Below are 72,089 nucleotides of genomic sequence, written 5' to 3'. Positions count from 1 at the left end.
AATCATCAACTTAAGCCGTAACTCTTTCTTTAGCCTCTTACGTTGTTGCTGCTTTGTTTGCGTTACTACTATGGTATTGTGGTGTAGTTGGTGCTCCAATTAAAAATATGGGCTTTTGTATACATATGATATTGAAGAAAAGAAGATCTCCCTACTCTATAATATCCAAAGCATACGTATAACTCAATGAATAATTTTGGAGTAGGGCACGTTTTGGAGTAATGGTGAGCTATGACATGGTCTATATTTATACTTGTAATATTGTATATTTAATTGATTTTTTTTCTAATTCCAAAAATATATATGATTGACTTGATTGACATTTTGGATCCCTTACCCCTAAGATACAGTTCAATATCAATCAATTAAATCAAAAATATCAATCAATTAAATCAAAAATGCCAATGATTTAGTACTGATTTAAATTCATAAAGATTTGAGGATACTAATTGCCTAATTAAAGTCATAAATCACCTAAAATTATGGTTGATTGACAATTAGCATAAATATTGATCGATATCTTAATTTTATTACCATGTTAATAATTTTTTATTAATTTCGGATACTAATCTAAATTAAGTGATTGATTGACAATTACCATTAACGGAGGCAATAGTTAAGATTGATTGATAATTTAAATTACTTGCCATTTTTAGTTGCTAACTAAAATTTTCGAACATACCAATATGACAACTAAAAATTTCGCCAAAAGCATATTAATTTAAGATTTTAATTACGTAATTGTAACCATAATTAACGTCAATCACATTAATATACTAATAATTGTTTCCTTAATTATATCGATTACGTATCAATTTGATTCTGAATCTTATTACTGATTTCCTAATTTAGTTCAATATCAAATCATACAATTATATGCGTATTAAGGGAAAGGATATTCTTTGATTGCCTTGCCACGTGGACACTATAATTGAGCTTCGAAAAAATACTGATCAACGGAGCATGCCACGTCATGCCACGTGGGATTGAAATCTCTAACTGAACGACACGTGGCCTGAAGGATTCTACTTTAAATATATATATAGATAGATTAGGCTTTGTTTTATAATGGAAATTTGGTCCTCTTTTCCGTTAGTGAGAGAAAATGACCATAATTTTTCATAGAGAGTAAAGATAATCAATATTAATAGATGGATTGATTTTATTATTGCTAATTGTGAAAAAAGTATTGATGACAATACTAAAGTTAACGATATGGAAGGTTGAATTTTTGGTGAAAGAGATTGAGAAATATGATAGGGGATAACGTGAATTATGGATGCAGAGATGAAAATGTGGAGCGTTTGCCGTTTATACAAATCATGATATTTTTCAAATTGGGCCTTTTCAAATAAAACCAAAAAATTTTGGACTGAGGGCGCTGTGCGGAGGGGCTCTTTGCATACCCGTAGCTACGGTCGTGCTTCGATCGATGTAAATAAGATCACCATCATCGAATTTTCGATAGCGACTCTTCATAAGATTCTTTGTTAGGACATTAATTATAGGATGGCTTTGTAACACTCCCTTTGATGGAGTCGAGTATATCATCAATTCATCACCAATGTGCATCTAAGGCCAACAATCGTCCTCAATAACCAACACAAGTTCTTCCGGTGCATTTTGTCCTCACGCATGCCCACCATGAGAAACTTCAAATAAGGTCACTCATCCCAAAACTACTCCCAGTCAAGCATGCTTAACTTTGTAGTGACTTAAGAAATGAGCTCATTAAAAGAAAGATGTATCTTGTTGGTATAAGTAGTCTACTAGATTCTTTTTAAAGTATCATGAGCGATATTACAGGCTTTGCCACACTTAGTTCCTAACTAGCTTAGTCTTTTAGTTTGTTTGGGGCATGTTGTCCTCTCATTTGCACCAAAAACAAATTATTACAAAATTAACTATATGATGCAAATATATAAATACAAAAATGCTTAATCGATTGAAAAAGTAAATATTATGATGTTAGTTAAAGTCCTAAAGGGCGAGAGGATTGGAGAAAATTACTTATCTAGTTTCACTCTCATTCATCAAGTATAAATTGCAAACACGTGATGGTTCATCCTTATCTAACACTTAATTACACTTTATTATGATTGCATCACGGTGAAAGAAAACATGCAATCAATAAATTTGTCCTTGTAGGATCTTAATTATGTTAGGATTGAATGCCAACTCAAGTAATTGGTAAACACTTGAGTGACACTCACAACGCCCAAAACTTTGAGATCCAAATCCATCTACCTCACTAACCTTTATGGTGCTCTACACACCAAATTAAATAAAGATAACAACTGTGCTAGGACTACAAATGTTGTGATGGTCCTAAATCAAGTTGTAGCTTTTTCACAAGTTAGTAAAAGTTGACATTAGCTTGGTAAGTTTGGCCAGTAGACCAATATGAATCAGCAACATTGTAAGCTACAATGGTGTGTCCAACTCCATTCTTGATCTTGAAAGAGAGAGATTGACCTCCTAATTTAGAAAATACTTGGTAGGAAGCTCCCCAGTTGCGGCTCATGCTCAACCACCCGGTGCTTGACCCTTTAACCCACATTTCGGATACATCTCCACTTCCTCCCACATTTATCACATACACTAGCAACCAGTATGGGTTGCCTTGGAATTTGAATCTAATTCCTCCTTGCCTTATGCATGGCACCCTGGTAAAAAAAAAAAAAAGTTAACGATATGATTTTAGTTATATATGCGGATATGCCTCTTTTGAGGAGGATTTAAGATAATGCAAAAGATGTGAAGTTATATAAATGTGAAGGTTTCGTGGTTAAGTTTCATTAATCTTCATTAAAAAATCCCTCCTGTCTTTATTAGTTTACGCGTTTTGACTTTTGACACTATTTACATACATGATTTTGACTATCTCTTGTCATTTGTATTTAAGGAAAATTATAGTCATGTGAGATCTTGTTGGATTCGTCTCAATGTGTATTATCCAAATATCAACTTTTTGTAATTTTTACTTATCGAAAATTAGAGAGATTAAGGTTCAAATTAGTGTCTCGGCAAATGTACCTCAAAGAAAGGGGTAAACTAATAAAGTCTAGAGGGATTACATGTTTGGGAAAAAAGCTGTTAATTTTTTTTAACTTTTAGTTTTTTGATTCATGAGCCACAAATACAGTACAAACCACAAATGATTTAACTCATATCTCATGGTTTTTTGTGTTAGAAAATACCTTTTTAAGTTTTTAGACTTTAGGTGGTGGTTCTTAACTTTGATTTTGATGTATTGAGCATTGATCCATTTTATATTAATAATAAAACAGGATTTCTAAATTAGAAAGAAGTACCTTCTGTACATGACTGGGATAATGCCAGCCTTCCATTGAGCAATTTTCATGAACATGGGCTTAGACAAGTCAAAATGGGAGCGAGGTGGGTTGCACCACCCACCCGCATTGGTGTCCTGGTACCAGTTTGGTGGGCAAAGGTTGGTAGCCGTGATTTTGATGGTAGGTCCATAATAATAACACCACTTTGAGTATTTGCACTTGATCTCATAACAAGTACCACAAGCTTTCCCATTATTGAACATCACGGAGCTAAGAGCTGCCGTTTCTAGTCCATACCCGCTATCGTGCAAGTTCCCGTACCCACAAGCTCCTCCTGTTTGTTAACCCATTTTATATTTTTGTTAATTAGTAATTGTCTAAAAAAAATTACTCATCAGAAATCATTGGTGATTTTATTATCTTGAATTTGATGGCAAGATTCCCCTAAAAAGAAAGAATTTGATGGCAAGACCCATCAATATTGACAAAAAAATGTTGATAAATGAGAGTCGATTTCAGATCTATGACTCAAACACATAATGTTGATCTATCACATAGTAATCACTAATTGGCTAATGCTAATGCATTCTTGAATTTGATGTAAATGTATTGAGTGTATTAGTTGTTCCGTTTATGTTGTAATGTAGATAAATGCAAAAAATGCTGGATTTATTAAAATAGATTTTTCATAGTATCAAAATCTTTTGCAATTTTTATAGATAAATTTAAATTGTCAAAGACATTCATATAAAAAGTTGTGTTTGATTACATGAATATTTTTGTGGTGTAGATCTCAATTAGGTATTTTGCCCTACTAGTGGTAAAAGAGAAAGTGTTGGATACAACGAAGTTAAGTCATAATTTAACATCTGTTTTTCATAGTCTTGAAAACACACTATCAATATATTTATGGAAAATTCTCAATGATGATCCCGAACTTTTTGAGTTTTTCATTAGTGACTCTCAATTTTTTATTCCCATTGCAGCCTTGCAGGTAACCCTTAATTATTGTTATTGTTTCAAATGCGATCTTATGAAGCACAAAAAATTGTTAATTCCATTAACTTTCCATTGGAACTAATGTCTTGGCACACAAATCAAGGTGATTCCGATCATTTTATGTCAATTTTGACATCAAACTTGTTCCTTAAGGGACAAAATGACACTCAATTTCTCAGCAGACCCGTTTAGGCATGAAAACCAATAAATACTTTAAATTTGACCTTAAGGGCTAAAATGATCCCGAAAATTTTAACCGAGCTATATTTGCAGCATGCAAACCTAGACAATTTTCAACCATGCAAATCGAGACATTTATTAATGAAAAGTTAACGACACTAACGGTTTTTTACTCTATAAAGTCATATTTGGGAATAAAACAATAATTGAGAGCTATCAGTAGGAATAAAAAAATTTAGGACCACCAATGAGAAAAAAGTTCAAGATCATCACTGAAAATTTCCCTATATTCTATTACATTCTATTACGTATGAGTAAAATAAATTATTATATATTAAAACACACATTAAAACAAATTTAACAAAATCTTTCTATAAGTTGAAGGACTTTAACTGAGAAAAGGCATACAAGGTAATTTGGAATAGAGGAAGTGATGACATGGCAATTGTCTTGATCATGGACTTTGACAAATACTAGCATGCAAATTATAAGAACCTAAATCACATGTAAAAAATTTAGAACTAACCCATAGTCTCAGAGGCAGTTTCATCCCCGTAAAAAGTAGCATGAGCGAACTTCCAATAATTTGTTGTCGGAAAAGAAGGTGGCGTAGGCGTATAATAACTGTTGTAGCTGTTGTAACTATTGTAGCTATCGTAGCCATACACAACCGTTGATCCCATCATCGCCATCGCTAATACGATCACCAGCAGATTACAACTTCCAAAATTTGATCTTATCATCATCCCCATTTTGTTTGTCTTCCTTCCTTCTCTCGTTTTAGTCGTACTCGTGTAAGTAGTTATACATATTATGCTAAATGAGCCTAGGTATATATATAGAGCTCATTAACTTCAAATAGTCAACGAGTTTAAACATTATACGTGATCTTCACAACTTGGAATTATACTTTTATTTTCTTGGCAAACTAATCAAGTCAAAATGTTTAGGAGTGCGAAAAGTCTAGCCGACTTGTAAACAATTAGATTTTTGCTTGAAATGTGTTATTAGTCGAGCACTGCTAAACTTGACTTGAGATGGTACTCGTAAATAGGTTTAGATATTTGAACTATATTATTTTTACATGCTTCAAAAATAGATGAGGATGTTTATTTATTAGCAAAACTCAAATATATAATAAATGCTAAATCAATGATATGATTTTTACTTGATTACAATTTTCTAACGTAGTTGAATTTTGAACTTGTAAATATGAGCTCCAAAAAATTCTTGAGACTCAGTTTGATCAAGCACTAATGCACTATAAGGAGCCAAGATCGATCGAGCAACCCGAGTTCGAGCTCAATTCAGCTCGTTACGACTTACGACTTACCACTCCAAGGGCCATAATCAGACAATATGAATATCTCTAGTACTTAAGTAGTGATACTTTATTAGTGATTACGGAAATAGAATAATTGTTGAATTTCTTCTTTATACTCTTCCTCAATAAAATTGCCTCATACTGTCATACATTGTCTTTAACTAAAGGGCTTCATATATAAAATTGTCAGTTTCTTTCTAAATTAAACCTTCTTGAGACAAGAAGTGTTTGATGAAGTAATATGTTAGTTATATTTCTTCAGGACATACATGCTACTTTCGAAATCTTACAGTTGAAAATAAGCAACCAAAAAATAAAAATAATTCTTATTTCTAAAAACTCACTTTTAGTTACAAAAGAAAAAGCAAACCAAAGCGAATATTTTTATTGATTAATAGAGTAAGTAACACATAATATGATAAGACACTTGTTCATGGTTTAAATATTAGTTAATTAAAGAAATAGTGCATGAACCCCCACTAAATTCGACCATACAATTAAATCAGTGCTTTTGAAAATGTATATTTTGGCCGTCTATTGATCTAATCTTTTGATAAGATCTTAATCAATCGGCCGGTTCCAATGTTTTGGATGATGACCTCAACTCTCTACGTGCTGGCAGGTCATATATAACTCTTTGTAGATGTATGAAAATTGCGGAGTCAACTTATTATGAATGATCCAGTCAAATAAATAGAAAACTTATTTTAAAATGATGAAGGTCCTCAACAATGTTGGTTGGGAACTTTAGAAGTAATAAGCAATTAAGTTACTTATAATTATCAAATGTCACCTATTAAGGTAGCTGACTAGCTGGTAGTGCTACTGCATATATCTCCAAAACAGTAGATATATATTTAAAGTTTGGTTTTCCTTCAATTAATGTATCCTTTAATATTAAGGTATTAAAAAGAAGTTTCCGATTATGTATACCACCGAAGCCATTTATTTTAAAATAAAGAATGTCAACCAAAAAAGCTTATATAAGTTGCCTAGCTAGAATTTGAAGTGTATTTGATTTTGTGTATGAAGTCATAAATAATACCATTGTAGATAAAATTTGACACGCATGATTTTGGGTAAGTTCGGGCCTGTTCTCCCCAGCTTATTTTCAGTTCAGTTCAGTTCAATTCAGTTCAGTTCCGTTCAGTTCAGTTCAGATCAATTCAGTTCAGCTCTTGACAATACTTTTACTCTCACATATCACTATTCATTTCAGTTCAGTTCTATTCATTTCAGTTCAGTTCAATTTAGTTCAGTTCAATTCAGATCAGATCAGTTCAGTTAAGTTAAGTTCAGTTCAGTTCAGTTGTTTTAATTTATGCCGAAGAGAACAGGCCCTTCATCTCAAAGATTTCGATCATCTTGTCTTAGCGCAGATCAATAAGCCCATACCAACAAACATTAATAAAGTTGGTGGAAAATAAGGAAATACATCAAGTCTTGAATAATTTCGAAAATTTTAGGCTCCACTTCTTGTGGTTTCTTGCTTTGAGGTGCAATTTTTGTGCTTTATTAGACATGTTTGGTTTTAGGTGCCACCACAAAACTTCAATAACTATCAAGCATTGTCGAGCATCAAGACGGATATGCATCATCAGCGTACGTAGAGAAGATTTCAAAGGCAGTAGTACCAAAGAAGCTCAACCTCCCCATCCTGACTGCCACATATGACGGATCCACTGATTCGATTGCAAGCAACGAATGTGGCAGACATCCATACTCTAGCATCTAGCCGAAGCATGTATGTGTAAATATTTTGGAGCAACACTGATTAGATCAACCTTCAAATGGCTTGGATCTCTGAAACCGGGAAGCATCGGCAATTTCTCAAGCCTGGTCAATTAGTTTTACGGCAAGTTCAAAGGATGTCACAGCCTGGAAAAGAAGACGAGTGATTTGTATGGAGTCGTACAGAAACCAAGCAAACCTGTTCGAGACTACTACAGCCACTTTAACAAAGTGGTGATTAGTATCAAGGATTTAGACACAAAGACAACAATCGAATGCTTCAGAAAGGGATTAGTCCTCCGTTCCAAGCTGCACAACAACGAATTAATCCTGCACGACGCCATTCTCAACACAATATGCACTCGTCATGTATCAGAAGGAACAAGTGACCGCAAAGCATTCGTCCCTAAAAGGCACAATTAGAGATCTCATCCTTACAACCGTCCTAATCAGGTACATAATGTTAATGACATGCAGGAAAGTGCAGGTACCGAAGATAAAACGGATGCTAATATGTTCCCTAACGTTAAGTCTTACAGATTCTCCGTGGATGTCATAGGTGTCGTCAACGTTCTGGCGAAGATTGGAGCCCGTATTCGTTGGCCGCGCAAGAGCGATCGACCAAATTCCCGAAAGGACCAAACGAAGTGGTGCCAATTCCATCATGACCACGGGCATAGGACGGAGGATTGCATCAAACTCAATAGAGAAATCATGTTGAACAAGGGTCATTTACACGACCTCCGCAGCGATAAAGGAAAGTCATCATTCGACAAAAATCCCCCGAAACAGAATCCTCGCGTGTAAAGGTAATCAATGTCATTCATGGTGGATATGATATTCGTAGACCAATGTATTTAGCAGCCAAAAGGCTAGTAAGAGAGAGTTCTCCAGCGTCAAATGTTCCAAAAGACTGCAGGTCCGAAGATGAGAGAAAGTTGGAAGCGATGTCTATCACCTTCGATGAAGACGATACATGTAATGACGAACACCATAACAGTCTGGTCATTTTCTTAACTATCAACAACTACCTTCTCAAGCGTGTAATAGTACACGGCGGCAGCGAAGGAAATATCCTATTCAAAAGTGGTTCGGAAGGAATGGGTCTCGACGAAAGGGACATGACGAAGAAGTCAATGGTGTTGGTCGGTTTCAGTGGCGAGACATAGCAAACCATTGGCAAGATCGTCTTGCCTACTTAGGAACAAGGTGTCAACCTCCAGACCAAGTTCAACATCCTCAACTTCCCTTTAGCCTACAACGTAAATATGGGTACTCCGTGGTTCAAAATCAAGGCGGTCCTGTCCACTTATCACCAGACGATCAAGTTCCCAACCAAATGGGGAGTTCAAGAAATCAAAGGAGAGCAAAAAGCTGCATGAGAATGTTATAGTTCGTCACTCAAGCCATCAAAAGTTGCTATCTAGAAATCACAGGGAGGATTAGTACCCAACGAGCCAAACGAACAACAAATTGACGAAGTGGCTCTCGATACAGCTTTCCCTGACAGAGTCGTCAAAATTGGACCTTCAATACCGACAGATGTAAAAAACCAGGTAATAGAATTCTTAAAGGCTACCAAGATTGTTTTGCTTGGTCCCACATCATCACTCATAAACTAAACGTCAATTCGCACCATAAGCCAGTAAAGAAAAAACGACGTAAGTTCGCTCGTGAACACAATAAGATTATTAGTGACTAGGCGTAATTTTATTTTCGCCTACGCGGGATGAGCGCGTATTAGATTTGACTACCCCACTGTAAAGGTTTTTTTGTATTGAAAACGTTTTTGAAGTCGCCAACAAGTCTGTGAAGGAAGACTCATAAACCTAATTGGATATTGGAAAACCATAGGGACAAATTAGGGACTTATTCAATGTAGATTTTCCCATCTAAACTCCATAGATGGTCAAAGTGAACCAAAGATTGAGTTCTGGGGTGAGGGTACAACACAATCAGGAACCATGTTGCTCATTGATGATCTCTATTTAATATCGATTCATGTTAATGTTTATACAACAGAATAACCACATAGTGTTTTAAGCACCCTAAAAATAATTAGTCTAGGTTGGTTCAGAAAACACATAAAAAGACTATTTTTAGTGATATGTTATTATGCAATCAATATTACAGGGAACCTAGCAGGTTGTCCAAATTAAACTGATTAATATTAGAATAGTTCTTTAAGTCTTTGATTAACAATAAATAACATGTGGGTGATAAAAACAATAAGCAGGACAATATATATTATGCATAGAATAATCAGGCAAGCATATAATAATATATAAAAATAAATAAAAATAAATAAAAAGAAAGAAAAAGGTTTAGAATATACACTAGAACGATTTTATAATAAAGATCTATATCAAGAAAGAAACAATTAGTAACTTCAATATAAAAATATGAATTTATTTAATGACCCACAGGATTATACCGTGGCTTGGGTTCGCGAGATCGACAACATTCGGGACGAGCAATCGTGAAGCCTGAAAATCTGAATGTATATGTGGATTTGAATGTGTTTGTGTTTAAAAGTGTGAATTTTTGTAGTGAAGTTTTGTAGTTCGTAGAGAGGTTTGTAAAGTATTCGTCGAGTTCGAAGTGTGTTAATGTGAAAAACCAGTCCTGAAATATGTACGGAAATCAGGCTTAATTATTTCTAGGGAAAACGAAACTACGCCTCATGCACCAGCTGCGTCTGGCGCAGGCTGATGTGTCAAGCGCATGGCACAGAATTCCCAGTAGAAAGCGTACACATGGTACGTGCTTTGAAAAAGATAAAATGAAAATTGCACTTCGTGCAAAGCTGTGCGCCAGGTGCATGACACAGTGTGTGGCACAGTACCACATGTCTGGAAAAGCTGCGCCTAACGCACGACACAGTGAGTGGCACAGTGCCACGTGTTAGGAAAAGTTGTGTCAGGCATAAGGCTGTGCGGCAAGCGCACGGTGCTGCGCCAGGCACACCAGCCTGACTTTTGACACACACTGTTAAAGATTTTCTTTTATCTTTTAATTTCATAAATATGATTTTACTGGATAAAATCTGATTTTAACTATAAGAAATATCTTTGAAAATATTTATTCATTTAAATAAAATCATTAATTATTATTAAACAATTAATTGAGTCTTTCAAAGGATTGGGCTCAAAATACAAGTAATTATCATGAACAATTGATTGGTCTTTAAAATAGGACATTGACACTTTCCGAAATTGTTTTGAATGGCTTTTCAGACTGCTCTTCCCTTGGGTCGTACCAATTAAGACCACGGTATGTTTCATCATCGGATCCTTAAATGGAGAGACATGATGGATCCCACTTCCACACATCGACGCGATGACTATAAATGAACTCCTAATAATCATGGATGCCTACTCAGGATAACTACATCCTCATGCATATAATCGACTATGAAAAGACAGAGTTCGTCACTGACAAATGTATTTATTATTGTTGTAAAGTTATGCCCTTCAGTCTAAAAAATGCAAGGGCGACCTACCAAATATTAGTCAACCACATGTTCAAAGAGCAACTAAGGGACACGATGGAGGTCTATATTGACGATATACTGGTCAAGTCGAAGAAATTTATTGACCACATCCAACATATGACGTAATCATTCGAGGTACTTCGACAATATGGTATGAAACTTAACCCTACGAAATGTACTTTTGAGCTGCTGCATGTAACACTCCTAGGTGTTCGGGATCCCACTAGTAGATATCATCCTCTTTAGGCCCTAACCCACAAGGATTTGCTTTGGTACAGAGCATAAGTCTTATCCAAAAGGCCTACTTTTTTTTTAACGTGAGATTAGGAGAAAGAAGGAGTAACTTTTTTCTTGTTTTTAAAACTGATTTACCTTAGGTTTAGTCCAATTCTAATTAGAAAGTAATAACTAAGTTCTACTAGTAAAAAATCTTCCCCGTTTTTTCTTTATGAAACTATCAAACACCCCTTTTTAAAAACCTTTAAGATACATAATTCACCTAGAAATATTATAAAATAGTCGAAAAATATGGAGTATTACAGGCTACCCCCTTAAAAAAAGTTTCGCCCTTGAAACTTAGGGACTTAGGGATATTGCCAAAAATCTCATGAGAAAGAAATTTTCTTTCCACCATTAACCAAGGCATTCTACTAAGGATTTGATTTTCTAAAAGCACTAATCTTTGACTTAAATGCATAAATAATAGAAACACAACATAAATTAAATCGTTTTATACGTAAAATAGCTAAAAGATGAAAAGATTGACATTCTATCGCATTAAGGTGCCTAAGATCTTGGTTATCCCACATCAGAATTTGAGGAGAACGAAGCATTCTTTATACAGAGGTGGACACCTCAACCTAGTGGAGATCTTTTAGTTGGGATTATGAACCTGCACCAAAGTGAATCCTTGCGGGCTAGGGCCCAAAGAGGACAACATCTACTAGTGAAGATGCCTAAGATCTTGTGTATCCCACATAAGAGACTTTAAAGGTGGACAAAGTGCCTAAGATTTTGGCTATCCCACATCGGAAGTTTAGCAGAAGGAATCATTCTCTATATAGAGGTGGACACCTCAATCTAGTAGACGCCTTTTGGGTAGGACTTGTTTTCCTTCACCAAAGAAAACCCTTGCTGGCTAGGGCCTAAAGAGGACAATATCTATTATTGTGTTCCTAAATACCTTGGGGTATTACATATGGTATCGTAGTCCGGGTCCACGCCAGTGTATTTCAGAGTTGGTACGAAATAAATAGATTCTCCCCATATGTGTTCAAGAGTAGCGCAAGTGAGTTTTTAAGTTGTTAAAGTGTGCACATGAGTAGCACAAATATAATTTGTGTTCAGTCTCTCTAGATTTCAGAGCTCCTCTCTCTAAATATTAATAACTGGGGATTATCTTTAGGTTTCTGACCTAGGGTATAATAGCCCTGTTTTTAAGAGTCTTTATTTAAATGATAATTATAATTATTAAGTTAATTATGTTTCGAAAATTCTTATTTTATTTGAGTTGGAGTATAAATTTTATTGTCGTGTTTGTAATATATTTATTTATTTAATTATATGAGATTATTTTCATTATTATTATTATTTAAAATTATTTTGGATCTTATGTGCGACTAAATTGTGTGGTATTTAGTCAAATAGGAAGTAAAAGTCAATTTGCCCTTGAACTCCTATACCTTCTGTCGGTTTGTTTGGATAAGAACCATAAAAAAACCCCAAATCTATAAACTAAACCCCATTTCCGTGTTCTTTTGCTCGACAAAACCGAAACCCCAAATCCCCATATTCTCAATCTCTCTCTCCTCTGTTCGCCGCGGCATCTTATGGTCACCGGAGCCGCGCCTTTCTCGCCGGCGTTCTTGCTGCGCGTGTGGTGCTGCTCGCAAGCCACCACACCGTTGCTCTCTCTCTCCTCCCAGTGAACCTTCGAGTTCTCTCACTCACCGTCGCCTGCGCGTCGCCGGCGATTCTTCGAGGCTCGCCGGAGTTTTCCCCCTTGTCAGCGCCGTCTGTTCTCGTTTTCTCTTTCATCCTCCTGATTCGTGCTGCTGTTGTTCGCGGTTGGTGGTTCTTTCTTCGCGCCACCTTGCCGTCGTCAGTGCTACTGTGTGCTTGGTGCTGCCGCCTATCTAAGGTGATCTTGTTGGTGATTTTGTTGTTATTATTGTTGCTGCGTTGTTGCCGAAGCTTCGAAAATCTCCCTCGACCTTTCTATTTCTCGGTTCTTCTCTGTCTTCGCTGCTCCTAATAGAGCAGAGGTACATACCTCTTGTCTATTTTTCTTTAAATTTCAGAATTCTTGATTAATGATTCAAGTTCAAGTTATTATTTGTCATTGTTGCTATTGTTTGTGTTACTCCTAGTGGTTGTAAGTGTTGTCTTGGTTGTTGTTGTGGTTGTTGATGATGATGAGGATGACATGTTGTTGTTTTAATGCTTGGTGGTGTGTTGTTGTGCTGTTGTTGTTGTCAATTCTAAGAGTACCTAAGTACTAGTTTGATTCTTTGGGTATTAAATCAGTTTATGGTATCATTGGGTTTTGTAGCCTTAGTAAACTAGATCAATTTTGCCTACAAATAATTCTTTTAATTCAATTCTTCTTGAAACGAGTAAAGAGAAGCCATGGTAGGTGGGTGTTTCATTTACGTATGTGGTTTGGAGTTGAGTTTATTAAAATTGAAATCTAGGCAATGACGTTATACGTTCCAAGCTACTTTTGTTAAATAATTTTACCACTAATCTTTATCACCGTTATATTGGACAGTACTAAATGAGTAAGTTAGTTTGATTGACTCTTTATAACCTCAATTTAATCCGACTAATGGAATTTGCTAGTTTAGTTGAATATATTAGTGTTATTGTCTCCTTATCAAAGATTTGTAATTAGACTCGTGAGACATTCTTATTTAAGGAAATTGATTGAGTTACTTTAATTAGTTTTCTCCTATTAAGTCAGAAAGAGAATTAATTAGTCCTTATTAGTAATGTGAAGAGTACTTGAGTTAGTTTCATTAACTATGGATTCGATTAATGAAAATGTGGTTAATAAAGTATTTTAGTTTGATAACTATAAATGAAATAAAATGATAAAGTCAGACTACTTGACTAGTGATTCACTAAAGTGTATTAGTGTGTGTGTTTAACTACATAAATCAAAGTGAGTTAAGAATTACCTTGAAGAAGTCCCACTTAGATAATGACATTGTTTTAATGAGATAAACTCGCTATGTATGACCATGAGTATGGTCTATACTTGATTTTATTACTGATTATGTTAATGAGAACTCAGCTAATGGTATAACATGGATTATATTTTGTTACTTATAATGAACCTATGATCGATGAAACTTGAGTCATGTGTTTTTGGTTTATTCTTGTTAGTTAATTTAACTGAGAGACTTAGTAATATTGTTGTGGATATTTGTTGACATGATTAATTACTACCAGTTGTGTTTATGTTGATAATTGGAATTTGAAAAGCATATATGTGTCAATTTGAAATATGTCTTTATAAGAGTTAGACGATTATGGTTATCTACGGGGGAAATGACTAGGTTGGATACAAGTTGCTAATTACTTTAATAGTCTTGATTATTGGAGGATGATTTGGATGGAGTATCATTGGGAATATGAAGGAGATTATAATATTGGAATTGTTCTTCGATTGGTAAGGATTTGAGTGCAAGATAGAATTCAGTCTATTGAGGTTTATTTATGAGTCGAGCTAGCTTCATATTCTCAATATATTTGTTGGTAGCCAAATTATGTTCTCTAGTTCAGATTAGTCTAAGTTTGGTTATTGATTATCGAAGTTATTTTGAGGTGGTTGTTGGAGGATGGCTATGTAGACGTATATAATTCAAGATGACATGGGAAATCAAGTCATCATGCTTTGAGGTTTCGCATAATTGTTATAGAGTGGATGTAACCTTTATGTTTAGCAATATATTTAAATGCTCATGTGTGCGTTATATGAATATTAGATATCATATATCGTTTATAGTAATGCCCATGATCATAGATACATCTCTGTGAGTTAGTTGTGAATTGCTATTGGATTATTATAAAAGTATTCTTTTTGTTCAGTCATTGGAGTTTTTCGAAAATACTATATTTCTCAAAATATGATTTGGTATGATAACGAGGAAATGATTCAGATATGAGTTAAGACCAGATAAGGTCGAATATGGTGTTATGTTATGAGTATTGAGGTTTAAAGTATAAACCATTAAATATCTTATTTTATAAATATGAAAGTGAGGCATGAATAGGCACCCCGAGTTAGGGCGGGTAAAGTCCCTATTGGTTGCCTTCCAGGAGGGGCTAATCCCTGGCGTTATAGGACATGTCCGGGTAAGTCTTGCAAGCATAATAATAAAAGGCTGGGTGACGACCCTCACTAGTTTGGAGACAGCTGGTACTGCGTGGTACCCCTCTCCACTCGCGTTCATGCCAAACGATCGGATTTTGTGAAAATATAGTAATTGAGTTGAAAGGTTGATTAAATGAGAATATAAAAACGTGTCACTGTTGAGAGTCATCTTATTGAATTTTGTTACTATATGACTGATGAAGTATTATGGAACGTGGAATTTGGAAATGTAATATGTATGTTCAACAAGAATATTGCTGCTAAGTATGCTATGATTGGTGTGATTGTTGAACTTATATTGATTGTGTGAGAGTCGTTTTCAAGTAAAAACCACCAAAGCATGTGTTACTCTTGTTTACGGGTTAGTACTCAGCTTTGCTGATGTGTATATGTTGTTTTGTCATTTCTGTGGCCTGTCACTTGGTGGGTGGCAGTTTTCCTAAATGTTTCAGGTTGAAGCCGAAAGTTAACCTTTGCAAGTTGAAGCTGATACAAGCTGGAGTAGTATTATAGTTGCTATCGAAGTGAGGACGCTTGACTTTGTAATAGTTAGTTGTTTATAATCTATAGTTATTTCTACATTTAAGAGTCGCTAGTTAGTGCTCCTGATTCTCTATTGGTTGTTGCTCCGCGAAAGCGTTGAGATTGTTGAGCTTTGGGATTTGGATATATTTTATAAATTGAATTTGCAAACAGGTTTATATCATTTTTCGCTTTAGCGTTGTCCTATTTTCAAAGGAAACTCTGCCGGATTTTCTGTAGAAATTTATGGGAATAGAGTCTGAGAATCAGAGCGTAGTTATAATAGTTAATTTATTTGAGTAGAGTTGGGATTGAGTTCCACACTCTCCGATTTAGTTCGGTGAGTGTGATGGTAATAGTCCGGGTTACCTTGACTGGAGTCTCTTTCGCTGTGCTTAATCCTTTGTAAGCTGGTCGGGAAATTCGGGCTGTTACATAGGGACTCTGGGAGTCAATTTTAGAGATTTCTTTTGCTTAGTTCATGCAATCAAGCAGCATCCAGGATCCGGCTCCGTCGGACGGTGACCGTTCTATCTCTGGTATTCAGGATATGGAGGGTGTCAAAACTCAGAAGGTGCAATTAAATAGTAATTTTGATAGAGTGTCGTTTAAAGAAGTAGTCGCTAATTCTTCACAATGGTTTTCGGAAGCGAAGGCAATTTATCTCAATTCTATGGATTGGGATGAGCCTGAACTTGAATCACCAACTGGAGAAAATGTTGTCCACTTCTCAAAAGAAAAATTATCTCAACTACGTAAACCATGGGGTTTAGCGCTAATGGGGAAGTGTTTGGGTATTTCGGTTAGGCCTTCATTCATGACTCAAAAAGTTAGATCAATGTGGAAACCTAGAGGATCATTGGAAGTCATCGATTTGGGAAGAGAAACTTATTTGTTTAGATTTAGCCTACAAGATGATTACGAGAAAGCCTTATTTGGAGGTCCATGGTATGTATTAGATCACTACCTAATGTTGACTCAATGGCAACCAAATTTCAGGCCAACTTCTAACCCATTTGATAAGCTTGCTCTTTGGATTCATCTCCCAGAACTACCTATTGAATATTATGATAAGGAAGCTTTGTTCATCATAGCAAGCAAATTAGGTAAGCCAATTAGAGTTGACTACGCTACTAATCATCTCACAAGAGCGAGGTATGCTAGAGTTTGTGTTGAGATTAACCTCTCCAAACCCATCCTTTCTAAGATCTGGATAGGAAATCACTGGCAGGTGATCCTGTATGAAAATCTTCAATCCTTATGCTTTCATTGTGGTCGTATTGGGCATCAAAAAAATCAATGTGTTGAATTCAAAGGAAAAGCTCCCATGGAGCAGCATGCTCAAACAGAGCCATGCACGACAAGTAGGCCAAATGTTTCTCAAGTGGGCCATACCCACATAAAGGATCCAAGTGTTCCATTTGCAGATGTTTCAGGGGAGACACATGTATCATCTGTAAGAAGATGCAAAATAGAGTTAGTACTCTTATTAGCCCACTTAATCCTTCCACAAAAGAGGTTTTAGGAGAAGAATTTGGGCCATGGACTATGGTTACTCATCAAAAAAAGCCCACTAACAGTTATACTCAAGCTCGTCCACGAAAAAACAACAAAGAAAAACTACCAACTCACAGTAACCTTTTTGTATCTCCCGAAATTGGAAAAAAACTCAACAACTCTTCATCTTCCAATGGAGTAATCACAAATAACTTCTGGAGGGTTTTAAAAGGAAAAAATAAGGCTGCTCAGAAGGATTTTGTTGCAATCGAGGCTGATTGCGCTGATATCGAGGTTCCTTATACCTCTTAAATGCCTGTTCAACTTGTTCTTCCTCTCTCTCAACCTACTCCCGCCTGTGTTATGCCTAACAAAAACATCTACTTGGCACCTGAAGAAGTAGCATCTCCAATTGTGAATAAAACCCATCCAGTTCAAGATGATAACATGCAAGTTTCTCTATCTCTCTCTGAAAATTCTCCACCATCGTCTTCCACATCCCATGAAAATGAATCCAAATAAAGAAGAAATTCCGACGAGTCTCTCTCCCTCCTCAGCCCCAGTGTTAAGTACTCCTATTCCCCTTCCTCCTGTTTCATCAGCTCCACAAACCTCCACTCCCACAACCCATCTAATTCCCCCCATTCATCCTCTAGTCATTCGTCAACCATTCTCTCCCTACCCGCCCCATCTTCTTCAAGCTCAGAAACCCCCTCGTCTCTCTCCTCCGAAGCTCCTAAACCTGTTTCCTTCTCCACCCTAGCCTCTTTTATGGAACTCTCTGAATCCCCCCTAACCTCGTCAAAACTCGATATGATGGTGAACACACTAAAGAACCTTTGCTCGACGAATCCATCCTTTCTTTCTCTAGCAGGGTATCAAGGTCCTCCGTTGGTCGAATCAAGGACCATCCAACCTCCCCCCTTAAACATTCCCACCTCCCCCCTTAAACATTCCCACCTTTCCCTTGCTATTAAAAAGCCATGGACTAGATTTAGAGTCGACCAAATTCAACATCATCATGTTTCAAATCCAAAGAGAAGTTGTGGGAATCTAGTTGGAGACTTGGCATTCGATGTTTGTGAAAGAAAGGTTGGAGATAAATGCAATGGTAAGTCCAATCAGTCTAATGGATACTTGGAGTCTAGCATGTCACAGATTTGGAAGGACTGGGAAGCGTTCATGCCCCAAATGTCGAGAAAAGGGAAGGAGACATTGAGTGATAATCCTACCCCACCTAAGCCTTTACCAAATTAAAAAATGAAAATCATCATATGGAATGTTCGTGGAGCTTCGAACAATGCTTTTGTCCCTCATGCATGGGATGTGGTTCGGCTCAATAAGCCTTCCATTTTTATTATCTTTGAGGCAAAAGCGGAGGAATGTAGTGCCTGCCAAGTAACAAGGTTACTAGGGTTTGATGACTTCAAGGCTATTCCCCCTCATGGTTTAAAAGGAGGCATATGGTTAATGTGGAAAAATTCCATTGAGCTGGTGAGTTGGAGTGAAGTTTCTCCCTATTATTTCCACTCTCTTTTCAAATTCAGTCCTAAACAACCTGAGGTTCTTTTAACTGGTGTGCATGCTCCATGCACGGCGCGAGAACGCCATGAAATTTGGAAAAATATGGAACAAAACCTTCCCCCCGATCAGATTCCCTGGATGGTGGTAGGGGATTTGAATGAAGTCAAAAGTCAGGCTGAGAAATCAAGAGGTAGAGCGTTTCGTAATTCTCAGTGTAAAGCGCTGAATTCGTTTATGGATGATGCATGCCTTGTGGATTTAGGCTTTGACGGAAATCCGTTTACTTGGACTAATGCACGAGAAGGTGCGGCATTAATCAGAGAGAGACTTGACAGGGCTTTGGCTAATCACACATGGATCTCAGAATTTCCAGGGACTCAGGTAAGTCATCTTCCTAGGTCATATTCGGATCACTACCTTGTTAGTGTAAATCTTAACTTTTCCTCTTCTACCTGTCATAAACTTTTCCCCTTCCGCTGTAAAGAAGTCTGGCTGGCTCATCCAGATTTTAAACAATTTTTTACTAATAATTGGACTAATCCTAGGGTGGATTTCTTGGAGGGTAGGGAAAAATTCTTTAAAAATGTTCGACAGTGGGATGGTCATATTTTTGGGAATCTCAAACAAAAGAAAACACGAATTTATGCTAGGCTAAATGGCATTCAGATTGCTTCAGCTTTTCGAAACTCTCGTTTTTTTATCTAATCTTGAACAACAGTTGCTTAATGATCTCAATCAAATCCACCTTGTTGAAAAAAGAATTTGGGCTCAAAAGGTAGGGTTTGATTGGCGTCATTTTGGGGATCTTAATACTCGTTATTTTCATGTTCTTGCCAAAATAAAGAAGACTAAAGGGAAAATTCATGCCCTTCAGAACTCAAGGGGAGATTGGGTGTATGATGACTTGGTTCTAAAGGATATGGCTCGTCTAGCTTTCATAGATATTCTCTCAACTAAACATTCTTCCAGTTCACTTGGTGTTTCATTTGTCTCTCCTGTTGGTATTTCGCCTGAAGAAGTTATAAGTTTAAATTCTCCTGTGTCTATTGATGAGTTGAGTTTAGTGATTAAGTCAATGTCTCCACTTAAAAGTTCAGGCCCTAATGGTATCCAACCTATATTTTATCAATAATGTTGGGCAGAACTTCAAAAGCCTATTGTTTCCTTTGTTAACAAATGTCTTGTTGATGGTTTTATTCCTGAAAGTATTAACAAGTCTTATCTTTGTTTGATTCCGAAAAAAGATGCTCCGATTACTATTAATGATTTCAGGCCTATTGGCTTCTGTAACACTATTCTAAAAATACTAACCAAAGCCATTGCCTCGCATTTAAGACCCCTCATGGTAAATTTGATTAGTCCCCTTCAATCCAGTTTTATAAAGGGCAGAACTATTGATGAAAACATTATAATTTTAAAGGAGGTGGCTCATCTGTTTAATCGGATAAAACGGAATAAGAGTATTATGGCCCTGAAAATTGACCTCATAAAAGCTTTTGACAGCCTTGAATGGTCTTTTATCAGGGACACTCTTGTTGGTTTCAATCTTCCGGAAAAGCTGGTTGATGTTATCATGAGTGTGGTTACCTCACCTACCATTTCTGTCCTTTGGGATGGTGAGATTACCCCAGAATTTCGTCCCTCAAGAGGTATAAGACAAGGTGACCCCTTGTCTCCATACATTTTTGTTTTGTGTATGGAAAGACTTTCTCTTCTCATACAACAAAACCTTGATATGAAATTGTGGAAACCACTCATGATCTTCCGTGATATAGGCTTATCTCACTTATTTTATGCAGATGATGTTTTCTTGTTTGGGAAAGCCTCTTGGGATAACTTAGATTTAATTATGACTATCCTTAATGATTTTGGTAAACAATCAGGCTTGTTTCTTAACAGACTTAAATCCACTATTATTGTTCCTAAATAAATGGATCACAATGTTAGATTTTCTCTCACTTCTCATAGTGGTCTCTATGTCTCTTCTGACTTTGGAAAGTATTTAGGTGTTCACATTTCCCTTAATAAGCTTCGGAAATCATATTATTTAGACTTGTTGGATAAAACTACTGATAGAATTAGAGGTTGGCAAGCAAAACTTTTAAATATATATGGCTGGTAGATGCACCTTAATTAAATTAGTGCTAAATACCTATCCTTTGCATGTCATGCAGACCAACATTCTTCCCATTGGGGTCCTTAATGATCTTCAGAAAAATGTTAAAACGTTTCTTATGGAATAAGGTAGGTCAAAGACATTATATCTCTAAAACCTCTTGGAATCAGGTGTGTAGACCAATGATGGAAGGTGGTCTAGGAATCAGAGATTTAAGACACTAGAACCTTTGCTTTATGGCCAAATTAGGGTGGAAGTTTTTAACTCAACCATCAAAACTTTGGGTTAAAATTCTAAACAACAAATATTGTAAAGGCACTACCTTTATGGACGTCATTCCTAACGCTTCTCATTCCGCTATCTGGCATGACATCCTTAAAGGGAGGGATTTGCTTGCGCAAGGTCTGGTCCTAAATGTTGGGAATGGGGAGGATATCTCTCTTTGGTATCACCATTGGGTTGGAAATAAACCTCTTTATAAGCATCAAGACATTGTTATTCCCGAAACATTAGCTCATTGGAGGATTACTCATATTATTTAAGAACTTAGATCTTATAACCTCTTTACTTCCTCAAGAGATTATTGCGGAAATTAGAGCCATTCCTCTACCAAAAATTGCTCCTGTTCAAGATGGTCTTAGATGGATTTTTTCTTCTGATGGAGAGTTCTCCATTAAATCAGCCTATAGAAATCTCATTCCTAATCAAAGAGCATCGTCTCAAACACCCAATTTTTGGCCCAAACTCTGGAAAATTAACGTCCCTTTTAAATACAAAATGCTTTTCTGGAATGTTGTTCATGAAATCCTTCCAACAGCTACTAATCTACAACAAAAAATCCATGGCTTTGATACAACCTGTCAATGCTGCCTTATCAATTTGGAAACTCATCTACATTTGTTTCGAAACTGCTTTCATGCTAGCATATTGTGGAAAAGAATTTTTCAAAACTGCCATTTAGCCAAAGCAGTAGATGTTTATCGTTTCTTCAATGATGAGTGGAGTGACTGGATACATTTTGATCTTACTCAATCTCTGAAATGGTTAGAATCATTTGTTATAGCTTTATGGCATATTTGGAAAAACCGAAATAGGGTGATGTTTGAAGGTGTCATGGCCAGATCTGCATCTCAATATAATCATTTCTTCATCGATTACATGCATGATAACAATGTCTTTCAGAATCAAGGCAAGATGGCTCCCAAACCAAATCAGCCTGTTGTGTGGAAACCACCTGTGCATGGTTACCTAAAGCTCAACACTGATGGTTCATGGAAAGCGAATGATAAAGCTAGTGGTGGAGGGGTGATACGAAGAACTGATGGATAAGGTTCATGGGATTCTCCATCAAATTTGGTGCCACTAATCCAGCTGCGGCAGAACTAGTGACTATTAGAGTAGGGCTTTCGCTTGCTAAGGACCATAACATCTCGAGGCTGGAAGTGGAGACTGATGCACAAGCTCTCAAGATCATGATGGATAGAGCTGAAAACTACCCTCATCACCAACTCAATGCTATTATATATGACGTTTTGTAAAACTGCTTAAAACTAACTGGGTTGTTGTCTTTCTTCATGCGAAACATGACGCTAATATGGTGGCTCATAATCTAGCAATATTTGGGATGACAATGGATGCAGAAAAGACCACGCACACTGCCCCACCACAATGCGTAATGAAGGAGTATATGCAGGAACTGGTCAATCCTATGGCGTAACAATCTCAATTGTATCTTGTTGTGACAATGTAATGATATTTTTTGGGAGGAAAACTCTAACTTTAAGTAGGGATTTTAATCAGTTGTGGAATTTGGTATTCCCTGATTATGTTGTAACAAACTGATTTCTTAATATAAGTTATGAGCTCTTAATTCATTCATTGTCTGTTGCCCCCCTCTAAAAAATATTGTTTCAGCTGGTATTCTCCCTACTCCTAGAAAGACAAGCATTGTGTTCTGATAAGTGCCTATTTATACATATTTTTACCCTCTAATATAATACTTTCAGTGTCGTCTGTTGAGTTATATGAGTTAAATAATATACTTTTAGAATATTCTGGTTAATCACTTGGTAATTATTTTTAGTGTTTAAAAGATGAATTTGTGTCTATATTAATTAGTTAGTAATAACCTATCTGAATAGAGTTCGAAAAGCTACACTAAATTCAAGTAGTACTAATTCTGCAGGGATGATATAGTATTTTGGTCATATCTCACTCATAAGTGGCTACAGAAAGCTGAGATCGAGACCTACAACTTCTTAGAAGAAAGCAAGAGCTAATTCAGCTGTTTACTTGGTCGAAATTACACTATATGAAAGCAACTCATATGTCATATCTTTTAATTGTATTAAGGAGTTGAAATATTAATGGTTGGGCCCACATGTATTGCAAAGAAGAAATAAATCACGCAGCAAAGGAAAAGAAAAGGGGGCTGAAAGCCCAATTATTCACAAAAAAAAAAAAAAAAAGGATACAAAAAGCCAAATAAAAGGAAAAAAAGAAGCAGTAGTGGAAAAAAAAGGGTTTGGACTTTGGATATAAAAATACCCACAGGAAAATAGAAGGAGGATTCTGGAGAAAAGGAGGCGGATAAAAAATAAAGAGCCGACCGGAGGAATGGAGGAGATATGGAGACCAGAGCCACATGTAGGAGATGAAGGCGGGACGAAACAGAGTGATGGTGGCGGAATTTCAATCCAAAATTCGTCCCTCATGAGTTTTCTCTACTCTCTTTTATCTCTTTTCTTTGTTTTTATGTCTAATTTAGAGTAGTTTTACACTAGTAGGAACATGTAATTGAATCTTGTTATGGGTTTATGAGATTATGATTTATGTTTGTTCAATTAATTAGTTTGATTGGGTATTCACATGAAATTCGTTATTTGAGTTTATAATTTATGAATGTTAATTTTAGATTGATCACCTAAGATTTTATTCATGGTTATTTGCTTGGATTAACAGTAATATTATTAGGTTGAAGCTTTCTTATCTGATGTTATTGCTGGAATTTTATGTGATGTTAATATTAATATAGTTGCAGCTTTCTGGCTTAATTAAAGTTAACTGATTGGTGTTCTTAAAGTGGTCAAGTTTGTTAATTTAATATATGCTTTCATTGTTAAATTGATATATTTGATTAGGACTAAACTTGCGTGCGTTCACAGGGTTTAGTTAGTATGAATTATAAAGCAACTAATTTTCTTGCGTTCAAGGGATTATTTGTTAACCAATTTATCTATCGACTAGTTAAATGATTCAATGATTAAACCCTGTCTCAAGAGAAAATTACATGTCTCCTATTAGCTTTTTTATTATATTTTAAAATCGAATTTATTTCTTGCATTTTATATTTTAGTTTTAGTTTAATAGTTTTAGTATAGTTCTGATATTTGAAACCCCCCAATTTATAAAATAGTAGTTATATATATAATTAAATAATTAGTTTAAGATAATAACGCAGTCTCTGTGGGTTCGACCCTTACTTTCCCTATCTATTTGTTAGAGTTAGTGAGTGATTTATAAATTTAATTTTGTTGCGGAAACGACACGCATCAAATTTTGGCGCCGTTGCCGTGGAATGTATAATCTATTATTTTAGACTATTGTTTTAGTTTTATTATATATATAGTTTTTTGTTTAATTCTAGTTTTTTTTGTTGCTTGATCTAATATTTATTTTTTATATTTTTGTGGACTATTAGCTAGTGAAATGGCGGAGAAGGTGAAAAAGCTTGAAAGAACATATGTTCAAGCATATAAGACACCCATGAGTGTATTTTTCCCGCCTTAGAAAACCATTCAAACTTGATCCAGGTTTTATCGGAATTCTCCTAAATTTTATGGTCATGATAAGGAAGATGCTCATAGACATTTACAAGAATTTTCTCTTGCTTGCTCTACTTTGTCGTTAAATGGTAAAGATGATGATGGTATTAAACTTCGTGTTTTCCTTTTTACTTTACATGATTTAGCTAAAGATTGGTTACTTTATCTTCCCGTTGGATCTATTACTTCTTGGGATAGCCTTCGGAGAGTTTTTCTTGAAAAATACCAACCTGCTAACATACTAGATTAATAAGGAGACAAATATGTAGTATTGAGCAAGATAAAAATGAGCAATTGCATGAGTATTAAAAGATTTAATAAACTTTGCATTTCATGCCCACAACATCAACTGAGTGAGAAAGTCCTAATTGAATGTTTTTATGATGGTTTATTAGATGATCAGAAACGTTTAATAGATATCGCTAGTGGTGGAACTTTAGTGAATAAAACTCCTAGTGAAGCGAGAGAGTTAATAACTACTATGGCCCTTAGCAATGAACAATATGGTACGAAAAATGATTCTGAAGTGAAAATCCAAAGGCAACTGAAGGAGCAAACTGAACAAATTGCTGAATTTAAAGTTGTAGTTACTAATATTAGTAATAAAGTTCCAAGTTTTAGTTCTCAACATGAGTCTTTGGAAAATTTAGTAAAACAACTAGCTCTCCAAATAGGAAAAGTTCACTCTCATGAATTTAATAAACAACAACAAACTGAAAATCACCTTCACCATCTAGATAACCAAATAAAACAAATATGTACTACTCTTAGCAACATAGAAAGTAAATTGGATGGAAAAGTTTTTGAAAAGCCTATACCTCACTTGATAGATGAAACTAAAGCCATAACTTTGAGAAGTGGTAAAGAACTTGAAAATCGAGGTAAGGTTGAAAACGAAGTCGAGGTGAGTCATGAACCATAGAACATGATAATGAAAAATTAAAAGGAGACAACATTGGGCAGATTAGTGATATTAGTGGTGAGATTGAGATCCAGAATGTGGAAAACGAGGTAGTGAAGATGAGAAAAGAAAAAGAAAAACCTACCATGGATCCTTTTTCAAATAAATCTGATCCTAGGAAAATAGTGCCATTTCCCTCACGTTTTGCTAACTCTAGGAAAGAAGAATTGGACAATGACATCTTAAGGACATTTAGGAAGGTTGAAATAAACATACCTCTCTTAGATGCAATCAAGCAAAAGCCCAAATACGCTAAATTCTTAAAAGACTTATGCACTAACAAAAGGAAAATTCAGAGTGGTGAAAAAGTATGTGTAGGGGAGAACGTTTCTGCTGTTATTCAAAAGAAAATACCTCCTAAATGTAAGGATCCTGGGATGTTTTCTATACCTTGCAATATAGGAAACCATGAGCTTAAGAGGTGTATGCTTGACTTAGGAGCCTCCATTAGCGTAATGCCTAAATCAATCTATACATCTTTGAACCTGGGTCCCCTCTCTAAAACGAACGTTGTGATTCAGTTAGCCGATAGATCACAAGCTTATCCCTTAGGAGTCTTAGAGGACGTTTTAGTTCAAGTGAATGAGTTAGTGTTTCCTGTTGACTTCTATATTCTTGATATGGGTGATACACTTGAATCTATTGATGTGCCATTGTTGTTAGGGAGACCCTTTCTCAAAACCGCTAAAGCAAAAATTGATGTGTCAGAGGGTACTCTTTCTTTTGAATTTGATGGTGAAATGATTAAACTTAACATATATGATGCGATGAGATACCCTTCTAACATACTGGATGTGAACTTTGTGGATTGTATAGATGAGATTGATTGCATTAAACAAGAAAAATTTAACAGAGTTTACGAGTTGTGTGATAACAATTTTGATAAAAATTTAACAGAATTGAACATGGATGATTATGTTCTTGATGCTACTATTATTAACTCATTCCATGTTGGATCTTTTGTTAAGAATCATGTTGCTGCACAAATTGATTTTGCATCTGGAAGTATTAATTATGAGTCAGCAAATACATGTGCTAATAATATGCAATCTGTTTCAAGTTGTGAATTGCCTGTCAATACTCAAAAGTTAATCCCATCTATTCAATCACCCCTAAACTTGAACTAAAATCCCTGCCTAGTAACCTTAAGTATGCTTATTTGGGTGGAAATGACACTTTACCAGTCATCATTTCTAGTTCGCTTTCTGAGTCACAAGAGGAATCATTGTTAAATGTTCTTAAGGAATACAAAGAGGCCATAGGATGGACCATTGCCGACATTAAAGGAATTAGTCCTACCTTGTTTATGCATAAAATATATTTAGAAAATGATGCAAACCTGTTAGAGAAGCCCAAAGGAGACTTAATCCTTCAATGATGGATGTAATAAAAAGGAAATTCTTAAGTGGCGAGATGCAGGTGTCATTTTTCCGATTTCAGATTCAAAGTGGGTAAGTCCTATTCATGTCGTGCCTAAGAAAACGGGAATAACAGTTGTTGAGAATAATAAAGGAGAACTTGTTCCTACTAGAGTGTCCAATGGGTGGAGAGTGTGTATAGATTATAGGAAACTTAATCAAGCCACTAGAAAAGACCACTTTCCCTTACCATATATTGACCAAATGTTAGAAAAGCTTGCAGGACGTTCTTTCTTTTGTTTTCTTGATGGATATTCCGGATACATTCAAGTTCCCATTGCCCTTGAGGACCAAGAAAAGACTACCTTTACTTGCCCTTTTGGCACATTTGCATTTAGAAAAATGCCTTTTGGACTCTGTAATGCACCAGGTACATTTCAACGTTGTATGATGAGCATATTTTCTGACTTGCTTGATAATTCTATAGAAGTCTTTATGGATGATTTTACGGTTTTTGGTGATGATTTTGACTTGTGCCTTCACAATTTATCTCTTGCTTTGAAAAGATGTGTCGAGACTAACCTTGTGTTAAATTTTGAAAAATGCCATTTTATGGTGGAAAAAGGAGTAGTCTTAGGTCATATTGTTAGTTCTAAAGGACTCGAAGTCGATAAAGCTAAAATTGATGTCATAAGTTCACTTCCTACCCCACTTGTGTGCGTGAAATTAGATCATTTTTAGGGCATGCTGGGTTTTATAGGCGTTTCATTCGTAACTTTTCCACTATTGCATCTCCATTATGTGCTTTACTTGCTAAAGATGCACCTTTTATTTTTACTGATAAGTGCAAAATTGCTTTTGATACTTTGAAAGAGAAGCTCACTTGTGCTCCTGTTATTAGACCACCTAAGTGGTCTTTACCTTTTGAAATAATGTGTGATGCTAGTGATAAAGCAGTAGGTGCCGTACTCGGACAAAAGGTGGATAAGGAACCATATGTTATTTATTATGCTTCTAAATCTCTTGATGCTGCCCAATGTAATTACACAGTTACTGAAAAAGAAATGTATGCAGTTATTTTTGCTCTTGAAAAGTTTAGACCTTATTTGTTGGGGACTCATGTGATTGTGTATACTGATCATTCTGCTTTGAAATATCTTCTAACAAAGAAAGAGTCTAAACCTAGATTGCTGAGATGGATGCTTTTACTACAAGAATTTGACCTAGAAATTAGGAATAAAAAAGGAGCAGAAAACCTTGTTGCTGACCATTTAAGTAGAATCACCCATGATAAGGAAGCAGTAACTTCTTCATCTGATTTATTCCCTGACGAGTGTTTATATGCTTTGCATGGTACAATGCCTTGGTATGCTGATATTGTTAATTATTTAGTGTCAAAGGAGTTGCCTAATGATTTGTCTAGAGCCCAGAAAGATAAAATTAAACATGATTCAAGATTCTATATTTGGGATGAGCCTTATTTATATAAAGTCTGTTCTGACGATATCGTTCGAAAATGTGTGCCTGATCATGAAATTAAATCTATTCTTGAATTTTGTCATACATTTGAATGTGGTGGTCATTTTGGTCCCAAAAGAACTGCTCATAAAGTTTCAAATGTGGATTCTTTTGGCCTTCTTTACATAAAGATGCTTATTTATTTGTGAAATCTTGTGATCGATGTCAAAGAACTGGAAATATTTCTAAGAAAGACCAAATGCCTCTTAATTCTGTTTTTGTGTTTGATATCTTTGACGTGTGGGGCATTGATTTTATGGGACCATTTCCCGCTTCTTCTGGTAATCTTTATATTCTTTTAGCAGTTGATTATGTTTCTAAATGGGTAGAGGCAAAAGCTACTAAAACTAATGATTCGAAAGTGGTGGCTGAATTTGTTAGAGATCAGATTTTTAATAGATTTGGCGTTCCAAGGGCTATTATTAGTGATAGAGAGACTCACTTTTGTAATCGTACAGTTGAGGCTTTGCTTAAGAAATACCATGTCACTCATAAGATTTCAACTGCTTATCATCCCCAAACTAATGGACAAGCTGAAGTTTCTAATAGGGAAATAAAATCTATTTTAGAGAAAGTTGTGAATCCTAATAGACAAGATTGGAGTAATCGCTTAGGTGACGCTTTATGGGCTTATAGAACTGCTTACAAAACTCCAATAGGAATGTCTCCTTATCGCTTAGTGTATGGAAAAGCTTGTCATTTACCAGTAGAGTTGGAACATAGAGCATTTTGGGCTATTAAAAAGTGTTATTTAGACTATGACAAGGCGATTTCCCATAGGGAATTGGAAATTCAAGAGTTAGAAGAAATAAGAAATGATGCTTATGAAAACTCTCAAATATATAAGGAGAAAACAAAGAAATATCATGATCAAATGTTATCCAGGAAAACTTTTTCTGTTGGCATAAAGTTTTGCTTTACAACTCAAGGTTAAGACTTTTTCCAGGTAAATTGAAGTCCAAATGGACCGGACCTTTTGAGGTTATTAAGGTTTTTGAGCATGGTGCAGTAGAAATTAAGAGTTATGATTCTGGAAAGATATTTAAGTGAATGGACACGACTCAAGGCTTTCCATGAAGGGTTTGACGCCAATTGGCTCGAAGTTATTCATTTGGAAGATCCCGTCTATCATGACTAAAGCTCAAAAGGGATGTCGAGCCAACGACGAGAAACAAAGGCGCTACTTGGGGGGGGGGGCAACCCAAGGATTTATTGCTTTTAATTGCTTTCTTTAATTGTTATTGTTTTAGTATTTTATCTTGTTTTCCATTAAGCGTATTGTTTTGTTTTTGCTAGCTTAGTGTTTATTATCTACTCCCCTATTGTTTACATGCGTGAAAATTAATTATCCCCTCATAATTTGTGCTTGACAATACTGATAAAGTAACTGCTCAATTTCTTTCCCGATTTATGATTGTCGGTATAATCAATAGTATATTCCAGGAAACATGCTTTTGAGAACGTGATTTACTTATGTACACTTAGTGTGATAGGCTGAATTCAGTTCTTTTATTGTTTCAAGTTTCAAGTTTACTTGGGACCTCATCTCTTGCATTACTTATTTAAGTACGATTTAGCGATGACTTGGTAATTCTATTCAGTACTATACTAAAACTATTTAACTATAACTAAAATATAAAATGCAAGAAATAAATTCGGTTTTAAAATATAATAAAGAAACTAATAGGAGACATGTAATTTTCTCTTGAGACAGGGTTTAATCATTGAATCATTTAACTAGTCGATAGATAAATTGCTTAACAAATAATCCCTTTAACCAAGAAAAATAGTTGCTTTATAATTCATACTAACTAAACCCTGTGAACGCACGCAAGTTTAGTCCTAATCAAATATATCAATTTAACAATGAAAGCATATATTAAATTAACAAACTTGACCACTTTAAGAACACCAATCAGTTAACTTTAATTAAGCCAGAAAGCTGCAACTATATTAATATTAACATCACATAAAATTCCAGCAATAACATCAGATAAGAAAGCTTCAAACCTAATAATATTACTGTTAATCCAAGCAAATAACCATGAATAAAATCTTAGGTGATCAATCTAAAATTAACATTCATAAATTATAAACTCAAATAACGAATTTCATGTGAATACCCAATCAAACTAATTAATTGAACAAACATAAATCATAATCTCATAAACCCATAACAAGATTCAATTACATGTTCCTACTAGTGTAAAACTACTCTAAATTAGACATAAAAACAAAGAAAAGAGATAAAAGAGAATAGAGAAAACTCATGAGGGACGAATTTTGGATTGAAATTCCGCCACCATCACTCTGTTTCGTCCTCCCGCCTTCATCTCCTACGTGTGGCTCTGGTCTCCATATCTCCTCAATTCCTCCCGTCGGCTCTTTATTTTTTATCCGCCTCCTTTTCTCCAGAATCCTCCTTCTATTTTCCCGTGGGTTTTTTATATCCAAAGTCCAAACCCTTTTTTTTCCACTATTGCTTTTCTTTCCTTTTATTTGGCTTTTTGTATCCTTTTCTTTTTTTTTTGTGAATAATTGGGCTTTCAGCCCCCTTTTCTTTTCCTTTGCTGCGTGATTTATTTCTTCTTTGCAATACATGTGGGCCCAACCATTAATATTTCAACTCCTTAATACAATTAAAAGATATGAGCTGCTTTCATATAGTGTAATTTTGACCAAGTAAACAGCTGAATTAGCTCTTGCTTTCTTCTAAGAAGTTGTAGGTCTCGATCTCAGCTTTCCGTAGCCACTTGAATCGTCTCGCTTTGATTCCATATGAGTGAGATATGACCAAAATACTATATCATCCCTGCAGAATTAGTACTACTTGAGTTTAGTGTATCTTTTCGAACTCTATTCAGATAGGTTATTACTAACTAATTAATATAGACACAAATTCATCTTTTAAACACTAAAAATAATTACTAAGTGATTAACCGAAATATTCTAAAAGTATATTATTTAACTCATATAACTCAACAGACGACACTAAAAGTATTATATTAGAGGGTAAAAATATGTATAAATAGGCACTTATCATGTTCAAAGACCATGCTGCTACTGGTCCTGGCTATGATGTTGGTAAGCTCCCTCCTCTCCCTTACATGGGAAGGGTAAAGGAAAATTGTTAACCATTAACCCTGCTGTTTCAGATGACTCCTCTAATGATGAGGCCACTATCTGGCACCTCTAGTCCCTCTCCACCTATCTATGCCTGTGGGGAAAGAGATGGAACATGCTGGTGAGAGATTGTCCCCCCTTTGCTCTCTTGCTCCTTTGAGATACTTCTGTCCTTTTGAGCTACTTAGTGAGACTTAGCTAAAAGCTTACCAGGGCTTTAGTGAGCCCTGCTTAGAGGACATGGGCTCTGGTAAGAATGACGATACTACATATTTCGTTGAGACAGGTGACTCTGAAAGCGTTGGTGAGTTTAACTCTCTAGCTGATCATCCTTCCACTCATTACATTCTGACAGTTTCATTGTTAAAAAAATAGAGCAATTGGGGATGGACCCCTCTCTCCCAGTCATTCTTCCTTCCCAATTTGGCTCGATTAGGAGGAGGGTTGATGACATGGGGAGTGATGATGCCTTTTTAGCTTTGAAGAGGAAGAGAAGCTAAGCTGGATAGCATCTAGCTTTTTGTTAAAGTGATCATGATCAAATTTCTTTAATTATGTCGATTGCTTCATGGAATATTCGAGGTATTGGTAGAAAGAATGCACTGTCAGAGGTGAAGGACTTTTGCAAGAGTTGTAATATAAGGATGTTGTGTGAAGTTAAATCTCAATCCCCACCCTATGTTAGTATGGTTCATCAAGCAGTATTTATTTCAATTCTATGATTTCATCCCCGCTTTAGGCTATTTTGGGGGAATTTGGTTATTTTGGAAAGCTTGTATCTAAATCCATTTAGCTTGTCTGTTGTTCTTAAATCAAGTCATTTTATTGCAGTTTCTATCACTCTTTTTAAATTCAAACTTCAATTTTATAGCAATTTTTATTTATGCCCCCGCATGAAAGAATTCAAGCAAGAATTTTGGTCAGAATTAATGTTGTATGTGAATGATTTAAATCTGCCTTTTGTTATTATTGGAGATTTTGATGAGATTGGGTCTGATTTAGATAAATTGGGGAGAGACGATTTTAGTCATAACAGAGCTTTACTCTCAAGTAAGTTGTGCAGAAATTACATTTTTTGGATCCAGATTTACATGGAGGAAAAAAAGGTTGGAGATAATAATATTTTCGAATGTTTAGATAGAGTTGTAGGTAGTATCCCATGGCTAACAGAATTCTCTCAAGCAAAATTTATTCACCATCCATTTACATCGTCCGATCACTATATTATATCTCTTGATTATATTACTCTAAAGAATAGTAAAGTGCCCCCTTTTTGTATTGAAAAAATGTGATGTGCCCGAATGACTACGACAATTTAGTTAAGAAAACTTGATGTACTCGTTTTAATGGGTCTTCATGTATTGTCTAATTAAAAAATGTAGACTTCTAAAAGAAAAATCCAAAATCTGGAATAAAACGCAATTTAGAAATATATTTCGTGAAATTCGTTTGGTAGACAAAAAACTTTCTTCTATCCAATTCATAATCAATTAGATGCATCTTTCCAAGCAAAACAAGAACCGCTCCTTCTAAAAAGAAGTAAACTTCTATCTTTTAACCATGAGTATTAGAAACAAAAAGTAAGGTTACGTACCTCTCCTAAGGAGATGCCAACACAAGTTTTTTTCATGCACATGCTTCTATTTGATGCAGTCGAAATCAAATCAAAGAGTTCATCACAATGGACAACCGGACAATTAACTCACCAAAAAAAAATCTCTCAGGCTATTTCCAAAGAGTTTCATGCCCGGTTCTTGTCCAATTCGAATTGCTATTTTGATAGTAATCTGGATTTTGCGACTATATCCCAGTTGTCTCGCAGGAAGATAATAGATTCCTAACAGGAGATGTCTCAGGACTAGAAATTAAATCTGTTACCTTTGACCTTACGCCAGATAAATCCCCCGGTCCGGATGGGTTCCCTCCATTTTTCTTTCAGAAATATTGGCCATTAGTAGGTAATGTCGTTATTAGGGCTGTAAAAGTTTTTTTCTATTCTCATATACTTCTAAAAGAGATTAACCATACTTTTCTAGATCTCAACCCTAAATCTGATAACCCTTCTTCGGCAAATCATTTTAGACCAATTAGCTTGTGTTCTACCATTTACAAGATAATTTCCAAAGTAATTACCAATTGGTTAAAAGTTGTTATGGGCTAATTAATTCTTCCTTTACAGGGAGCTTTTGTCCATGAAAGGCTTATCCAAGATAACACTTTACTTGTTCATGAGGTATTCCATTCATTTAGAAAGAAAGGGGGTGAATCTGGGTGGATAGCAATCAAGTTAGACATGGAAAAGGCGTACGATAGACTAGAGTGACAGTTCATTTTGGAAATGCTAGCCAAATTGGGCTTTTGTTCTCGATGGATTGGGTGGATTAGAGAGTGCATCTCTACCACTTCTTTCTCGGTATTTGTCAATGGGCTACCTGGCGATTCTTTTGTCCCGTTAAGAGGCATCCGCCAAGGTTATCCTTTATCTCCTTATCTTTTCATTCTCAGTGCTGAACTGCTGGCTCGCCAACTTTCCCTTGCCAATGGTCAACGAGAAAATTTAGTTGGCGTTACCATTGGTCATTCGGGTGTTAGAATCCCATTTTTTTACATTTGTGGATGATACTATGATTTTTGCTAAAGTATCGGAAGCTAGCCGTGTTATGATTATATCAATTGTAGATAAATATTGTTTTTAATTAGGTCAATTAGTGACATTTCATAAATCCTCATTCGAGGTGACGACTAATATCTCAGAACATGCAAAGAGAAACTTTACTGGCATATTGGGAATGGTTGAGAGTATAGAGATGGCAGTGGGTAATGGACCCTACCTGGATCCGTGCATCCAGAGCCATTTTTTATGGATCTGGATCCTCAAATTTTGGACCATATGGATCCAAGTAGGATCTGGATCCTCCCGGGAAAGAACGGATCTGGACCGGGTCCTAAATTATTACCCAGATCCAGATCTGTTTACCCGTTTTATAATATTATTATTATTAGTTGTTACATGTAATAACAGATTTTCGCTTGAATTTCGATTTATTGTTCTAATTAATATGCAAATTTACGGGATTATTGAGTTCAAAAAATCAATTAATAATTGTTAATCTGTTAGAAATAGTTCATTAATCTATAATTTGATAATTAAATGGTTGTAAATGGTTGCAATGGTTATTTTTCAGAAATTAAATGTAATTTTTGGATGATATTAGATGACTTTATTGATTAAAATCTTTACTTATTGTAAAAATTAGGATAATTTGAAAAAAATAGGCAAGGATCCGTTTTGGACCCGGATCCATAAGATCCATACAGATATGAATCTGGATCCTCATTCTTATTACCCAATGGATCCAGGTAGGATCTGGATCCTTGCCTAAAAAACGGATCTGGATCCTAAAGGACCCTGTCTAGATCCTACCCATTGCTATCTCTAGTTGAGACCCAGGACCTTTTGGAGAGTACCTTGGTTGTCCGATAATTTCGTCAAGGTTTACTAAAGAAACTTTTGGGAAAGTAGCTTCTAATGTCATCAACCAGTTAATTACCAAAATGGAAAGCAAAATTGCTTTCTCAAGCTGGAAGAATGATTTTAATTTAGTCCAACATGGCTACCAAAGCAAATTATCACATGCATAGCTTCTATATGCCAAAATCAATTCTAAATTCTTTAGATAAAACTTATAGAAAATTTTCTGGAATAAGGACCCATCCAATGCTTCCTCCAATCTTATTGGGTGGGATAGGATTTTCAAACCTAAATACTTTGGGGGTTTGGGCTTAAGAAAGGCGGAAGCTAATAACATAGCAATGCAACTGAAACTCCTTTGGAAACTTCTCAAAGACAATAGTAGTCTTTGAGTGAAGCTGTTTCGTAAGAAATATTTCAAGAATGATTCTTTATTATCTCATAAGGTACCTATTTTAGCCTCCTGGCAGTGGAAGAACCTTATGTGTCTACGGAGCATTTTTTTTGCCAAGGGTTAAGGTGGCAGTTTGGAATGGGATGGATATTCGTTTCTGGGAAGATAACTGGTTGTTTCAGTACCCTCTTAAATCTCTAATTTAACCACCCCCAATTTCCCTTTCTCTTAAGGTTAGTGATTTTATTCTACCTTGTACGACTTGGGATAGAGCTAAACTAGCCAGCTTCCTCCCTCCCTAAATGGTGGAGAAAGCTTGCTCTTTGTTCATTCCCTCACATTCACAACAAGACTCGCTAGTGTGGGGGCTTACATCGGATGTGGAATATTCGATGAAACCAGGTGCTTGTTTAGCTCAAGGCTTGATCAATGAGAATGTTGTTTTAGTTGATTATGCCTGAATTTGGAAGCTCAATCTCCCCCCAAAGATTAAAAACTTTCTTTGGAAAGCCTGTAACGATGGCCTTTCCCTCCAAAAAGCGTTTCGAGCGCAGCCATATCTTTTTGCCTTAGGATATCTCCGTTTTGTAACCACCAATCGGAAACTACTAATCATTTATGCTTCTGTTGTCCTTTCATGATAGGCACCTTTGCTAAATTTCATTATGACTATTCCTGGCCTACCGCTCCTCCTCTGTCTTATCTGCAAGATAAGTCGTTTAGTCAGATTCTCAATTACTACCACTATCTCCTGCCAATAGCAAATTTCAATTTGTTTGCTGTTGGATGGTGGTTTATCTGGTATTTTAGAAATCAAGTTGTTTTGAATGAAGCTTCTCCTCTCATACGATTGCCGCAGCTGTTATTAATAATTTCTCTAAAAATTATTTACAGACATGTTATGAGGTGCATAACTATTTAAATAGCCCAACCCCCAACATTGTTACGTTGCCTCGTAGAGGGAACACAGTGATCTGGTCTCCTCTGCCCCCCCCCGGGTTTGTCAAAATGAATTTTGATGGTTCCAAACTTAAGTGTGGTAAAGAGTCTTGTGGTTTCATCATTCGTGATGAGCAAGAGGCGGTGCTTCTAGTTGGTGCTAAGGCTCTTGGTTATTCAACTTCCATCCTTCAAGTGGAGGCTTGGGGCCTTAGAGAAGGCGTTAGGGCTTTCCTAGCACAAGGATTTAAAAATATTATCCCCGAGGGGGATAACCTTGCGGTTATCAATTCTCTGAAGAATTGTTGGCGTATTCCTTGGGAAGTAGTTAATATTATTTTTTATGCAGGTTCGGAGCTTCAACAATTTTCAAGTTTTCAGGTTGTCCACATCTTCAAGGAGGCCAACTGAGCGGCGGACTTCCTGGCTAATCGAGGCCATCTTAATTCTTCGCTTGTGTATTATTTTCCTCCTTTTGATGTTGATTTCTCTCCTACATCCGCAAGGATGTTTTAGGTTGGCCCTCGGATTAAAGGTGTTTGCTTATGTTTATATATATATATATATATATATATATATATATATATATATATTTGTTTAATAGAATTGATCCGAGGCATCGTCCGATCCAAAATACTAATAGTAAAAAATATAATAAGTTCAATTCTTAGGCTATGTTTAGTTCACCTCAAATTTTCTGATCTGAACTTATTTTTTCCGATCTGATCTGAACTTATTTTTTCTGATCTGATCTGATCCGATTTACAAGATCTTATCTTTTATAAAATATATTATTACTATTATATTATTACTTTGTAATTCTTTATTATGCAATACATCATAAGATCTTATTTATAGTATTACTATTATTATCATTTTATTTCTATTACAACTTTTACACAACTTTTATTAATAATAATAATAATTATAATTATTATCATTATTGTAATAACAACAACAATAATAATAATCATAATAATAATAATTATTACTAAAAATAATTCTACAACCCAAGTCAGTAATTTATAAGAGCACTTATAAAATGTTTCACACTTTCCCTTAAAAAAAAATTTCACACTTGAGAAGTCGGCAAACTCAACTTTTTTTTTCGTATAAAATAAATTAAGATATACAAACAACTATGACTTGCGCAAGAAAGAAATGGATAACATGCAACTTCAAATAGCTAGAGAGATTTGAAATTCGGTAGGAAGAGGTATACCGGATCTAAATTTATAATCTGTATGTCGCACTTAGATTATTTTGAAATGTAATCCGAACTTAGTAGTTTCGTCGTCATGAATGTGTGCTATCATATTTTATATATTTCTTATTTTTGCGCCAATTTTATGTTCTTAACACGTGCTTTTAATTTTCTGTTCTATAATAACAACAAAATAACTTAAAATAATAATAACAATGACATTTATAGTGATAACAACTAGATCAATAATAATTACCAATATTAAAAATTAATAAGTATAACAACAATAATAATCCTTTTGAACATATGTAAATAATAGTATTAATAGTAATAATGAGTTTTTAAATATAAACATAATTTGATCTGAATTTTTTTTTTAATCTGATCTGATTTGAAATAAGCAAAAATAAAGTGAACTGACCCGTAACTCTGCAGAAATCTTGAAGTTAAGCAGTAAAATCAGCAGCAGCTGCAGAAACTTCTTTTTAACACACTCCCACGAATAACCAAAAGGAGAAATAGTTGTCGGAAATCAAACGAAGATTCTCCGGCTGATGGATTCAACACCATCACCATCACCATCATCATCACCATCATCATCATCATCATCAACAGAATCAGAATCACCATCATCAGAATCACCGTCAATATCTTCACCAAACAATTCGAGAGCAAAATTATCGCATGACATTTTACTACGCTGTTCATTATTGCTAGGGTTCTTCTTTATCTCCATTTTATCACTCTCCTATGCATTCGGCTTCTTTGCTTTACTCTTCGCCACCTTTTCTATTCCTCCGCCAATTTCTGTGCCCTCTCAATGCAAAATCGTTTCCAGCAGTAAGTTTCTAATTTATATATCTTCATCTGTAATGTAGGGTTTTTATCAAAGTTTGTCTCTGTGATTTTAGCTTAATTTCATATAATCATGTGCATAATTTTATTTGATATGTTTGTGTCATAAGTTAATAAAGTGTGTACTACTACTTAAAAGAGTTTTGATTGCTAGTGTATTGCTGAACTGATTTTGGATTATGTTAATTGAAGATCATATGATTTGGTTAGCTAGGTGTATTTTAGTTGGTGTGGAGATTCTAAATAAGGCCATTTTTCTGTAACTTTATAAAGCGGTGGGACCTAAATTCAACTAGATATGTAATATGTTTTCATGAGTTTAGTTCTATGGCTAATAAGTTTGGATAAGTTCGATTACGGGTTAATAACTTTGAGTAATTCACTTCAAGGCCACGAGTAAGTTCACTTTAGGGCTAAGAAGTTCAATTGATAAGTTTGAATAAGTTTGTTTATAGGTTCATGTAAGCTCTTTTCTAGGGCTAATTAGTTATTAGTTTGGATAAGTGTAATACTGATTTAATAAGTTCCTATTATATAACTTTAGGGCCAATTAGTTCACTTAAGGGTGGTAGAGTTGTGGAAACACTTGTTATTCCATTTTTTTGACCTTAGCTCGGGCTAATAACTTCAATTAATAAGTTTAAGTAAGTTTGTTTATAGGACTAATAAGTTTAGGTAAGCTCTTTGCTAGGGCTTATTAGCTATAATAAGTTTAAGAGTATTTAGATTATATGAACAAAACCTAACTGGAGTAGATTTCCGAGGGAAAACTTTTCTTATACAAAATCTGGAACGTAGGTGTGGGGATTAAGTTAGAGGTTAGCGGATCGATGTTAGGATCATCCTTGATTTTACCCTTTGTCATCGAGCTGCACTACCAAAAGCCTTTGTGATTGTTGTTCATTGGTTGTGGTATGATAGCTTGCTTTTCTTTGAGGTCCAAGTTTGTGACTTTCCGCGAGTTTACATGGTCATATGCTGTTGTCATGCTAGACATCAATTGCTACGAGGATATTGCCTTGTGTGGTATAGAGATATTGGCCTTTGCCTTGTGCCTGCTCGAGAGTCTGTAACTTTGAGAATTATATGTAATGACTAATGAGGTTCTTTCATAGTAAAACCTAGATTTATTGTCAGTTCAGCCAATAGCTTATGTTGTACTAATAATAAAGGTAGCTTTTTCCTGAGATATGGTGATGCTTATATGGTGTACCAGCTCAACAGATTATGCTTCTTGTGAGTATGTTCCTTGATGATTTTATCTTACAGGGAAAAATCACCTTTAAAAGTAAGCTTGGCTAGTTTATAGGGAACCACATCACCCTCTCTTTAGGTGCGGGAAATTAGTGAAACGAGAAATCTACAAGTTTGAGAATGTAAGAAACAATTGTTTTAAGAGGTTAAGATCTCATTGATGAATCTATGGCTTACATTGAATCTAATTTTCTTTTTGAAACTCTTAATTCTCGACGGATTATGAATTCGTAAGTTACAATGTCATTTAAACATCTCAATTTCAGTAAGAGGCTCATTTATATTTAACCAGAAAAACTTGACAGAGGCCATATCCTACTTGGGGACAAACGAAGCTCTGTCCCTGCTTAAATTGATAATGTGCTGGAATTGGATGAATCTGATGTACAGACGACAGACTATGCGCTTGCAATTGTTTCAGATGTAAGCAAATTGGTGTATTAACTTATGTTTGTAGGTGTTGACTTGAGATCATCAAAAATATGTGAACTTGGGCTGCTTAACTATAAGGCTAAGCGTGTTTTCTACCCGTCTGAAAGAAGGAAATTTCGCTGTCGCTATGATTACTACTGGGCTTCTATTTTCAAGGTTGAGTTACTTCTTATACATGATATTATTTGTGACATCTAAAATTCTTAATTTTTGTATCTCTTTATTTATTGTGGCTGAGACCTCGCGTGCCTTTAGCATTATCAATTCTTTTTGTATTCTATTCCACGGTGATGAGTGACTTCCTAAACAAGATGACTTGAAAATAGTCGCGTTACTTTTCAGCTATTTTACTTGGATTTTTCGCCTACTTTGGCGCACAAATGTTATATTCACGTTGAACATGGGTTTGGTCCCTTGAAAATAACAGATAAATGTAGGAAAAAGTGCACATTCCTTGTTGGTTAGAATACCCGAGTTGGCACTTTTGGTGAGCTTCAATAACATAAAATTTCCAGATTAAGAATTACTCAGTTTTTGCATATCAGGAAGGCTCCAAGAACATGTGGATAAGTTGTTACAAGTAGGTCGAGGTATTCAGGCTTTATCCCACCTTGACTTTTGAAATTACTGCTTGCTTGCCTTTTGCAGCAGCTCCAGAGTTGATTCTTCAAGTTTTCACATGAATCTTAAACCAACTGCTTGCTTGATTTTTCTACTAATTCCTAAGGTGATTCTCCATAACCTGATACTTCTGCCAAAACTACTGTGTTTATGCTTTATGGTGTTGACCTTCGAAAGTTCTAGTGCTGCTGCTATTTGGGACGTAGATGACATCTATTTGCTCAAAAAGGCGCTTCTAGGGTCTCATTTCTGATAACGAATAAGACACCATGCTTCAAGAGTTTGCTTGGTTTGAAATTGCGCCGTGATGTTTCTGTTTGGAGCAATACTTAATATTTGGTCATTTTCTGAATTTCTGACACGATCCAATCTAGAACCAGCCTATAAGACTTTCTCGGTCTCTATGGTTCAAGTGCTCTTTTAAATTGTTATATCTTCAGAAACATTTGTACTTTCCAACCCTATTTCCAGAGTCTATTTAAAAATGCTTTCTACTCCGAAAACCATATCTTCTTATCATTTCTTATTTATACAAGTTTAAAATTCAATTCATGCGAGCTTTTCTAGAATGCATGCTGTGAAGGTTCGTTCCGTTACACCCGTAAGGAGCTGCTTGACTGCTTCTGCCAAACAACGCGGCGGTTGCCGTGAACGTGACTGCCTCAGCATTTTCTTCCCTGATTCAGTCCTATTTGGTGTGAGCATGTTTCATTTAAACCTTTCCTTATAATATCTGCAAGTATTTTTCCGTGGTGGTGCGGTGTGCAGACCCCAGAGCAAGAGCTAGATAAGAAAGTATTTGAGGATGAAATAAGGGTAGTTCATTTTCCTTCTCTTTTTTTTTATTCCACCTGTCTTACTGTCCTCCAACTGGAAATGAGATAAGGCCATTTCTGTACTCTATGGTGGAGTGAAAGAGAACCAGTGAAGTATTGTGCAATACAGAGGTGAAAAAATGAGATACCATGATACCGAAGAAGGAATTATTTGGATGTCCTTGTCCTATTGTGCAGAATATTGGGATGATTAATGAAATGCTGCATCATTTCACGTTTGCTTGTACAAAGGAGAAGTTCATACTGGACAGGGAATTTTTTGCTGATGGATAGTTCTCATTGAAACTAGAACAAACTTCTAGCTGGTACTATGGATTAGTGCTGCTGTTTCAGTCAATGTGCTTGTGCAACAAAAAGAGTTTCATATGGATGTCTGGCTTTAGAAATTTTAATGTAGCTAATTCTATACAGCAGAGGAGGAGCATTGTCATGGAAGACAACTTGGTCAATTTAAGATGCCAACTTTTATTTCTGATATTCTTCCATCTTTGATTCTAAAGGTGGTATTCTTCCCATTGAATAGTACAATGTTTTAAGACCCTTGGAAACAACTTCGTTGATGGGCTTTAGGAAAACTCCTTCATTAAACTAAACTTATAAGACCGGATCATCCCTTATTTCACTTTATGTTTCACACCTTATTGGACTTGGACCTGATAAGACTTGAAACTTTTTTTAAGTTGAAGAACACACATCCTTACGCTCGGTGCTTTAGTGTCTTAGCACTTAAGTGGTATCATATAACTAAATTTTTTAGAATAAATGATTTTATCTCATTGTACCCCTAGAAAAATGGCTGAGAAGTGAGAATTGTATCAAAGTAGCAATTGAACTTGTTGAGACAACTTAACTCAAAATTTTGGTGGAACGTAATTATATGCATTCTGACCATAATCCAACTGTAAGAAAACTACTTTTTGTAATGAATGTGTAAAGTTGTGAGATACTCAATTGCTGTCTAGTTAGCAGTAATTCAATTTTGTACTTATTTTCTAAATTCTTTTCAATGAAATAGGTGGAATATAGAGACCATTTCTCAGGTCAGATAATACTTGGTCTGGCAGAAGCTCCAAGGGAAGCTCTTCCTAGTGATTGCCGGCCAAATTTTGCTACTGCGTTGCTGACAAAGCATATACTTAAGGTAATTGCTCTACATCTCTGGTTCAGTGAACTTCAGTCATCTCTTTGATAGGTCTTGAGGGTTGTTAGATCTCTCTTCTAAAGTCACTTTTCGATGTAAAATTCTATATTTCTGCCTACATATTTCTAAATTGGCTTTGCGGAAACACTTTTGATTTCTATTATTCGTGTCAAGTTTTAATTAACTCATAAGTTCTATCTTTAGCATGTTAGCATGTTGGGCCATGCACCACGCCAACGGTGAGAGGAAAGTAAAAGAATATACAAGTTCAATGATAACCTGAAACCAATTAGCAATAATAAGAATAGCCCACTAAGTTATATACTAGTTATCTTCCGTTATTCTTTTAATGTGGGATAATTATTTTCTCCACACACACGAGAAATCCCAACATAATAGATATGATGAAGATCCTAATGTAGCATGCAACTCTCCTGGAATTTTCTTTGTTGCTACATCATTTTGAAAAGTGGCTTCAACTTCGGAGAATGGTGTTTTGGAGCCCCTAATATGTCAATGAGAGGCTCTTGGATGACAAAAGTCCCTATATCGTCCTTTGTTGTTATCTTGAGAAATCCAAATCTAAAATCTTATAGGAAAATGAACAACCAGGAGAGGGGAGATCTGGGAGGGGGGAGGTGGCAAATAGTGTACACTAGAAACAAAAAAGTAAAAGCAAGATTCAAGAAGTAGTCCATTCAACTCCTTGATCTCTGCTTCAAAAGATATTTTAAAAGAGCTTTTAAGATAGGATTCTTTTGAGGTTATTTGCATGCTTATGCTGGTTCTCCATCATGGATTCAGAGGCGAAGCAATCAAGTTCATTGCTGCTAGACGTTTTGGATTGATGTCACATTATACTTCTTAGAGTTAAGAGGTGATCTATTTTACCGGTATCAGGATTTAGGCTTTGACGTTGTTGTGATCTTAATTTGATGGGTATCTTATTTGATTTTGGACGGGGTGGGGTAATTGAAACAATAAGATCAAATAATCTTCCATTACTTTGCAAATCTATCGTGTAATGTTTCTATTCTTGTGATGGATTAGGTAAATGAAACTTATGATTGTTGGTATACCTCTGGGAGATCCAAAGTTGAGATATTTCAAGACAGTTACTTTGGTTGCCAAGCAAAGGATCCATCTTTGTTGGAGATGATGAGAAGATACTCTATATTGTGAGTCTATTCCTTGATATTTGATATTCTTTTTAGCTTTTTTTTTTTTTTTTTAATTTCTTATAGTTCCCGTGAGTTAACCCCTGCGAGTAATACTATGTTTTTTCTTCTACACAATGTTTATCCTTCAGATTTCACCAACGATCTGAATATCTGATAGTGATATGGGGTTATTCTCTTTGATATATAATCACTTGGTCAAGAGGGATTAACATGTTAATGGTTCTCAATTTTAAACTTAGGATTTACTTCTATTTCTACATATGCTTATATTGCTTCTGAACTACCAGTTCTTGAGAACATGTCCATCAGTCCATTGATCTCGAACAACATTCATAGACTTTTAGGTGACACTAATTACATGCAACACCTTTCTTTTCTGGTATTCCAGCTAAAATTGTCAATGTGAATGTTGTACCAGACCTGTGCATTCGAATGTCAAGAACTGAAAATCTGGAAAATTTTCCCAAAATAATGCTAATTTAAAAAATAATTCCCACTTCACTCTGAAATGAAAAATCCCTTGTACTGTCCATTTAGGATTTTTTGGTTCAGGCAGAAACCACTAACTGAGTAAGCGGTTTGATTTAATATAATCGGTGTTTCTGTCTAGAAATTAAGGATCACTGATGTGTGATGAGTAGGATTGAGCCCCAAGAGTGTTCGTCTGAATTTATTGTCCGTACGCCGGAAATTTGAAAAACACAGTTAGACTACCCCGGGGTTGTTCCAGGATTGCCTCTCCGACGCTCAAGTTAGTTGATGATTAGGTAGAGAGAGAAAGTCTAGAGAGAAATGCTCTAGTTTGTTAGGTGAGAATTGAATACTTGTTCATTGGTGAAGCTAGTGATATTTATAGTGTTGGGAATTCCCGACAGGAAACATTGTTAAGGTGGGCTTTCTGGGGTCAATGACTGTGTTGCTTTTTCCGGCAATTGGCCTTTCCAAGCCCATTATTGGTCCCGTAGTTTACCTAGAGCTAGGTTGCCCCCCAGGTGGGACCCACTGTGCCACCTGTCTGGTGACCTGACATATGTATTGGGCGGGCCGTTTATTGAGCCCAAACAATTGGTATATATAACTTAGTTGTTTGCTTCTTTAAACCAACAACTACAGAGATCTATTTATTAGTAATCAAATAACCTTTTTCATAATTAGCTTCTGACGGTAAGGTGCAAGGCTGGCAATCCAATTCGCAAGAAGTGCGGTTTTGAACTTCAAGAGCTACATTTGCTGTTCAACTTTTTCTTAAAATTAGAGCAAGGTGACAAAATATTACACCAATTTCACTGGTACAGAAGCACAGGATCTTCAGGGAGAAGGACAAATGTCATGGCAACCTGTCACCATCTTTGCTATCCACAATTATTGATTGAATTCTTCAATCCTTTTATTTTGGTGCTGTCCGGTGTTCATTAAGACCGCAAACTCAGTTAGCAGTTTGCAAACCGCTAATTGAGTTAGTGGTTTTGCACTGAATAAAAACACAAAATGTCTCTTTGCCTACCCAATCCTACGTGGATGGTATACTAGGGAATAAGTTTCAAAAGTGCGTAAAGCTGGAATTATTTCAGTTTTTAGCATTGTTAAGGGAAAAGTTCATATCTGCCTTAGTTTTTATCACTGTCTTAAATTGATTTCTTGGATTTGTTTTTTGTGCGGATGACTGGCTCATCTGCTGTGTTCTTGTTACTGTGCAGGTTCACAAAGTTGATCCAAAATTGGTTATTTGGTCAGCTGAAATCTATGCGCATGGGATTATTTGTGATACTTGGTGTCATTGTTGGTTTTCTCACCGCCATTATTTCCTTAATCATGTTTACACTTTTTAGTAGATTGTTATGTTCGTTCCCTAGAGCTGCAGCAGCAATGTTAGGCTCGCTAATTCATCGGATGATTTTTTCTCGGATATTTTTCCTTGTGGCATACTTATCAATTGTGGGTTGGTTAGCAATTCAGTATGGTAAAAGGCTTGGCCTTCCCGAACTCTTTGTAGATTATTAACCCTCAACAACATATCTTAAACGTGCTTGATCGTGTGCAAGCTCGGGACCGCGATGTTGGTACTTCGTGACAGATGTAGAAATCAAAATATTTGTTATTTGCAGAATGACATTCAGACGAGAGCATTGCACAAGACATGTAGAAATTAGTGTATACTCAGATGAGCATTTCTGCAGAGTACTTATTAGCTTGTACTGTAATTTACAACCAGCCATCTGATTCGGTGCTGCTTTCCTGTCTTCTATGCACCAAGCAAGAGTATGTTGGAATGAGTTTTGGCGATGCTTACTGGAAACACATTTGCTTAGTCTAGGCTCTATATATCCACAGGCTCTGTATGACATGTATATACTAGAAGAGATTGTTTATGGCATATTTAGAAATTGTTTCTGTAAAGTTTCATGAGTACTGGATTTGTTGTACCAGTTTCATCCTATACCTGAGAACGGATAATCTTGGTGTAATTTTACTCTCATTGACGTTCTCCTGCATGTTCTCATGGAGTTGAATATATGTGAAGTTGTAGTATGTGATCAAACACATAAGGTGGAGAATGTGAGAGGATGTACAATTAGCCGGCTTGTAGGTTGAACATCATGTTGGTTACATTGAATTTACTTTTTCATATGATAACAGGTTTTGGTGTAATTTTGACTCGTGAATTCAAAAGAGACAATCTTTGTAAATAAAATATTTAGTGAATGTGTCAATGGAAAGTTATGTAGGAGGTTTTTGTTTGTCCAGTGTAACCGATACCATTTGTTTTAACATACGTCTCTCTTATTGAGGATGATCACTTTAAAAAGATATTGATTCAGTAATAGCTATAATGCCCCAAACTCTTTCCAAGAACCCATAACCCATCTCTTACCTTGATATAGTAGAATCCTAAATATGTTAAGACTTAAATTTCTTCCTTTTTTCCACTTTCTTATTTCTAGTAATATTTATTGATATGTTTCATCGTTTTTGCTTATTGTCTTATTGAGGATGATCACTTTAAAAAGATATTTCCTACATTTTGTTTATTAGTTATAAGACTTTAGCTTCTATATTTGTTAACATATAATTTTGACCGATGACTTATATACTTTCACTTATCCACATTAGTTGCATCACTTCCTTTTTTAAATGTTTTGAACTAGTTATTAGGCTTGGGCTATATTCCGAATAAGAAAAAAATTTATTTATTAATATAATACTTTATGATAATAACACTAAATACAATTTAGTCTAGTGATTAAGACTTTAGTATATGTATTTGAGGTATACTATACAATTTTTAAATTTTTTTTTATTGTATATGGATTGCATGAACTAAAACTCCCGCGTCACGTGGCACAATTTCTTGTTTATGCACACCTGAGCGCCATGTGGCACAATTTCTTGTTTATGCACGCCTTTTAATATATGTTACTAGTTATTAGGCCCGGGCTATGCCCCGGGTAAGGAAAAAAAATTCATTTATTAATATAATACTTTATCATAATAACACTAAATACAACTTAGCCTAATGGTTAGAACTTTAGTATATGTATTTGAGGTCTCGAGATCAAACCATATACTATGCAATTTCTTAATTTTTTTTATTGTACATGGATTACAGGAACTAAAACTCCCTAGGGAGAGCGCCACGTGGCACAGTTTCTTGTTCTCGCACGCCTTTTAATATACTTATATAGATTATTTTAACAGAGTATAGCACAAAGTATAATAATGGAGTATATAGGACGATGCATCGGGTCAGTTACAATAAACAAATATGTTATTATTTTAGAATTTCATAATTTATTTTGCTACTTTTCATATTGTTGTCCATCAAAAAATTGAAAAATTCACGTCACGACGTGATAAGTAAATTTTTTTTTTTGAAAGGTTTGAGTTTGAAAACAATACCTTAAAAAAATTATGGTAAAAGAATATGACATCAATATTCTCTTGTAAGTTAAGTATTTTAGTTCTTTATAATCATTACAAGACTTCATCATATTTTATTTGAAACATTAAACTACAAAGTCATAGTATATTGATGGTTAAGCTCTTACTTTCCATTTCAAAGGTCATGTGTTTGATACATTGCACTTACACATTTTTTTTAAAGTGAGGAGTACACATAGACATAGAACATTTGCATTAGAAATTTGAGGAGAGCGCCACATGGCACATTTTTTTTAAAGTAAGGAGTACACTTTGGTAATGAGTTCACTCTATACTTCTCCACATTATGTGGGCTCTCTTTTTGTTCTTCGTTATCTTTTCATGTGGCTCCTCAGAATTTGTGTCTCCCCGGCCCCCATGTTACAGCTAGTTTGAGACAAAGAAAATTCAATTAAACATTACAGAAAAAAATTATATAAAATTGATATATGAAAATATACATTGAGATGTATCAAAAAATATTACATTTGTGTTTATACACAAATAAAAAAAGTCAACCCCAGTTAATAAAAGATGATTATAGAATTAAATTAAAGTATTGTGTAATAATAATCCAAAATAGAGAAAGTAATTAGGTTTTAGCCTTTAGAAGTGATCTAATCCAGTAAATCCAACACCCTCATCTACATGAAGCGTATGGAGGGGTGTATACGGAAGTTTCAAAAAAAAATCTGGAATTATTACTAGGACAACTATAACAGAGATAAAATTATAATCGAGGAAAAACTCTAATTAAGCACTCCAATATTACCAACACAAAATAAATTCGACACATTGATAATATAATAAACACAAGATTAATCAAATAAAGTTGTAATTATTATTAACAATTGAAAAATATACTACAAATTAATCATGTAAAAATAAAAAAACTAACACGATATATAATTATAGCTTAACGATGGCGAAACCATATACAATATTAACATACAATGGAGGCGAAACTCGAAAAGTCCAAACTTGTACGTCATCTTTCTCCTTAATATGATCAATATTATTCCGAACAAATTCATTCCATTGACCCTTCAAAACATATGTCTTAGTACTAGCCCACTTAGTGAATTTAAGCTCTATTACGTCCAAGTCAATATTAGGCCCTATCACAATTACAGGAACATCATTACCCAAGTGATCAAGTACTCCTCTAACACACTTGCTTTCGAGCATAGTAAAACGGGATTGTCCGCCATCCAAGTCACTATTGGTTACATCCTTTCGGATAACAAACTTCTCGTCATACCCACCCAATCCTCTAATCTTCTCAACCACACGTAGTGGAAGTTGAGGTGGTGGCGTTGGTGGACGGTATGGAACCATGGCGAGGTTTCGAGACGAACGTTGGCGTTTCCTCGAGTTGCGTTGGTGGTTGTGGTGGGCGTTTGTAGGATTATTATTCAAAAGAAGAAGAGGTTGTTCTTCTTGCATGGAGATAGCTTCAATTCTCATGCAAGAAGAAGTAGTACGTTCACCATCTTGATAAGTAACAATGGAGTTTGCCTTCTCTTCGTCGGAAGGTAAAACTGTTATGTTTAACCCGTCCACACGACAGAAATTCCGGAACTTGCTGAAATCAACAGTTGTTTTTTCAGTATTCATACATTCTTCTTGACCATGAGTAATAATGGCTTTTCCGTTTGCTTTCTCGGAAGTTAAAGCTTTTATGTTCAACCAGTGCGCATCCCAGACATAATTATCATTGAACTTGCTCAAACTAGCAAATTTTTCTTTTTTGCTTTGAGTTTCCATCGTCATCAGAGTATTATATTTTCCGTCTCTGATTTCAGAAGTTGAAAATAAATGAGAGATGATGATATTTGGAGTCGTATTTATAGATAATAATAAAACAAATTCTGATTAGAATCGGTTTAGGAAAATTTTTAGAGTTGTTGTAGGAAAAGGCTTCTTCGCCGCCTTCATCTGTAATGGAGAATTTTTATCAATGTTTGTCTATGTGATTTTAGCTTAATCTGATATAATCATGTGCATAATTTAATTTGATATGTTTTTGTCATAAGTTAATAGTGTGTACTACTACTTGGTTTTAATTGCTAGTGTATTGCTGAAATGATTTCGGATTAGTTAATTGAAGATCATATGATTAGGTTGACTAGGTGGATTTTAAGACCGGTTCGGTTCGGCATAAAACAATTGAACTGAACTGAACTGAACTGAGGTGAACTGAACTGAATTAAATTATAACTAATAGTAGTAGTGATAATAATATAATATAATATTATTTAATTACTAATCAATTCATAATAATGATATATTATTAATAATAAGTTATTGGAAAAATTGATAATAGAGGTCTGAACTTTAGGTGATAATTTTTAAAAGGTCTGAACTATTGATTAACCTGTGTAGGTCCCAACTTTAGGGGGTCTTAACTTTTAGCGGGTCTCGACGACTTAAAATTGAAGATTTTTTTTAAATCTCACCTAGTTCCTACATCCCTCCCTCAATTGACCCTTCTGATGTGACCCAAGTCTTACAAGTAATGACCTATTAAGCCAGTTTTAAGTCATTAAGGCCCGCTAAAAGTTAATACCCCTAAAGTTGGGACCTACACAGGTTAATCAATAGTTCAGACCTTTTATAAATTATCACCCAAAGTTCAGACCTCTATTATCAATTTTTCCTAAGTTATTAAATAAAGTAATGATTAACCGATTCTGAAAGTTAATTAATGTTCGATAGTAGTAATATTTTGCCTAGTAATTCAACTATCAAAACATGTATTCTTTTTTTCATTTCAATAATGACAAGTATTATTGTTGTTATTATTAATAGTAAAATTATTGTCATCTGTTAAATAGTTTGTACTTTGAACAATGACAAATATTATTGCAATGCGTACTTCTTAGGCTTAAATTATCATTTCAATATAATTAGCCGAATCATATAGAAAAAAAAGTATTAGCAAAATAATAATTAGAAATATTAAAATAATAATAATAATAATAATAATAATAATAATAATAATAATAATAAAGATTATAATATTAAAAGCAATAGTAATAGGAGTAATAATAACAATAATAATATAATAATAATAATTGTAATCATGATATTAATATTTATAATAGCAATAGTAATAGTAGTAATAATAATATTAATGATGATAATAACAATTATCATTGTTTTATTATCGGAGAATTAAATGAGTGAACTGAACTGAAAATAAGTTGGGGAGAACATGCCTTTTGTTGGTGCGGAGATTCTAAATAAGGCCCTTTTTTATAACTCTTATAAAGTGGTCGAACCTAAATTTGACTACATACTCCCTCAGTTTCATTTTAATCCACACACTTACACTTTTCACGCATGTCAATGCAAACGTTTGAGGACATATATCTTTAGTTTTGTATTTGTAAGAATTATTAAAAGCACATATGAATAAAATACATGTTATGATGAATCTAACAAGATCCCAGATGACTATATTTTCGTCCGCGTATAAATCACAAATGATGGTCAAAGTGAAATTTGTGAATAGTGTAAAATGTCAAAGTGTAGATTAAAATGAAACGGAGGGAGTATGTAATATGTTTTAATAAGCTTAGTTCAAAGCTAGTAAGTTTTGGGAGGGTAAATTATAGTTGAGGAAAAATTTTCGAATTATATTGCAGAATCAAAATAATCTATAAATGCGAAAGAGACAAACACACAAGACTTTTACAAGGAAAATTTCCTAGGCCCAATAGGAAGAACAACCTTGACCACGAGGGATTTTGACTCAAACTCTCTTCACTATAATAGGCCAAAAGACTATCTTTTACAACTTATTAACGAACTTTCTCTGTTCCTCTAGGAACTTGTTCCCAGTCACCCAATTCCCCTTGAACTGATGACACTCTCTTTGACTTCACTTTTCTCTATTTCTTTCTCTCTCTTGATTACAAGGATATTCTCTAATTTTTCTTGCACCCAAACACTACGAATATTACAATAATAAGTATGTTGAATATGAGAGGAACTTATAAGAAAAATTTTCTAAATAAATCTCAATTTGTCGCTCAAGAAAGTTGTTATGTTCTCAAATAAGCTTCCTCTTATATAGCCGCTACTCTTGTTCATCTTCTTCTGCGATTATAAAGCTCTACATCCTCCATGATGTGCACTTGTAATGGAGTGAAGATCATGACTCTATTTTCGCTGCACTTGCTCCACGTTTTTGCAACGGGAACAAACTAAGACCACGATCCTTTAGTGAGCACATTTTTATTAGTGAGTGTAGCGAGTTTGTTGGAGAACTCTATGCTGTTAGCTCCACATTTTATGCCACATCCCTTCAACAGTTTTTTCAAACAAAACAACAACAACTATCTAATAACTTGGAGAATCTTTAGTTCAAAGATTCTAAGTTACTAGATTATTAAACATACCATATTGTTACGTAGTGCTTTTCTCGTAAATATACTCCTATCCACAACAGGTTCTTCAAATAATGACTTGTGCAAAAATATCCTAGTCAAATCCCGAACCTCAGCTTCGTTCCCGAACCTGCATAAAGGGACCCACACTAGAGGTTTGGGTAGTGGTTCCCCCTCCGAAGCCTAAGTCAGGTATCAAGAGTAATAAGGAAAGTTTTAGAGAGAAAAAGTAGAGATAGAGAATTATAAAAGAGTAACAGTACACTGTCCAGAAAAACGTACCTTTCTCCTGATTTCAAGGACTATTTATAGATTTTAGAGCGATTGTTGTACCTTGAGCTCACCCTAATTTAAGAGCACCTGATTGGATAAGCAATGGAAACATGACAGGCGACAAGTAATGATTGGAAGGTACACATCATCCAATCATATGCAGGTGTCCTTTTCGGGCTCTGGGCCTAAGTACATGCCAAGCCAAAAAGATGGGTTGTTGGTGCTTCCATGAATTGGGATTTGTACTTCAACTATCTCCTTTTTGGGTTGTACTCTTATTTGCATGCACAAGACACGTGGATGCTCCAGATGAACCCACGTGTTTCGCTAAGAGCCGCTGATTTCTAGGCTACAACATTTGCCCTTAAAAGAGGTTTTTTTACTGTTTTGCGCCAAGACGGTTCAAATTCTCTTTTATCTTAATAGAATTGCCTAGCTTTTCAAAAAGTGCTAAGGGCGCCATTTTTGCTGGTCTCAACTGGTCAACTTCCAATGATTTTTGAGTACAACGGTCATATTTTACTGGCAGGTCGTTTGTACCCCTTTATATATATGATCATTTGTCCTTTCTTAGATCATTTCACACCTTGAGAGAATTTTCTTAGAAAGAGAAACTCTACTTTTTTCTGAATTTATAGAGAGAGAATGCGCTCGTCCAGAATTCGTTACTTTCACCAATCGTCCGAGTAGCTCGTCAGGTATCCCCCTTCTTCTTCTTTGTTCTTAATTCTTTACTTTTCTTTTTGAAATTCAAAAAATGGATTCCTCATCATATATTCTTTTTTTTTTCCTATATACATTCAATTTGTGACAACAAAGTTTATTTGATATTTTCAGGTACTATATTGCACCATCTGGTAAGAGACTTCGGTCCATGGTTGAGGTTCAGAAGTATGTTTCTTTAACCTCTCTATTCTTTAAATCTTCATTTGCAAGGCATGTCCATACTGATTTCTTGTGTGCAAAGTTTCCATTTGATGCAATATCTGTAACTCAAATATCTTGTCTTTGTGCAGATACCTGTTGGAACATCCGGAATTCGCTAGGCAAGGAGTGACACTCTCCTAGTTTTCATTTCGAATTCCAAAGCCCCTGAAAGAAAACTATGTCAGAAAGCGCACTGCTCGTTTACCTATGCCAGATGTGACTAATTTTTGGATGTCAGGATCCAGACCTCTCCAGACCATCGCAGGTATATTTTAGTTTGAGATTTTGGATGCTTATAGCAACTTGGTTTTAATTTGTTGTCATCTTCATCAGTATCATATTTTCCTATCACATGAACTGAAAACCTGACAAAGTGGATTGGCTATGTTGATCTTTCAACATATTTGGTTTAATGTTTTGAAAAAAAAAAAAAATGTAAAAATCAAAGGTATACATGGGGAGAATCTAATCTGATACTGATGAGATGCTTGTAAACATTGTAGTGCAACATAATGCTTCCCATAGACATATTCGTCCATGATTTCATTGATTTTAATATCAAAATGAACATTGTACTTTCGTAGTGCATTTGTCTCTTAGAAGATTCTATCTAACAAGCAATCTCATTTTCAACTATAAGCTAAAAGACGATGCTCATATGTTAGGAAAATGTGAAGACATTAAAATCTAAATGATAGAACTTTGGCAATTTGGGATGTATTGCTTGTTATATGGTATGGATAATTGATTTATGTACTGGATTGTGGCACTATGAACTGGAATCTCTTAACATTTGCGCCTCCCTCCTCATTAAAGGATTATAAGTTATGCTAGTGTACCCTAGTTTCTGTTGGAAACTTAGTTTCTTGTGTCTAGCTTTCTTTGCTTCTGTAGATGCTATGTAAGAGCACCAAATATGTATGATTAAAGAAAAGTAAACCAATGTTAATGACTATTCCTAATTAAATCAGCATGAATAAATTTTGCATGTTGATGTTGTGAGATGTCTACACTGTCTTTCAACTGCTTTGTTATAAATAAGCTTTTATAGTTTAACGGGAAAATTTCTTATCAGGATTGTGTTAGTTTTTTCTTAATGTATTCAAGAGGCTAATTTGGAAATGAACCTAAAATGTATTGTGAAATATCCACATGAATACTAAAATATTTGGCTCTTGTGCTATATTTACTATATCTGTTTGAGTTACATCTTCGTGCCTCTCTCATGCACACGTAGTGAACACTTCAGATGGACATGAATACCTAGATGTATTATGTAAAAAACTACTTTCTTAACTTAAAGAAGCTTAACATATCTATGACCCACTCTTTAAACAATCAGACATGTTAAGCTTAAGTAGCACAAGGTGCAAGTGATCTTGTCTTGTTTTTGTAGGATGTGTAACAAGGCCATGCATACTGAAAAGGAATGATGTGGAACTATGATGCATCATAGATTATGCAACTCTGTGTTCGAGTTGATGGGTACTTTATTTCACTTATTGTGCATACTTCAATTAGCGCTCTAATAATATTTACTGCTGAGGGATCAATACTTATCTCAATAATGAAAAAGACTCCTCAATTAGAATGTGTATACACATTTTTGTGTCGTAAACAAGGTAGCAAACAATTTGATTTTATAGTTGCTTTATATTCTTCAAACATGAAAGGGAGTAGGTTTTGTAGACATGTTATGCTAGAATTTGTTTGTTATAATCTACAACAAAATCAAAGTTTAGTTCAAGAGATATTTTTGCTATATTTACAGTTCTGTTTCATCATATCCTATTTCTCTTGTGCTTTATGATCTGCATGATAGGGTCATAAATCATAATTTGGTAATCAACATTAACGAGCTGCTTCATGATATGCATGATATGTACTAGACATATGATGTATTCCTTGTTGTTTTGCAGCGAGTCCTCTGTCATGGGCTGCCCCAGTTGATCCCAAGCCCTTGTAGCTTAGTCGAGCTGGCCTTTCTGTTGACGTTACTCTGTCGGCAAAAAAGAAGGGTCAACAATCCACCAATGCAAGCACACACACAATAATTCCTATTGCACACTGCTTATCTCGTTTGAATCGAGTTAGATGGTGTCTAACTGATATTATAATTTTAAAGATATTTCAAGTCATGCTCTCGCACGCGATCTTCCGTCAACACGCCATTTCATTGTGGGTTGTGAGTTGTGAGTTGTATTTGAGGGATGAGAAGCATCAAGTTAATCTAAAGCAAGTTAGTTAAATTTTTCTAACTGATATAGGTTTATTAGTCTACTTCATTTTTTCCCTGACTCACAGATTGTTTTTTCTAGTTAAGATTGATGTATAATGATGGTGATTAAACCATTTTTATGTTTTCTTGTATGGTACATCTCCTTGTATAGAGAAAACAAGAATGAAGTGGTTACATGAGTTGTAAAGGGCCTTCCCCTACTGGTTCAATGACAGCCAACTAGTTTTTTTTTTTTTTTTTCTAATTTCAAATTGCAAGTAGCTGATCTAGTTTATCAAGGAAACATGATCAATTTGCTGGCCATTTTTAAAAAAAATTAGATTTTCACTTCAACTGATCCGATTTCGAAGGAAAATCAGAGCAGTTAATATCTAGTTTTCCTTCGAAACCAGATCAGTAAATAATTTACTAATCCAATTTTGGACCTTATTAGTAACTATTTTGGATAAGATGCGAGCCCACCTGATACGAACTAACACTACAAGAAAATGCCCAGTCAACGACAGCTATGTAGCGACGGCCAACAAAACAGTCGTTAAACATGTATTCAGCGACGGTTTATAGCCGACGTTGCTACCGACGGCTTTTTTAGACAACAGCGTCGGCTTAGACGGTCGCTATTATCAACGACGGTTTTAAAACCGTCGGAATATGACTTTTTTAATTTCAGAAATTTTAGTGGTTGGGTGACGGCTATAAACCGTCGGTGAAGTTAATGAAGCCGACGCTAATGTTTTATGACTTAAACCCACTCCGATTCAAACTCCCAGTCCCAAGAATATAGTCGTTACTCGTTTCCTCCTTTCTCTCAAACAACCTCCCACTAGCACTCAAACAAACAATCACGCACGCACTAAAAAAAAATCGCCGGCGAAACTGAGTTTTTTTATTTTAAATTCCGGCGACCAGCGACTCGATACCGGCGACAGAAACATCTTGCCGGCGGTAATTCCTACAGCTCTCTGTTTATTTTTATTTTTAATTTTTATTCCCTAAAAATTGAGTTTTTGGATCGAAGGACTCCGCCCTTCCGCCGCTGCTGCGTAATTCCGCCGCTGAATCTGCCGCCCTTCCGCCGCTGCTGCGTAATTCCGCCGCTGACTCCGCCCTTCTTTGTAAGTGTAAATTTTGAGTCCCTTTGATTGACCCAACGCTTGCTTCAGAATAATAATTAAGGGCAAATTCACAAGGATAATAACCCTGATTTGTCTAGTTTTACTCAGAACTGAATCAACTCATTTGGTAAATCATGCATTAGTCTTTTCAATTATTTTTCCTTATTTTTGATAGAATAATTCTCAATAGTAATGGTCTATAGTTTTTTGTTTTGTTTTTCCAAGGTATTTTTCTTGCTTTGATTCCTTCAATAATTCTTTTTTCTTGCTGTGTTTCCTTCTGTTTACAAATGGGAGATATATAGTTTTAAATCTGATTTCGAAGGAATTACCGCCGCCCTTATGCCTTGTATATTTAGTAAAAGTTAGCTTTAATTAGTAAAATTCAGTTTTTAAAAATCAGTAAACTTCATAAGAATAAGAAAATTATTCAGTACCGATGGGATAAGTTGTTCAATGAAACTATTTGGGATAAGTTGTTTTTGAATAAAAATACAAACATTAGAATAGCAATAAAGGAGCAGAAAATTGTATAAAGCATATTTCAATATAAAAATTATGAAATGCTATCTCTAACCACTTAAAGCAAATTATACTAGCTTTTCACAAGTACTGTCCAAACCACTAAGCTCCAGCCGAAGCACCGTCTAACCGGACACTAATTGGGATAAGTTGTAGTCAGACCTTATCAAACCACTAACCTATATTCTAAAAGCTAGTGCCAAAGATGCTCTACAATGGATCCTAACTCCTTAATCCAATTCCAATGGTTTGCAACTTGGCATATAAAGTCATTTAACCTATAGCTAAATCAAGAGTTTTAATCGCCTATTACATTCGACATAATTATTAAAGTGGCTAAATGCCTACATTGACCTGAAAGATATGCTTGGGGATATAGCATACAAAAAGTGATAGCACAATGGTTATAATTTTCAGAATTATTGGGACACAAAAAATCGTGGTCTTAAATGTTGCTATGGAACCAGTGAGTTCAATTCTTATCTTACTATATGAATAAAGTCCTTGTTTACACAGACAACGATTATAATTATGTATTTTTATTACGTTAAATTGTAAGAATCTTATTCTTATGAAGTTTCATGTTAGTTTGTTATTGTTATTATTGTAATCCGCTGCTCTGTTGCATATCATGGCTACAAAGAAGACGAGTGATTGTTCCAATATAACCGGATGAGAGAAGTGGGAAGAAGAGGGAAGAGAGAAGTGACTGAGTGAATGAGCCATTTACCATTGTACAAAACGTAGGGGAGATAAAGGAAAGGAATAGGATGTTTTCATTTTCACTCAATTTTGTAAACCAATTAGATGCATAATGCACTACTTCTGTTTCTTTCCCTCATCTTTACAGTCATTCACATTTGAGAATAATTGATTTTTTTAGATGGAATCATTTATCTAATTCCGTTTAAGTGAGTGTTTGCTTTGTGAATGTAGGTGGCCACACTCCACTGTCTCCTTGCTGTTAGACAGTGTCGTCTCTCTACTGTGTCCTTGCCGTTGGATTGCCCTGCCGCCTCTAGGTACGCTTTAATTTATTAGTTTATAATACTTCGAAGGTTAAGTTAGTGTATTAATTATCACAATAATTTATATGATGGTTTCATTATTAAATGTTATAAAAGTTAATTGCACATTCCTTTATTTGTTACACTATTTGAAATATTTATATTTTTTTTGACATATTTGTTTTTGTGGAAAAAGTTTGGATAATGTTATAAATTTAATTTAAGTATTTAAATAAATATGTTTGCATCATCATGTTTTAGAATTGTAGAATTGTACGTATGTGGGTTGTTAATGACTATTGTGATTGAAATGATTTAGAATTTGTAGAATTGGTCACCATGAAACGGAAGGAGCGTTGGTGGATGTATGATAGATATGACAATGGGCGTAACTTGAGGCCCGAGTTCTTGAGGGGGGTTGATGAATTCATTGAATTTTGCAAAGCAAATCCTGAAAGCCCAGGTTTGGATGAAGTTAGATGCCCGTGTCCGAAATGCAAGAACAGACGTATGCATGACGCAGACACGGTTAAAGTGCATGTGTATAGAAAGGGATTTATACCTGATTACTACGATTGGTATTCTCATGGTGAAGAGTTACCTCGATCCGCACATGAGCCATCTAATCCATACCGTGAAATGATTTTCGATGCTCTTGGGAATAACCCAGAACCGTCCAATGTTGAAGAGCCTAGTGGAATGGACGAGGAGCCTAATCCTCAAGCAAAGGTATTCTTGACCTATTAAAGGCTTCTGAGGAACCATTGTACGAAGGGAGCTCCATGTCCGTGTTGGAAATGGCATCTAGAATAGTATCTCTGAAGTGTGAGTACAATTTGCCACATAGGTGTGTTGATGCGTTTGCTTCATTAGTGAAAGAAGCAATACCTAACAACAACAACATGAGTAACACATTTTACGATACGAAGAAGATTTTGGAGGGATTAGAGCTTCCCCACGAGAGGATTCATGCGTGCCCCAAAGGTTGTATGTTATTTTGGAGAACTGATGCACACTTGGACAGATGTAGAGTGTGCGATAGCGACAGATACAAAAGGACTTCTAAGGGGTCTTTAGTTCCAATGAAAGTTCTGATTTATTTCCAATCACACCGAGATTGCAAAGGTTGTATGCAACAAAAAATGTTGCTGAAGAAATGACATGGCATGCCAAAAATCCAAGAGCCGAAGACAAAATGGCTCACCCTAGCGACAGTGAAGCTTGGAAGCATTTGGATAGATCCTTTGACGAATTTGCATCTGAGCCTAGGAATGTTCGGCTCGGTTTGTGTACCGATGGGTTTGGTCCACATGGAAAGTTTGGGGGTCAGTATTCATGTTGGCCGGTCATCTTAACCCCGTACAACTTGCCGCCATCGATGTGCATGAAGAAACCCTTCATGTTCTTTCGTTGCTCGTTCCTGGTCCTAAAAATCCGAAGGAAACTTGAATGTGTACATGCAACCCTTAATAGAGGAATTGAAGCAATTATGGGATGTTGGAGCAACAACTTATGATATTTCTAGGAAACAAAGTTTTAATATGCGTGCTGCCATTCTTTGGACAATAAGTGATTTTCCTGCGTACGGTATGCTATCTGGTTGGGCTACAGCTGGGAAAAAGGCATGTCCTTACTGTTTGGACAAATCTAAAGCTTTTTGGCTCGACCATGGGGGTAAAGTTTCTTGGTTTGATTGTCACCGTCAATTCCTACCCCTAGATCATCCTTTTCGTAACAACAAAGTAGCTTTTTGCAGAAATAAGGTTGAAAAAGGGTCTCCGCCACACATCATGTCTGGGGAAGAGTTGTGGTCTTGTGTTAAAGACTTGCCAAAGGCTACAGATGGGCCAGAAGCACATAATATTTATATTTTCAATAATATTGACAATTTAAGTGTTTGTTTTCAATTCAGGTTTGATGATAACAAAGTTAGCGGGTCCATCACTGACATTTTCCAGGGTCATTTTCGAGAACCTTGGTTTAACTACGGTGAGGTGGACGATGCAACAAGGACGCATTGGTGGAACTCATTCACGGTATGTATAAATCGAATTTTGAAGAATTAAATTTATTATATTAGTTTATTAACAACTTGTTTTAATGTTTGTTAAAGGCTCTTTATGAATGGGCTCCTGAGTTAGATGGCCAAGTCAGAAAAGCATAACAGATGAAAGCTGGAACTCGTTTGAGAGACTTGCGGTATTGGGTGCTCAACAAAGCTAAAGAAAGGCCAAAATGGTTGGGGAACACCATTTATGAAACAATGAAAAAAAAAAGTCAGGAGCCCGCATTCCTCGAGAAATCGGAGAAGGCGAAGAAGAACCGAAGAGGTGGCTCCCTGTCTAATCCAGTTGAGCCGTCACACTTTCAGGGTTCCATCTCCGCGGCACAACATGCTAAAAAGATGGTAAGAATGTTTCATATGTATTACTTAGTTTGAATTTCATGATTTTTTCCGATATGTAAAAAATAAAGTCTTTGTTCAACAATGTGTACAGGCAAAGAGTAGATAAGGAGTACTCCCTACCGCCCCCGAGTTGTTCTTGAAGACTCATTTCAAAACTGTTGCTAGAAAAGGAGAAATCGCAGCAAACAAGAAAGCAAAACAAATCACGGTACATACCTTCAAACATATATTTAAGGCATTATAGGCTTTTTTATTTGCAAAATAAAATAATATGAGTTGGTTTAAGCTAGTTTGAATCATAAACACCTCAAATATGATATATATACTTAGTATAATGTGGTAGATTGTATTTTAGATTGAAATACAAAATATAGGCAAGTTAGAACCAAATATAGGTCATTTAGCTCATTTTAGGCCATATTATTTGAAAATGCATGAATATTGAGTGTTTTAGTTAGTTTGAATCATAAACACCTCAAATATGATATATATACTTAGTATAATGTGTTAGATTGTAGTTTAGATTGAAATTACAAAATATAGGCAAGTTAGAACCAAATATAGGTCATTTAGCTCATTTTAGGCCATATTTCTTAAACGCATGAATATGAGTTGGTTTAGGTTAGTTTGAATCATAAACACCTCAAATATGATATATGTACTTAGTATAATGTGTTATATTGTAGTTTAGATTGAAATTACAAAATATAGGCAAGTTAGAACCAAATATAGGTCATTTAGATCATTTTAGGCCATATTTCTTGAAAATGCATGAATATGAGTTGGTTTAGGTTAGTTTGAATCATAAACACCTCAAATATGATATATATACTAAGTATAATGTGTTAGATTGTAGTTTAGATTGAAATTAAAAAATTTAGGCAAGTTCGAACCAAATATAGGTCATTTAGCTCATTTAAGGCCATATTACTTGAAAATGCATGAATATGAGTTATTTTAGGTTAGTTTGAATCATGAACACCTCTAATATGATATATGTACTTAGTATAATGTGTTGGATTGTAGTTTAGATTGAAAATACAAAATATAGGCAAGTTAGAACCAAATATAGGTCATTTAGCTCATTTTAGGCCATATTTTTTGAAAATGCATGAATATGAGTTGGTTTAGGTTAGTTTGAATCATAAACACCTCAAATATGATATATATACTTAGTATAATGTGTTAGATTGTAGTTTAGATTGAAATTACAAAATATAGGCAAGTTAGAACCAAATATAGGTCATTTAGCTCATTTTAGGCCATATTTCTTGAAAATGCATGAATATGAGTTGGTTTAAGTTAGTTTGAATCATAAACATCTCAAATATGATATATATACTTAGTATAATGTGTTAGATTGTAGTTTAGATTGAAATTACAAAATATAGGCAAGTTAGAACAAAATATAGGTCATTTAGCTCATTTTAGGCCATATTTCTTGAAAATGCATGAATATGAGTTGGTTTAGGTTAGTTTGAATCACAAACACCTCAAATATGATATATATACTTAGTATAATGTGTTAGATTGTAGTTTAGATTGAAATTACAAAATATAGGCAAGTTAGAACCAAATATAGGTCATTTAACTCATTTTAGGCCATAAATCTTGAAAATGCATGAATATGAGTTGGTTTAGGTTAGTTTGAATCATAAACACCTGAAATATGATATATATACTTAGTATAATGTGTTAGATTGTAGTTTAGATTGAAATTACAAAATATAGGCAAGTTAGAACCAAATATAGGTCATTCTCATTTAGGCCTATTTTTGAAAATGCATGAATATGAGTTGGTTTAGGTTAGTTTGAATCATAAACACCTCAAATATGATATATATACTTAGTATAATGTGTTAGATTGTAGTTTAGATTGAAATTACAAAATATAGGCAAGTTAGAACCAAATATAGGTCATTTAGCTCATTTTAGGCCATATTTCTTGAAAATGCATGAATATGCGTTGGTTTAGGTTAGTTTGAATCATAAACACCTCAAATATGATATATATACTTAGTATAATGTGTTAGATTGAAATTACAAAATATAGGCAAGTTAGAACCAAATATAGGTCATTTAGCTCATTTAAGGCCATATTACTTGAAAATGCATGAATATGAGTTATTTTAGGTTAGTTTGAATCATAAACACCTCTAATATGATATACTAGAATTTTTTGCACGCGATGCGTGCTTGAATTTTTTCCGAACAGAAACTAAATTTTCTTCGGCATAAGAGTCAAAATTTGAACATTAGACATACGAAGTATTTGTTTTTAGTTGCAAAATTTGATTGGTTTAGTTTTTGTTACTTAAGTGTCTCACCATTCTTTTTTCTTTTTTTTACTTTTCAAAGTTAAATTCTATGAATAAAATAGAAATTTTTTGAATTTATTTATGATTTCTAATATTATAATTTTATAGTTGATTTTTGAATTAAGTACAGTACTTCATAAATTGTAAAGAAAGTAGACACTTTGATTTCAAGTCAATTTTTTCATAGGTTGTAGTTTGTAAGTGAATTTATAAGTTTTTGTAAAGTTTTCTCATTTTAGTGGTTTGCATAACGCAAATTATGCAATTTTATGATTTTAGTTGACTTGTGAGTGATTATTATAATTATATTTTTGATATTTTTGTTTGAAGTCCCCTTTGATTTGTAAGTGAATTTGTAATTTAGAATGGAAAGAGGGTAAGATAGTCTCTTCATTCGGGGACACCATAGCTCCCTCCTTCCCTTATATAATAGAGATATGTACTTTAATTCTTGAATGATATTTTATATAAACCTTTTTACCTTGATAATTTATCGCTATTATATAATAGAAAAAATACGTCCAAATATTTGAAAAGTTTCATTATATATGGAAACACTATAAAAAAGTAAATAATTTTTTTCCTTGTCTAATTTCTAAATTCTGATTTCACTACAAATATACTCTATTTTTTATCATGACCCACCATTAATTGTGAATGGTTCTTGAGAATAGTGATTTGTAAGTAAATTTTTGTAAATGTTTTTGTATGTATTGACGTTCTAGGTTATTAGTTTTAGTTTGTATATTAATTTTAAGTTTTAATAAAGTTTCCTGATTATTTGAGTGTTTTGCGTGATTTTTGTAACGTGATTTTCTCAATTGTATAGGTGATTTGTAAAGTTTCTTCTTTTAAGTGATTTGTGAATGAGTGTTGTAAATTTATTTTCGGTATTTTGATTTTGACATTCCTTTTGTAATTTAGAAAGAGAAGGGGGGCAAAATAGGCGTTTCAAAAGAGGACACCATTGCTCCCCCCCTTCCCTTATATAATAGAGATATACTTAGTATAATGTGTTGGATTGTAGTTTAGATTGAAAATACAAAATATAGGCAAGTTAGAACCAAATATAGGTCATTTAGCTCATTTTAGGCCATATTTCTTGAAAATGCATGAATATGAGTATTTAACCAAATGCAGGAGACATACAACAAGAAGCTGGATGATTGTACCACTCAGGGGTCACAGCCGAACCCAGATTTGTTGTATTAAGAGACAGTGGGTGGGAGGAACAGAGGTAAAGTGCAGGGGTTGGGTCAGGAAGATCATTTGTACTACAACTCTACATCGGGGCGAGGAGATGGCTCTTCACAACCATATGCGCCGTCTATTTATTCTCAGCTTGAGGCGCAGGTGGAGGCAAAGGTCGCTGCACGGATGGAAGAAGCGGAGGCAAGGTTCGCAGCACGGCTGGAAGAGTCAAATCGGGCTCTCGTCCAAGAAATGATGCGGAACATGTCTAATTTCGGCCACTTGTTCTCTGGTTGCAACACAGGACCCTCTCCACAACGCAGACCAGACGATGACCCAGGGTCTGCTGGTGGCACTGGTGCTACTGAGACACCCACGACAGTGTAGTTTTTTTGGTTTTGGCAACTAGATTACTAACTTATAGTGTATATTTCTTTGCATATATCTAGCTTTGATTTTAGTTGTGTAGGTATACTTTTTTGGAACTCGATTTTGACTTGATTTTCCGACAGCGGTATCTATTTTGCGTACATATAACTAATCTAGGTAGTTTGTCTAATTATAGACATTTATAACTTTCCCCGACATCGGGATGCATTTTGTGTACATAAATCTAATCCATTTTGATGTTTAAATTACATATTTTTTTAGTTAGAATGCGAAGGAGGCAATGCGGGCTCAGGTTTAATGTAGTATATTTCGGTGCTGGATGATTGTACAGGTTCAGGTTTAATTATAATATATAATATTATAATACTATTTAACGTAATAAAATATATGACGACGGCTAAACTTCAGACAACGACGGCTAAACGGTCGTTGCTCAAAGAAGGTGCCGCTGATGGCTAGACATAAAGTAACGACGGCTTTAGCACAACAGCGACGGCTTAAAGCCGACGGCGAATCACCGTCTGCTTTGAGCTGACGTTCGTGCAACGACGGCTCAAAACGGTCGGTAAATCAGCGACAGAGCTAAACCGTCGGTGATGCATAATAACGACCGTCTGCTGCCACAGACGCTAATTGGGTAAAGAACCGTCGGTAGTATTTTAACGACGGCTTGCCGTCGTTGATTTGCCAAATACCGTCTACATCTGCAACGTCTGGCTTTCAGCGACGGTTGGCCGTCGTTGATAGTAATACCGACGGCTTTTTTATTATTAACGTCGGCTTTTAGCCGTCGTTATTGACGTGTATTCTTGTAGTGTAAAACCGGATCATTAACCTCGATTTTGACCCCATCGGATGGGATTTTTTTCACTAGTGTAAGGAACCAACCAATTGCTCTACATTAAATGTAGTGAAGTCTTTAGTCTCCAATAAGGCTGTAACTTTAGCCATCCACTTATGATCCTGGGGAAGACTCCTTAGAACTTTTTGAACTTGTTCCTCTGGAGTAATGATTGTTCCAAGAGACTCAAGTTCATTTATGATGTTCAAAAACGAGTGAGCATGTCTTGAACATGCCCCTTTTGTTTCATTTGAAACAATTCATACTTATGAATACGCATGTCTATCTTTAATCTTTTCACTTTGCTTGTTCCTTCATGAGTAACTTGAAGGAGTTCCCACATCTGTTTTGTGGTTTTGCATCCCATGACTCTGTTTTATTGATGAGGACCAAGACCATAGTGGAGTAGCAGCTTTTTAGCCAAATTGTTCACCTCCATTTTATCAAAATCATCTTTATCAAATTCTTCAAGGGGTTTTGGAATCAGCTCCCCTTTATAATTTTTCTTTATAATTTCGAAGTCGCCAAGCTCAATTACTCTCCATACTTGGTAGTTTTCTGCTTTGATAAAAATCTCCCCTTAGTTCTTCCAGTATGGATAATGCTTCCCATTGAACATGGGCGGACGTTGAGTAGAATATCCTTCATCAAGTTTTTCTCCAGTAGTATCATGGTGCCAGGTACTAGCTCCTCAGGGTTAACTGATTTTTGGAGGTACTAGGCTATGATACCAATTGTTATTCTAATATGAACATTATACCAACTACAAGAGGGGGGATGAATTGTAGTTGAGGGGAAATTTTCGAATTATATTGCGGAATTAAAATAACCTATAAATGTGAAAGAGACAAACACACAAGATTTTTACAAGGAAAACTTCCTAGGCCTAATCGGAAGAAAACACTTGACCACAAGGGATTTTGACTCAAACTCTCTTTACTATAATAGGCCAAAAGACTCTATCTTTTACAACCTATTAACGAACCTTCTCTGTTCCTCTCGGAACTTGTTCCCAATCACCGAGTTCCTCCCTGAACCGATGCCACTCTCTTTGACTTCACTCGAAGTCTTCTCTTTTCTCTCTTTCTTTCTCTCTCTTGATTACAAGGATATTCTCTATATTTTCTCTCACTTAAGCAGTATGAATATTACAATAATAAGTATGTTGAATATGAGAGGAAATTATAATAAAAACTTTCTAAATAAATCTCAATTTGTCGTTCAAGAAACTTGTTGTGTTTTCTCAAATAAGCTTCCCCTTATATAGTTGTTGCTCTTGATCTTCTTCTTCTTCTTCTTCTTCTTCTTCTTCCCCGATTATAAAGCTCCACGTCCTCCATGATGTGCGCTTTTAATAATGGAGTGAAGATCATGGCTCTATATTCGCTGCACTTGCTCCACATTTTTGCAACAGAAACAAACTAACACCACGATCTGTTAGTGAGCACATTTTTAGTGAGTGTAGCGAGTTTGTAGGAGAACTCAACGCTGTTAGCTCCACATTTTATGACATATCCCTTCAACAGTTTTTTCAAACAAAACAACATCAACAACTATCTAATAACTTGGTGAATCTTTAGTTCTCAGATTCTAAGTTACTAGATTATTAAACATACCATATGATATAATTCATAGTGCATAATAAATAATATCTTGACTTAGATTAAATAATCTTTCTCCACAAGATATATAATAAACATTACATTATTTTTTGGATTTTTATATTTTTATAAAATAAAACTATATTACTACCTTGGCATCATCGAAACATTGAACACAACACAGACGACAAGACTTTTTCGGTCTCTATGGTTCAAGTGTTCTTTATATTGTTATATCTTTGGAGACATTTGTATTTTCTAACCTTTATTCTCGAGTCCATAAAAAAGCTTTCTACTCTGAAAATATCAATTCTTATCTTTTCTTACGTATACACGCTTAAATTTTAACTTATGTGAGCTTTTTTAGAATGCATGCCGTGGAGGCTGCAATTCGTTCTATAACACCTGTAAGGAGCTATTTCTTCTAAATAACGCTTATGAACGTGATCGCCTCAACACATTTCTTATTCCCTAATTCAATCCTAGTTGGTGTATAATTTCTCAAAGCATTTTTCCAAGCATGCAATGTAAGGGTAGTATCCCAAGTCTAATGTTGGATATTTCTCGGTGTCCGGCACTAAACTCTTCAGGAAACAATCTCATTAGAATGGACCAAACCATCCTCAGTAATGGACCGGGATAGGGCTCGTGGCAACCGAAAAGGACAAAATAAAGGAATCTTCCCTTCAGTCATACTCACCTCAGTCGTACACGTGTCAAAGGATTACACATCCTGTCAGATAAATAATACTCCTATAAATACTTATGTTTGTTCTATCCTCGAAGTGATATTTTTGACCTTGTAAGTTATTCAGATGCGGATTATGCTAGGGACTCGGTTAATTGTAAAAGCACATCAGGCATTGTTCAGTACCTAGGAACAAGCTTGGTCTCATGGAGTTTAAAGAAGCAAAATATAGTTGCTTTGTCCACTGCAGAAGCAGAGTATGTGGCAGTTGTTGCATGTTGTTCCTAGATCCTTTGGATCAAGCAACATGTAAGAGACTTTGGTATTAAGTTTAAGTGTGTTCCTATCTACCGTGATAATACAAGTGTCATTTTCATTTCCAAGGATCTAGTTCATCATTCAAGAGTCAAGCATATACATATTAGGCATCATTTTCTTAAGGACAATGTAGAAAAGGGTCTTGTAAAAGTTGAATTTTGTCCTACTAAAAATCAAATAGCTGACATATCGACTAAACTACTTCATAGAGAAAATTTTGAGAAAATTCGCTTAGAGCTATGAATGATTAGAATTCCTCAAGTGTGCTAATTCAAATAAAACCCTTAGTAACAAAAATTACAATAAGTGGTCAGCAACATGTTGTGAATTTATTCATACATTACACAGTCATGGTAAAGGACTCGCATCTCGTCTTCATAATACTTCCCTTATTGTCCATGCATATACTTGAGCAAAAAATAGTAAGAGCTATGTATATACAACTTAAATTTGTAACATGCATGAGTTCATAGCTTCCTAGGTTTTTTAATGTACATATTCTTTCTTGTTTTTTTCTTTTTATTTTTATTCCATTCTCTTTGTCAATACATTTATTATCCTTCCTTATTCATCCCCCCACAAATAATTTTTTTTTACAACGCTTCACTAGCATCCATGTACATACCTAAAAATAAAAATTCAACGGATTAAAAGAAGGAAATGGAAAAACCGCATTTAATTTTTTTTTTTCTATCTCACAAAAATCTATCCAAATAAAACCCCATCACATCAAATCACATTTTCATGGTAAATTCACCTATTTTACCACAAAACCATTAAATCTGCCAAACCACTTTTTTCTCTCTCTCCCCAAAATTCTCTTAACTTCATCTTCTTCACCAAAACTCAAAAATGGCTCCCAAAAGAAACACCTTCGATGATACCCAGAATTTTTCATCCGAAAAATCTTCACCCTTGGTCGATTATAATGGAAGTGAGAGTGAATCTTCCAATTCAAATGCAAATTCTTTGAGCTCTCAAGACAATTTGACAAAACATGGAAAAATTTCACCAAAGAAGGAAGATGGTTTGGATGAAGCCGACACAGAGCACGAAAAGGAAGTCTTGGTTCCCACAAAACGGGGTAAGAAATCAAAGTCTTCAAAATACATTATAGGTTTCTGTGTTGATTTTTCGTGGTGCAAGAAAGTTAAGTGGAGTCAATTTCTTGATCTTGTCAAATTTCAAAAATGGGTTAAAGTGTTAAGTTTTGATGAGGGTCTTTTATGAGAGGGATATGAGCGAGTTTGTTTTCAGTTTTGAAAACAATGAGGGCTTGTGCATTAGTGTTATGAATGGCAATTTAGTCAAATTCACCGAAAAATTATTGGGTGAGTGGTTGAGGTACCGACTGAAGGCTACAAAGACTATGTTAAGGTTAGGGCAAAATTGAATGTTAATGGTACTGAAGGACCTAGGTGTGTTAGAAAAACCCAAAGGATTGCTGATACCAAGGCTTCAAAGAATTAGGGACAGGGTGCGGTTCATATAAATATGGAGGAGGATCAAGTTCCTTCAGGATCACAAGCTGTTGATTTTCCCCTTATTTCCACTACTGGTCTTCATTCAAGAGTCTCCGTCTCCTGCACACAAAGGTCCAGGGTGTGGAACCCTTAGTTGTCAAGGTTGATCTTCAGTAGGAGCATATCTTGCAGCTGCCAAGAGAGGAGAAGCTGTTGCGAGGGAGAAGATTGACGATGTTATTGTCTCTTCTTTCTCTGTCCGCCCCAAGTCCTAATCCCTAGTGACCTTTCCTTCCCCAATAATCTGATGAAAGAATGATATTTTTTTGTTTTGTATTAAACAATGGTGATTTGTTGTTATCTTATTTTTTCATCCTTTGGGTGTGCTTCGCACATCACGTTTTGATGATAATTTTCCTTTCATCTCTCTTGTCTCTTTTCGTTTTGGTTATTTTCTTGTCCTTGTTGCTTCTCTCCTTTTTCTTATTCCTGAACTCACCATCTACATTTCTTAGTTATTGTGCATTGTTCTCCTCTTAATATTCTCATTAAAATGTTTGGATGGCTAGTATTATTAGATGCATGTTTGAGCTACTACGCCTTGACATTATTGTATATGGTGCACTGTTTGAAAACTCTGGATACTTTGTTGTTTTTTAATGATGACAAAAGGGGGAAGTAGTAGAGTGGCACATAAAATAACATTCTAGTCTTCTTAGTTTCTGGGTGATGCTTTTCGTTTTCGTTTTAGTGTGTTAGATTAGTTTTGTTTTAGTTTATGTCTTAATTTTTTTCTTCTTTTGGTAGGTTTGGTTCTTTATGTTTATAATCTCATTAGCTCTTCATTCTTTTGCTATAGTTTATTTTATTTCTTCTTTTATTTATTTTCTTCTTTCTTTGATTAATTTTTGTGACTTTTATATTTTTATATGCCTTATCATTGCCATCATCAAAAGAAGAAATATTGTTGTATTCCATGTTTTGATGATGCCAAATACTAGGTAGTAATATAGATTTTATTTTGAAAAAATATAAAAATCCAATAAATAATGTAATGTTTATTTATTATATATATCTTGTAGAGAAAGATTATTTAAACTAAGTCAAGATTTTATTTTATGCACTTTAAATGTTTATCAAGGCTGTAATACTCACCCATCTCATGCTGATTAAGTTTAAATGTGATGGTGGCAAAATTGGATCTTCGTATGGAGATCAGCAGGCAGACAGAGAATGTTATCTCACAACTCTGAGACCCTCATCATGGAAAGGAGAGAAGTCAGATCAGGTAAAGAGAATCGTTGAAGGCAAGGCGGTCGAGTATGTAAAAGGCCAAGCGGACATTCTGAGGTCGGTGGTTGAAAGACCTCAGACGCAGGTTGCTCTGACAAGCAAATCGTCCAGCCTCTTGCCGAGCAAGAAAAGGAAATACATGCTCATCAAAGATGAAGCACCTTCATCAGAGGAAGTGATGGCTATCATGGGCTTTGTACTTGAGCGTCCAGAGCCTGTAGAAGTACCTGAGGACGTTTGTTTTGACAATGAACGTCAAGAAAGAACACTGAAGATTGGGTCTGCTCTTGCTCCAAGTCTGAAGGACGAGCTAGTAGGGTTGTTGAAGGAGTTCGAAGATGTCTTCGCGCACAATGTTGAAAAAATGTCGGGAGTGATCCTGAAGTGGTTGTTCATAAGCTGGATATAGACCCAAGTTTGAAACAGGTCCGTCAAAAGAAAAGACACCTTGGCCTGGCCAGGAATCAGGTTGTTGACCAAGAAGTGCAGAAATTATTGAAGTCTAAGTTCATTCGGGAGACTCATTACCCAGATTGTATAGCAAATGTTGTCATGGTACCCAAGCCCAACGGCACATACACCGATCATAACAAAGCCTGCCCTAAGAACAACTTCCTTTTGCCTAAAATAGATCGGCTAGTAGACTCCATAGTCGGCCATGCCTTGCTGAGTTCATGAATGCTTACTCGGGGTTCCACCAAACCCCCATGTGGTCAGAAGATCAAGACAAAAAATCATTTATCACATAAAAAGGGCTTTACGGATGGCTGAGAATGTCGTTTGGCCTCCGTAATGCACCAGCTACCTTCTAGCGGCTAATCAACACAATATTTCAGCCACAACTGGGACGTAATATGGAGGCTTACATTGATGACATGATTGTTAAAAACCTACAAGAGCAATGTCACATTAACGATCTAAGAGAGACTTTTGAGACCCTTCGAAAATACAAGTTGAAGTTGAATCCCCAGAGTTGTGTCTTTGGAGTGGTAGCTAGAAAATTCTTAGGAT

The 72,089-nt window shown here is 35.2% G+C and overlaps 2 protein-coding genes and 1 long non-coding RNA gene across 6 annotated transcripts; 2 read left to right on the top strand and 1 right to left on the bottom strand.

Annotated features, from left to right (window-relative positions):
* Positions 1–2,074: 2,074 nt before the first annotated feature.
* On the bottom strand, positions 2,075–5,253 carry LOC104893284 (expansin-A7-like). Its single transcript, XM_010679384.3, has 3 exons — positions 5,002–5,253; positions 3,315–3,630; positions 2,075–2,666 (listed from the first exon to the last, which is right to left on the bottom strand). Exons 1-3 carry the CDS (start codon positions 5,225–5,227, stop codon positions 2,357–2,359), a joined length of 852 nt encoding a protein of 283 aa, XP_010677686.2. The 5' UTR covers positions 5,228–5,253; the 3' UTR covers positions 2,075–2,356.
* Positions 5,254–12,724: 7,471 nt separating this feature from the next.
* On the top strand, positions 12,725–16,107 carry LOC130591580 (uncharacterized). Its single transcript, XR_008969399.1, has 2 exons — positions 12,725–13,287; positions 15,836–16,107. It is a non-coding gene; the product is annotated as an uncharacterized LOC130591580 (long non-coding RNA).
* Positions 16,108–38,307: 22,200 nt separating this feature from the next.
* LOC104893065 (hypothetical protein) lies at positions 38,308–46,901 on the top strand. Of its 4 annotated transcripts, none has more exons than XM_010679132.4 (5): positions 38,308–38,693; positions 40,420–40,550; positions 42,867–42,992; positions 44,043–44,170; positions 45,871–46,901. In XM_010679132.4, exons 1-5 carry the CDS (start codon positions 38,408–38,410, stop codon positions 46,172–46,174), a joined length of 975 nt encoding a protein of 324 aa, XP_010677434.2. In that variant the 5' UTR covers positions 38,308–38,407; the 3' UTR covers positions 46,175–46,901. The 4 variants fall into 4 exon arrangements, with proteins under 4 accessions (XP_010677434.2, XP_048500690.1, XP_048500689.1 ...); XM_048644733.2 differs by lacking the exon at positions 40,420–40,550 and adding an exon at positions 41,043–41,121 and having other exon boundaries at positions 38,558–38,693; XM_048644732.2 differs by lacking the exon at positions 38,308–38,693 and adding an exon at positions 41,046–41,121.
* Positions 46,902–72,089: the final 25,188 nt, after the last annotated feature.

This window comes from Beta vulgaris, chromosome 5 (assembly GCF_026745355.1).
Source record: "Beta vulgaris subsp. vulgaris cultivar EL10 chromosome 5, EL10.2, whole genome shotgun sequence".
In the NCBI taxonomy this organism is placed as follows: Eukaryota; Viridiplantae; Streptophyta; class Magnoliopsida; order Caryophyllales; family Amaranthaceae; genus Beta; species Beta vulgaris.
Note: the sequence above shows the minus strand (reverse complement) of the source record. Positions and strands in the feature narration are given on the sequence as shown.

Excerpts from the sequence above, each read along its gene's own strand:
- LOC104893065 (XM_010679132.4), top strand. The coding sequence starts at position 38,408 with ATGGATTCAACACCATCACCATCACCATCATCATCACCATCATCATCA. Across the intron at positions 42,993-44,042 it reads TGACAAAGCATATACTTAAG|GTAAATGAAACTTATGATTG; the intron begins GTAATTGCTCTA and ends GTGATGGATTAG. Across the intron at positions 44,171-45,870 it reads ATGAGAAGATACTCTATATT|GTTCACAAAGTTGATCCAAA; the intron begins GTGAGTCTATTC and ends GTTACTGTGCAG.
- LOC104893284 (XM_010679384.3), bottom strand. The coding sequence starts at position 5,227 with ATGGGGATGATGATAAGATCAAATTTTGGAAGTTGTAATCTGCTGGTG. Across the intron at positions 3,631-5,001 it reads AACTGCCTCTGAGACTATGG|GAGGAGCTTGTGGGTACGGG; the intron begins GTTAGTTCTAAA and ends GTTAACAAACAG. Across the intron at positions 2,667-3,314 it reads ATCCCAGTCATGTACAGAAG|GGTGCCATGCATAAGGCAAG; the intron begins GTACTTCTTTCT and ends TTTTTTTACCAG.